The 72,089-nt window shown below is 35.8% G+C and overlaps 1 long non-coding RNA gene across 1 annotated transcript; it reads right to left on the reverse strand.

Moving 5' to 3' along the window:
* Nucleotides 1-10,786: 10,786 nt before the first annotated feature.
* On the reverse strand, nt 10,787-36,482 carry LOC116869243. The gene is made up of 3 exons (XR_004382993.1): nt 36,398-36,482; nt 11,927-12,000; nt 10,787-10,856 (listed from the first exon to the last, which is right to left on the reverse strand). It is a non-coding gene; the product is annotated as an uncharacterized LOC116869243 (long non-coding RNA).
* Nucleotides 36,483-72,089: the final 35,607 nt, after the last annotated feature.

Raw genomic sequence — 72,089 nt, forward strand, 5'->3', positions numbered from 1 at the left:
AAGTAAAAAGCAATAGGAAATGACAATCTAAAAACTACCAATTTTATGCACAAAACTATTAGTTTACAGAAATAGAGAATAGAGAAATAGACTGACAACACAATTATTAAGAGTGTGTGTAAGCTAAATTTAAGAAAATGCTTTCGTGGGGCACCTGGTTAGCTCAGTCAGGAGAGTATACAACTCTTGATCTCAGGTTTGAGCCCCCTATTGTGTGTAGAGATTACTAAAACAACAACAAGTGAAAGCTTTTCAACAATTATTTGTCAAAGAAATCAACGATGAACAAGGAAAACCTAGAAATTAGGGAATGCAAATTTTTGCAAAATTGTTTGTTTTACAGTTTTAACATAATAATAAATGGATCTATAAGAACTAATTAGATTGGGTAACTTAATTAAATTATTCCATCAGTTAAGAGAAGAAAAAAGAAAAAGGAATGACAGAATTGTGTATGACAGCACCCATGATCAACCTTTTTCAGTCTAGATGTAACAAAGACTACAAAGCATGTGGGGAAAAAAAATAAAATGTTTGAGGAAAATAGGCTGTCCCCATAATATCATGTTTTGCAAATGAGATCTCTTGAAACTAAACTGTGCTTAATAAAAAAAATATTCTTTAAACTGACCACACACACACAGACAGATACCCGTATCATTTGAAAGTGCCAAGAAATTCATGTTTCTACTCTCTAACATCAAACTTAAAATTTGACTACTGAAAGTTTAAAAATAAACCTGTAATGAAAAGTTTTAGATGCAAGTATTTGGAAATTTGGAAGACAAACAGTTTAGTAACCCCATGAAGATCATTAAATTGCGGTTACTAATCTTGATTAGTTCAGAGATTAATAAAAACCTGTAATAGTGAGTTCATCTGTGCATATCATGTGTAAGCCACTGTATGTGGCAGTGTTTCTCAACCTGAAATATGCATGCAAATCACATAAAAAATTGCAGTCAAAATGCAGATTCTGTTTCAGTAGGTTCAGGGTGGGCCAGGGATTAGGCATTTCTTTCTTTCTTTTTTTTTTTTTAAGATTTATGTATTTATTTGAGAGGGTAGAGTGGGGTAGAGTTGGGGCAGAGGGAGTGGGAGAGAGCAACTTAAGCAGATTCAGCACTGAGCATGAAGCACGACTCAGGGCTTGATCTCAGGACCCTGAGATCAGGACCTGAGCTGAAACCAAGAGTTGAATGCTTAACCTACCGCACCACCCAGGCACCCCTTGCCCCTAGGCATTTCTAACAAGCTTTTTGGGAATGCCAGATATGTCTGTCTGGGTATACACTTTGAGTAGCAATGTTGTAGGAGATGTAAGTTCTAAGCAGACATTTTCCCCTTAAGTATTTTATAGATGTATGGGGGAGATAAGACATAAAAACATAAAATAATGTTCTGTAAGGACCAAACGTCTCAGTAATTTAATCTATGTTGAAAGTTATTGGTGGTTGCTGTATTAGTGGGGAGTAAAGTTGATTTTGGTTTCTGGGTTCTATTGCCCCAGATTTCCTTGATGGATACTGGTCTTTTGTGTTGCTTCACTAGGGTTTATGCAAATTAAAGCCAAAGGAAATAAGCTTAATTAACATGATTACAGATTAATGAATTTTGTGATTTTTTAAGAAGAGGACAGAGAAAGAGAAACCCCAAGAAAGTGAATTTCAATTATGCCAATCATTGAAAAGCTTAGGAAAATATGGGGACAGTGTCCAAGAAAGAGTCTGAGAGACAAACTAATTCAGGGAAGCAAGATTTTGTTTTAAGACAACAGTAGCAGAAAAGGCTACACTAATAAATAAGAGAAACAATAAATATAAAAAGAAATCAACTTGGCTAAATTGAAAGTTGATACAATTAAGCCTGAAACTTAAATAGGGAAGTTGGTCAGGTTACTAGGAATAAATACAAGAAACACCTATTACTCTGATGAAAGGACAAGAACAGACAAAATAAATTTAAATTGCAAAAATGAAGAACAAGAAAACAAACTCAGAGGAAAGAAGGCTAATAATAGAACTCAAGAAAAGTAAAAGACAGAAAATGCCAACTACAGAAAAAATAAAGCAACTATCTTTTTATAGACAAAATCTGAGATTTAAAAAAAATTGAAAGATGTAGGACTTAGGTCTCAGCATACTTTTTGAAAAGTGACATCTTTTGTGAATATGTTATACATGTATTGATTTTCTAATAAATTATTTGTTTTTCAGTGTCAAATTGTTCTAAAATATACAAAACAATTTGCAGGTAAGAAGGATTCCAGGCCAAAATTCAAAAAAAAAAAAAAAGTTACATTGAAGAATAATTTTGGATTATATAAAATGAGTTTGGAACTTTCACCAAAAATAACAGCTGGGAAGAAATTCCCAAATCTAAAATGTAGAAAAACAGAAATATATGTGCTTGTAAGAAATGTATGATGACATATTCATGGGATTAGAAAATACATTAATAAAAGAAAAACAAAACAGTCCCACATAATCTTGGTAAAATAACCCCACCTTGGGAAGCACAAAGTGTGGCTAATAGTAACTAACAGATTAACAGGTATATGCTTACATACATAAAGAAAACATAGAAAACAGGAAAATTGGTATAAAGACTTAAATGATTTCCCTAACATCCATAATCATAAAGAAACAATGAATCTGACTTATTTGTATAGGGCATGAAATAGCACGTCCAGAAAGAGAATGTTAGAAAAAATTAATGCATAATAGACTCAAGGACATGTCCACAAAATTGGCACATATTTCACAAACTTGCAGAATTGCCTAATGGTGGGAATATATAGACAAAGATTTATAGTAGATAGCTAGCAGATAAATATATGATAGATAGATGATTGATAGATAGATAGATAGATAGTAGATAGATGATAAGTAGATAGATATATAATAGATAGATGATAGAAGATAGATAGATAGATGATAGATAGATAGATGATAGATGATTGATAGATAGATGATAGATAGAAGATAGATAGATGATAGATGATAGATAGATAGATGATAGATAGATAGATAGATAGTAGATAGATGATTGATAGATAGATAGATAGATGATAGATAGATAGATAGATAGATAGATAGACAGATAGATGGATAGAGGAATGGATTCCATCTGGAAGTCCATTTGTATTGCGTGACTGGGAGGGGAAGACAGTTGTTGGAGTCCCAGCCATGCTTTCTTGACACTCAAGGTCTAGCACTTGTCCAGGATGTTTAACTGTAAACATCTGTGATTCTTCATGTAAGCCTTTCTCTAGGCCCACATATAGGGGGCAAGATGGTACTGCCAGGGAGATAGTCCTCTTGATTATCTATCTCTGCTAGATTATCTGCAGATTATCTCTGCTAATGATAGACGGAAACTGAGAGGATAGAAGAGGACAGAAATCCCAATTTCTTCACCTTAGATGAAAAAGCTGAGATAGATTACACATAGTCTTTCAGAGTTTCCCAACAGGGCTAAGTTTCAGTTTCCAACAGTGGTAACCAGACTTTCCTGTCTCATTTAATAGGTTTTCTTGCCAGGGAATCCTGGGAATACCTCCAAAAGTGATCACTTTGAACTTAAATTTTTGTTCCAATATCTTCGAGATGACCACAGACTCTGACATAGTGTCATCTTATATCCAAGCTTTTCTCAACAGTGGATGTTAATTTTTAAACAATTGTTAGTAATCTGATAAGGGTAATATTGCATACCATGGGGCTTTAATTGGCATGCTAAAAATTACTAAAGAAGTTGGTATGTTTTCTTGCTTTTTGTTAATTTCAAATATCTCTTTTTTGGGTTGCATTAGTCTTTTTTTTTTAAAGCAAAGAATTAATTTATTCTTATTGATTTGAACAATCTCAGTCTATTAAGAAAATAAGTCTTTTGATTTAAATATATGTCTTAAAGTGTTTCAATATGTGCTTGAGATATTTACATTTATGTACTATGCATTTGTCATTCCAGGTTATGTAGTCAAATCAGTTGAACATTTAATCTATGGTTTCTGGATTTTTGTCACCAAAACTGTCATTATATGTGTTAAAAAGAAAACTACAGGCCCAAAATGGCATCCCTTTGGTTAAGGCCCCAAGTCAGTAACCAAGACATAATACCAAACCTGACGGCAGTGTCAACCCCCCAGAAAATGTCACCTTTTACCAGACAATATGGGACTTCCCTGGTCAGCATTAGGAAATTACTGATAGAACCTTTCCATCCCCTACAAGGGTGACCTTGCCTAAAACAATTAATTCTTTGCTAATAATTTCGTTTTTTCCACTCCCTCTCTACCTTTAAAAACCTTTCCTTTACCGTAGCCCTTTAGAGCTCTCCTCTATTTGGTAGATGGGATGCTGCCCAACTCACAAATTGGTGAATAAAGCCAGTTGGATCAAATTGGTTGAATTTTTGTCATTTAATTAATTAATAATAAATAATAATTAATAATAAAATATTAATATAGTGTTATATTGCTATCAATATATTAATAATAAATGATAATAAATAATTATGATTAATAATAAACTTTTTATTACTTAAATAATGCAGATTATTAAAATAATAAATAAATAATAAAAATAATAAAGATTTAATTAATAATAAACTGCTGTGTTCCTCTGATATAGCTTTTTTTCTTTTAATTGCTTTCTTTATAAATAATTAAAAATTTACCTCCTTACTTTGACTGGTTATATCTTAATTCATTTTGCCTTATGGCCTATGTCCAGAAATGACAAAGATTGACAATTTTATATTTTTTCTGCTTTTAAAATAAATGTTCCTATTGTTTCCTGTTGAGCATAATACCCCCCTTTAGGGAGAAAAAATTCTTTCTAGCCTTATTTCACTTTAGAGTTTTGTCAGGACTGGTTTTAAATATTACAAACGTTGAAGCACCTGGGTGGCTCAGTCCATTGATCCTGCCTTTGGCACAGGTCACGATCCCAGGGTGTGGAATTCAGCCTGGCATCCAGCTCTCTGCTCAGGGGGAAGCCTGCTTTTCCCTCCTCCACTCCCCCTGCTTGTGTTCCCTCTCTCTTCCGGTTTCTCTCTCCAGCAAATAAATAAATAAAGTCTTTTAAAAAAATACCAAATGTCTTTGGCATAAAAATTTGATCATGCAGTTTAACCATTTAATATGTGCATAAGAATTTATTTATTCACTAATATTATGACACTCTATGACCTCAGAGATATAAGGATAGGGATGGCGATGAAGTCTTAGAACATAAGTGAGGTTCGTGGGATGAGGTCCGGAGTTGATGACCAAGAAAGGATTCTTGAGACATCTTTGATGCAAAATGGTGGTTTATTAAAGCTCCAGGACAGGATCCGTGGGCAGGAAGAGCTGCTGCCCTGGGGTTGTGAGGGGTGACTGATTATATACTATGGGGTTAGAGGAGGTAAAGAAAAGGGAAGTTTCAAAAGAACTTTCATATGCTAAGGAAGGCCTACAAGATACCGGAGGTCTTGCCATTGTCAAGTTAAGGTTGTGTTTTTCCCTCTAGCAAGGCATTAACAATTAGGAGAGTTGGGAGATTCAGGGAAGAAAGTCACACAGGGCCCACCCTGGAGTGTGTGTTGGGGGGACGGGTGGGTAAAGTATCAACTTCTGCTTTGTCTTCAGGCAGCCTTCTGTTTGCTCATCCACGGGACCGAGTCAGGTTGATCTTGAAGTACTGCTGGAATGTATTATTTAATATTTTGTTTATAATTAAATATATTTTATGCGATCTTTTACCCTATGTGGATATGAAAGTTACGTAACCATTAAAAAACAAATGGAATGCTTTCTTTCGTTTTCTATGCTCCAAAATTATTTAAACAGCACCAAATTTATTTGCTTAAATATTTAAAAGTATCTGAACCTAGAAAATTTAATTTGTTTCACTTGCTTAGGAGCTTATGTGTGAGGGCCTATTGAGCCAGAGTGGACCCACCTTGGTTGAACAGCCATTTTGTTGTTTATGCAGTAAAACTTAAACCGACCCTGCCCCCTCCCCCAGGGGAACTTACTTGTATCAGTCTCACTCCTTTGACCATGGACCCGTTATTGGGGAACCCAACACTGGGCACCCAACATATGCATAAGGAGTGTTAAAATAGACGCAGTTCTACTAAATGTCTTGGGGTTTTGTTGTTCATTATTAGAAATCCATATTTTTCTAGAAAATGGTTTGATTTATCCAGACTTTCATTTCTGTTAGATACTGTTGTAAAAATTATTGTAATAATTGTTTTTATTGTTCCTCTCTGTGATTGTGGACTTTTTTATTCCTAATTACAAATATATGTATTTTCTCTTCTTGATTCATCCCAGGAGGCATCTCTTTTTTTGTTTTTAAAGAATTAGTTTTTAAATTGATGTGGGTTGTTTTGTGGGGTTTGAGTTTTGTTTTGTTTTGTTTTGTATTTTAGTTTCCAATGTTGTATTACTCTTTCTTCTCTGTCCTAAATAACATTTTTTCCAAATTTGTGATTTTATTATAATGATTTCACTTTTTTGTAAGCACTGAAGTTGTAACTTTTTTTAGTATGATTATATGTAATGTCCTCATTGCATTTATTTTCTAGATTCAGTATTAAATCTTCGAATTTTTCATTTGTGGTTATTATATTCGATTTGCCTTTGGTTAACTGGACGGTATCCTACTGATTTTATTTGTTTTTGTCTTGAAGCACAGACAGGCTCATAGGCTGAAGGCACAGCTTCACAAATACCATGCATATACACAACAATGTGAGTGACCTTCTGGAACGCTCAGTGAAAAATCCCCAGCTCTTGCGTTATGTGAGGATATCCTGCCACTGGTTTTATAATGTAAATTGACCATTCACACAATTCTCAGAACACCCTCTTCCCTTTAAAAGTGTCTACATTGTGAACTTCTTTCCAGCTGCATTACACCCGCATTTGTTTTTTTTTCAAACTGTATCTGCTGCTCAGGCAGGAATGCTTACAGAAACTGGTGTTTGTCTCTTCAAGTTCAATAATTTCAACAGGAAATGCCTTAGAATCAGTCTTTCCAATATAGAGAGTGATTTCATTTTTACTAACTTTTCTTTCATTACCTAAAAATGTGATTTTATCATTTTTTTGAACTCATGACCATTTCATTTATTTGGATTTCCTTCACAAACCTACAGGTGTTGTTATCCTCCGTTTACCACCTATATGTCTGTTCTCGGTTCTCTGTTCATTTTCATCTTTTTGTAACTTATCCCTGTGTTCTTTAGGCTAAGAGCTGGTTCACTGACTTGTTTGTTGCTGTTGTTTGTTTTGTTTTCCATATATACATATATATTCACGTCTTCACGTAAATATTTTTAAATATAAAAAAGTAGCATTGTCATGATGCTCTGTATCAGTTTTTCATTTCTTTCTGTTGCTTTATCAATTCCTATCTCATTTAGTCTAAGTTTTCTTTAATTTCCTGGCAAGTACAATTTATTTAAGAACAGTATTTTCAACTGCTTTCTAGAATCAGTCTTGTGAGATGCTCTGTCTTACGTGTGAATTGTTCTATTTCTTATGCTTTGCCCTAAGTTTTGTATTGGTCCCATATGAGTTTTTTCCCCCATCCTTAACTTTTTTTTTTTTCTTGTTTATCTTTGAACATGGATATTCCTTTCCCACGTGGGCCATTCCTCCAAAAACAGTGAGAGTAGAATATTCTTTTTTTTTTTTTAAGATTTTATTTATTTATTTTACAGAGAGAGAGATCACAAGTAGGCAGAGAGGCAGGAGGAAGCAGGCTCCCCGCTGAGCAGCCAGCCAGATGCAGGGCTCAATCCCAGGACCCTGAGATCATGACCTGAGCCGAAGACAGAGGCTTTAACCCACTGAGCCACCCAGGCGCCCCAAGAGTAGAATATTCTTGAATACCCTTTGGATCTTCCCATAACACTTTGTTAGAGGAAACACTATTCTTGCTGCCTCATTTTTTTTTTCATGAGCAGATTTTTCAACAGAGGTAATGCAAAAAGGGAACTCTTGGGCCCTCTCTCCACCTACTTCAGTCAACCCAGCCTTAGTAACACTAGGGAGACTGACAGTTCTGGTCCCCACATTCAGTGAGATTAATCTGTTAGAAGTTACTGTTTGTGTGGTGCCATCTCTGTGAACTAATCCACTGTTAATGGCAAGTCCCCTGTATAACGTATGCTTACCAGTGATGTGGCTTGAAATAATGGGGTTCAGAGCCTGATGCCTGAGAATGAATTCTTAAGATGTCTTTGGTGCAAAAAAAGGTGATTTTATTAAAGCACAGGTACAGGACCCATGGGCAAAAGGAGCTGCACTGGGGTAGTGGGGAGTGACTGATTATATAAGATTTTGTATGCAATGGAGGGGAGTGTGATGTTAGGGCTCCACAAAATTGAGTTTACAGGTTTTTGGAAATTGCTTTTTTTTTTTCTTGTAATTTATTAAGACATTACAAACTGATGGAGACTGCTGTCCTCCAAGACTGTTCTCTCTATCTGTTAACCATTTGTTTTTCCCTTTCCTTTGTTCTAGCGTACCCAGGAGTGCCCAGAGGAAGGTCACATTTATCCCACCTGATGGGGGGGAGGGCGGTGTCAGCTCCTGCTTTGCTGTCCGCTTGCCTTCTGCTCCTTCATCATTCCCCCTGAACAATTTGACCCTTAAATCTTAAAGGTTGTTGAAGGTGGAAGGTCTCACCTTCTGTAGCTTCTTCTTGCAGGATAGGGGGCTTGTGGGTCAACGTTGGTCAGTCGGGGAACCTAGAAGGGGGTTATGAAAGGCAGAGCCTCATCAGATCTCCAGCTGAATACAACGTGGACAGCATATATGAACCTCCTGGAGTAGAAAGGATCATCTACCAGTGGGAACCAATCTGTCAGCAGAGAAGGAGTCTTCACATCAGGCAGGGAGACACTGAAAATGACAACAAAGTAACGTTAATGTTATTATGAGAAAGAGAAGCCTGAATAAAAGACCTTTGATAGTTGACCATAATTTTCCTCCAGTCCAGAGTTTTAACCAATCACTAAAGGATCATTTAAAATACCAATTTGAGTATTCATGTCAGCTAGAAACCCAGAAACATTTTTGGGGTAATCGGGAATGTATATACAAGTTCCAAGCTATGCTGCTGTTAAAATATCTAATGCTATTCAGTTTCATAGAATTGTTTTATACATTTAAGTTATTTTAGTGTTTAATAATATAATGTTATTTTGAGAGTCATTTAAGGCCTTAATTGTGTAGCAGGTGGTGTTAGCCATCATATAGACTTGGTTTTATTTCATAAGCAATTAGGTATTTAAGAAGAGTAACTTTTATAGAAACAAAAGAAAAATATAGGTTAATGGTTAGAGCAAATGATAAACCCAGTATCTGAGTCTTGAGTGCTGGCAGTGAGAAGATTTTAGTGTCAGGCTTAAAGAACCCTCAGATGGAGTGGGAACAACAGTGGGAATTAGATGTTTTTTCTGGTTTGTAATTCAACGGTCTCTAGCGATCCTTTTGAATGGCCCATTGAAAGAAGGAATTGTCAGTATAAATTGGGGAAAGAGGAAAAAAAAAAGGTACAACCATCCTTTTTATTTTAAAAGAAGTTTGAGGTCTTCCACAAGTTCATAGGAATAAGAAGTCACATTAGCTGGCACACTGGATTCCTAAGAGGAAGGTACAGGTTTAATTCTAGATTAAGAATTAGGAGTCCATGAGGAATGTCCTAGTTTCATGCTGTGGGAGTACATAATATGAAGCTATATGGACCTTTCCATTTTGGGGTTAAGCCCCCTGCTGTATTTGATTTCCAATCTTTTAAATAAACCATATCTCCCAGGTTTATATGGGATGAGCTGCTTATAACTGTCAGATTGGTTTTGGAAGGATATGGTTTTTTGTATTATTTTAGAGACTTATGAAATAAGCCAGCCTCAAGTGAATAATTTAATAAAATAATATATGCCCTCTGTATTGGTAGGTCCACAGCTTTTCATATACAATTATTGGGGTAATCAATCCCATTTTCCAATTGTTCAAATAATCATATGCACATGGGGTCTGATTATTATCCCTATAGAATAATAAGCAAGAAAATTGTCTGTACATGAACTATTTTTCTGAAGTTTGCCTCAAGTTGTCGTGTCAGGACTTTTAGAAAAAAATGCAGTTTTAGTTTTTAACAACCTTAAGTTAAGAGAATGGAAGAAGACTGGAAACCTTAGTTGGAGAGCCACAGACAAATATATGAGGAAACCAGAAGAATTTAGGATCTACTCTACAATAAGCAGTATTAAAATTTAATGCATCTACAAAGATGTGTTATTGGAACATAATTTTTCTCTATAATTACCCTCTTTGCCAGAGATAGCAAAATCAATACTAACGCATTTGTAAAACAAGTCAAATTTTAACAAATTTGGTATAATTATTTACATAAGTTCAGCAAAAATAGCGATTGGCCATACAGATCTTTTAAATTTGCTTTGCCAGAATTGGAACTTTTTATGAGGAATCTCTAGATTGAACTTTTAGTAGCCTTTCCAGGCCAGAAGGCTAGCCAAATACTTGCCATCAGACATTCTGCATACTTGCAGGTTTGGGCAAATTCCTTTTCTCAAGGTCCCAAAAACATCCTGAAGTTCCTGCACGTGCCAGGAAGTGACATTTTTTACTTGCTAGGTAAAGCTGGTAGGACCTCTGTAAGCAAGGATCAGGCTAACAGTTCCAAGGGACTTTATTGGCTCCATGTGACATAAGGCCAACTTTAGTTCCTTAAAGATGTATGGTCATAAATGAGTCTGTGCATGTCTCTCAAATATAATATTCCAGTCAAAGCCTTGGTAGAACAACCAATGCTTCCAATGGTGTCCTGTTATAAGAAGAACAGATTTTTATTGAACTTATGTAAGTAATTATGATTGCCACGAAAGAAAGAATATTCAGTGACAGTTTCTGAATTTCAGAGGGTTCAGGTGAGAGAAAAGTTAAATGTTTTAATTTCTTCACAAAGGAATATTTCACCATTATTTCTATATATCATGGTTCTCTTAAGAGACAGTTTCCTTAATCTGGAAGAGCAAACATTAGAGAATCAGCAATGTTTCAAAGAACAATCACAGAAATTATAATCATCTTCCTTAATTTATTTAGTAACATGTCACTAATTTTTATTCAGTTGGATGAATGCAGCCTTTTAATTAGTTCTGGAAATTCTTACCCATTTTAGTTTTATGGTTTTAGAGATACTAAAAAGCTTTATTTTTTTAAAATAAAGTCATTTTTCCTAATCATCCTGATGATTGATGTGGGAAACAAAGGCAGGAGAAAAAATATTAAATTTCCTTATTACATATAGCCCATTGACAAGTCCTTGAAACAGGCAGAGGGACATTCCTCTAGGGACTCAGCTGCCTTGATGTTGATACTTTGCCAAGGGCAAAAGGCAATCTTAGTCCAACCCGCAGGATCCCCAAAGTCTACTTCAACATATAAAAATTCCTTTGGAAACTTCCTTTATCACTATCCCCCAAGGTACATGTTGACAATCATTCCCCAAGTGTATGACCCACCAATAGACATCTGAAGGCTCTCATTGAGTAAAGTTTTATTAAACAGTAATAAATGACCTTTTCCTAACAAGAGCTAGTCCCTTAAGGTCCTGGAAATCTTGTTTCCAAAATTCCTTAGAGACATACTATCCCTTAACCCCCTTCCTGTGTGAAAGTATATAATGGGCCACTCCTCCCAACCCTAGTGCAGCTCTTTCTGCCTATGGATCCTGTCCTTATGCTTTAATAAAATCACCTATTTGCATTGAAGACATCCCAAGAATTCTTTCTTGGATCTCAGCTCCGGTCCTCACCAACATCCCAAAACTACATCATTTGGCAACCATGAAGGAGCCCCTCTGACTCCAGAGATCTTTCTTTCACTTCTCACCTTCACTTAATAAACTCTCACTTCACCCTTCTGTGTCAGTGAGATTCATTCTTGGACTCCAGGACATAAGAACCCTGCAACAAGATGAAACACGTTTCATAAGTGCACAACAACAAAACCTCAAACGACAACAGACCCAAAAGTGGACATGGTTAAAGATCTGATGAGGGCTCATTCTAATGTAGCTTGATGAGGAAATCTAGTTATTTCTGTGACACATAACATGGATAACTAGAGTTTCAAGTGATGACCTTATACCAAAATATATTGGATTTTCAAGAATTTCATATATCTTTAGAACAGTTGTAGCATTTACCCAAATAGAACCTAAGACTTATCATTATTTGTTTGAAAGTACTTTCCAAGTAACTTATTATACTAAATAAATCTAGTTGGTTAAAAAGACTTCATTTACAATTTAAATCTTGAGAAAGTTTGCTAAAAACCTTAGGAATTTTTTAAAGCACATGCCTAAACAGGATTACAGATCATAATAAAATTTAAAACATAATTATTTATTTAGCCAAGGTGACAGTGAGAGATTTCAAAGGCAAATATGTAGGATTATATAATTGCTAGCAAAACTTAGCCTCTTTAATATTGAGAAGTTTTGACTAAGTAATCAAAAACCTGGTAAAGACAAAACATAGAAACTGTTTTTACTGGGCAGACAAAGAAAAGAGAAAATAACTTTGTTTATGTTTTCTTATCAAGAGCTGACCAATAATTCAAGAAAACTTCTTTTGGGGGGAGGGGGGCAAGGGACAGAGAGAAGACCAGAATTTCAATCTTCAAAACCAGTGTACTTTTAAAATCCATTCATTTCAACTTTAGTCCATCCCAATGGCATATAAAATTCCTTTCCAAAGGTTTCCCTTCACAAAGCGTCTACAACATTCTTTTGCATTCAGAGTCTGTCCCACGCCATTTCTCTCCAAACACCCAGTCTCCTTTTAGGACAAAATTACTTTCCTTTTCCTTCAACAAAAATGTGTCCCCATTCCTTGTATCTTTCTTACATATCTCCTGCTTTTCTATATACAGAGTCACCTCCATTATTTCCATCTGTCTTAATTACATTCAGCAGAAGTTTGTGCTCTGAGAAACCTTAGTCTCCAGTGGAAACTAAGTAGTAACCGATTGTGAACTGTCATACCAGAATTCTTTTGATGGCAAATTTATGAGTCAATTAAGCACAAAGCATGTTTACCAACAAACTGAAATATTCTTAGTTTCTCTGCATTAAGAAGCCAAAAACACAATCCTATGCTCAGTAATCAATGCATTAGCACTCCATTCTATTTGGAAAGACCTAGATATCCAATGAATTCAATCCCAATTTATCATCCAAGCAAAACTTTAAAGTTTTAGATTACCAAGGACTATCTTAATAATTACCCATGAAAACTTTGAGACAGACAAAATTAACCATTAGTTCAAGTCATCTTTTTGCTGACAAACTGCAAGAGATCATGAGTGTATTTAACTTTCAGTAAAGCTAGATAGAATAAAAAGTTTCAATTAGTGTAAACACTGAATTATGTTCCACCAGGGTCCACGTAAAAGTCAATCAATTTGTTCCCCATTGTCAATTTTTACCTGGGGCACTGGTGGGGGAAATTCAAAGTGGGAGGTATTAAGTCTAAGGAGATACTCTACACTCCTGGACAGAGCCAACGCTGCCAGAGGCACAATGGATGGTTTAGGAACCAGTTATGCAGGTTGCACTCAAGGTGATGCAGACACAGAAGGAGGGGGAGGGGAAGGCAGAAGAGGTGAGGCACCACCTGGAAGGCTGGAGGTGGATAAAAGTCCACAAGGTAGGGAAGGAGTCTCCCAGTCTTGGAGGCTGTCAGCTTGGACAAGTAAACAGATGCAGGTTTGCTTGTTTTTTTCCACCAAGTGAAATTAGGCAGCCTATGTCAGTCAGGAGAAGACAGAGAACCTCTCTGAAACGAAGAGTTTAAAGTCCCCATCCTGAGATAGACTAACCAGAGACAGTTAGTTCCAATTATCATACATGTTAACTGAGGTAATGAATGATCCCCGCTAAAGTAACCTGATTTTTTTAGGAGGAACAGTGAGAGAGAATGTGTCCCCTGCATTAGGGAGGGTCTGTGTTTTCTCCAGCAACCTAGGTTCTATCAGGAGGAGATCCATTTAGATAATTATCATCCAATATGTCAGGAGGAAATTTACTGACCTGATTGGTGGCCAGACACATTCTAGGCCTTTAGGTTAGGGTCCTGATTTAGATCCAAGAAGGCCTGGACCTGGGGTACCGCCAAGCATTTGCCCTGCTTCATGCAGAGGAGATCTAACTGATAGATCCTACTGAAGCCATACAGTGTTACAGGAGACCAGTCATTTCTTAAATTTTGCAATCTGAATTGTTTCCAGTGGGTTAAGAGAAATTCCAAGAGACAGTCCCTGGCAACTGAAGAAGAGAGATGGTCCATTACAAAGGAAGCCCTCTCTCCCTCCACTGACTCCCAGATGGCATCCCATGTGCAGGATATATCAGAGGTTCCTGGTGTCAAAGCAACACAAGGCATCCCTGGACAAAATCACTATGATCACCACCCTGTCATTAAAGGCCCTGGAGGAGGGATGCTAGCATCCCCTCCACTTATCCCCCACAACTTCCCTATTGCATTCTAGGCAAGGACATAGATACCCTGCCTTCAAAACCATGCCACGGAGGTCATGCTTTATTTATGTTGCCTTGAAGAACCCACCATTTTTAACCCATGAAAAACACTAAAAACATTTTGTTTTGCTTTTTTTGAAGATTTTATTTATTTATGTGACAGAGAGAGAGAAAGAGAGCATGAGCAGGGGGTTGGAACAAGGGGAGAGGAACAAGGTGTGAGGTGACTTTCAGCAGGGAGCCCGAGTGAGGCTTGATTCTAAGATCCCAGGATCATGACCTGAGCTGAAGGCAGATACTTAACCAAATGAGCCACCCAGGTGCCCCAACCCTAGAAAAGATTTACAAGGAGAAATTACCCAATTTTGTAACTTAAGTAGTTGGTAGAGGACATTGACAGAAAACAGAACATTGACAGTAAAGATAGAAATGCATCATGGCCTAAGTGACATTCCAACATGTGTAGTCTTTTATAGCCAACTTCTCTAGGAAATAGTTCCCAGTTGGGTTTTAATTCAGTCAGGTACTGGTTTGGGCAGGCTCCAAGTAGAGGTCTCATGGCCATAAGTGGATGGACCAGAGATGTGGAAAGGATCACATTAGACCAATAAGGAAACCTCACACAGGACTCTTAAGACTGGCAGCCTTCCTGGTGACTTCAGTGGCTGTCCCGTGCCCAAGACAGACAACTTTGTATAAGGACAGGAGTAAAGAGAGGGCATCAAATTTCTGGGCCTTATTACCACTTCCAGTCAAAAGACAGGCTTTCTCCTCCTTACAGAGTAGCCACAGGCTAGATGACCGTTGAGTGAGCAATGGACATGAAAGTGTTCCAGGAAGACTAGACTCCTTGGAAAGCCCCTGAAGTGAGAGTAAAGGGGGAGGAGAGAAAGTACTCATCAAGTTTGCACAAGGCTCAGAGTCCAGATGAAAAGACTCAAAGCCCCATGTAACATCACCAAAATGATGTGGTTTGAAGTAGTGGGGTTCAGAGCCGATGGCTAAGAAAGAATTCTTGAGACATCTTTGGTGCAAAAGAGTGGTTTTATTAAAGCACAGGCACAGGACCCCTGGGCAAACCCCAGGCTGCCCTGGGGTTGTGAGGAATGACTGATTATGTAAGATTTTTTATGCTATGGAGGCGAAGGTGATGTTAGGGCTCCAGGAAATTGAGTCTACAGGTTCTGGAGATTGCTTTTTTTCTTGTAATTTATTAAGACAGTTACAAACTGATGGAGACTCCTGTCCTCCATGAATGTTATCTCTATCTGTTAACCATTTGTTTTTCCCTTCCTTTGTTCTAGGGCAGCCAAGAGTGCCTGACGAATGTCACACATACCCTATACAGGCTGGGGATGGGAGGGCGCACTGTGGGGTTTAGCTGATGCTTTCCCCTCAGCTTGCCTTCTGCTCTCTTCCACAAGCACTACTGTACCCCTGAAGATCTCCAACTTCTTCCCCTGCAATTAGGTGAATAAAATCAGTTCAGCTGAATAAGTAACAAGTGGGCTATTTAGTTCTTGGGCCCAAATGTGGTCTCTAATCCAGAGGGGAAAATAACACTAAATTTCCACCTAGATTCTTAATTTATCATTTGATTCAGAATTTGGAAGGTTATTAATTAGATTTCCTTTAAACATTGAAACTCTTGGTAATATAAATTGTCTATTTTCCTTCTTTGATTAAAAGAGATGGAAAAGGAACTAGGGATGCAGGAGGCCAAATTCTGGAAACTTATGAGAATTCTCAATGAATTTTTGTAAACTCCTGAATTGTAGGACATTGATTTTCAGTTGAGAATGTATCCTCTTCAATGAAAAATAGTGTATGGATGGGAGGTACCTCTCAAAGTTCATTTTTTCTCCTACTTTGGGATCAGCTCTCCCTCTAATAATTAAACTAAGAGACTATAAAGCAAGAAATGCCAAGATACCCTCAAGGAGTTGTAAGTATAATGCTTGTTGGTTACTCGTATAGACATGAGACATTATTATCAAACCCTGATATGGCACACTGAGACATTGCCAGTTCTCTGCTTCCTAAGATAGAGTTATAATTATGTAAATTATGTGTATTAAGAAAAAGAGTGGCAATGTATGTAGGTGTCAAAGGGAGATAACATTAGATGATTGGAATTGGTAAAATTAACCTGAAAAAATCTTGTCAGAGACAAGTTTGGCCCAAGCATTTTAGGAGAGAGCAGATGTAACTGCTGGAGGAATGGGCTAGAAATTCTGATTAAAAGAAAAGTTCTGAAAAAGAAGAACATGCCCAGTTCTTGTTGGGAGAAAAATAAAGGTTAAAATACAAGGAGCTTATATTAAGCCTATACAAAGGTTTGTTGAAGAGCAGTGTTAATCTTCTCTGTCTTCTAGAGCCTCCAGAATAAACAGTTTAAAATGACTAAGATAAATCTAGAATCAAAATAATTAAAATGGTAGATGTTAAATCCATGAACATGTGTAATGCTTTCTAAGGTACTGAAGAGAGGTCTAAAATCCAACATTCAGAAGGAGATATCTGCCCCCTAAGAAATGTATTTTCAAATGAGAATGGATAAATGTCTAAGCAACGCATCAAAAGCATTTATCTGAAAACAGGTTCTGGTTGATGGTTTCAACTGAGGGAGAAGGGTATGACTTTATAGCAGCACATCTATACTCTGAACAGTGAAAAATCAAATTTCTCAAAGATCCATGAAACATTGATGTCATCAGTAAGAACAAAGGCAGTTCTGAGAACCCCCTGAGTGTCTTGGCATTTCTTCCCACCCCATTTAATGCTGAGGTTTGGTTCCCACCGCTCGGACTTCCTGCTCATTGGTCTGAGTTTCTCTTATTCCAGGAAGTGTTTTGAGAGCATTTGCTATGATGACATTCCACTGACTGTTTTGACAAAATGAGTAATATCTTGGGATCCAATGAAGTGTATCAAACAGTTCTCAGTGGACCTTTAATTCAGCCACCACTGTGAATTATGTCAAAACTTTTCTCTACACATTGAGGACTATTAATGCTGCTAGAATCAGAAACTGAACTTTCAAAATGGAGTTAGAGATTCTAAATCTCCTTGAAAATAACTATGTCTTCTTCATTTTCCTTGGATCAGTTGCTAAGACAGACATGTCAAGGAATCATTGTGAATTTTTTTTTTAACTTTTAAACATTTAATTTTCTTCTTTGGTTAAATCTGAATAAATACTTCATGATTAGGAGTGACAGCTGGATATTTGAACAGGTGGTTGCAAAAGATTATGGAATAGCTTCTCAGGAAAACATTCCTAACTAGATACACAGCCATCTGTCAGATATTGTTTAAAAATTCTTATGTGTGGGGAAAAATTATGAAATGAGCTCTTAATGGCCTACATATTGACATTTTCAATAATAAAACTATGGGTCAAGTAAAAAGAAGGAAGTGTTAAACAGCCCAAACTACTTTTAATAAAGACAATGTTCTAAGTCAGAATTGCCCAAAGTTAGCTCCATAAATTCTAAAATTAGGATCTTAATACATGTTATTAATTAAAGGGAACTTTAACAAATACTGCTGAGAAATTCTTGGTTAAACAAAGTTAAAGAAGTTTTATTTTTGTTTATTTGTTGTTTATGTTATGTTAGAAAACTTCAGAGCCTTTAGGAGATTAATGTCTAACGTGACTTAGTCAGTAAGAAGTAAATTCTGGAGAACATTGATCATTTGAACTGGACAGGTAGATCTAACCAGAATCAGAGTAAGAAGCATCAGCTTCACACCATTTCCCAAATTATTTCAGAAGTCAAAGACTAAGGAGGATGGGACACAGACCTACAGGATAATAGGCCACTGTGGTCTATTCCTCTGTGAGATGTTATCCTTCATGTGACATCCTATTACCACTGTATTTTAGAGATAAGATTTGAACAGAAATAACCAAAAGAGAAACAAATGTCTATATTCTGGACATTGCAGTCCCCATATATACAGAATTCTAGACTAGCAGCAGAGAAGGGGAATCATATAGCTGAGCCTACATAAAATCATAGTTTGAGAGGAGTTCTATCAGATCAAAAACATATGGGGGTGGAGGGGCTTGTCCTCTCAGTAGGGCCCAGAGTACACTGGGTACCAGCCCAGTAAAACAGATGAATGGGACTGGGAGTTGTGCAGATTAGCCTAATTAAATTAACATTGGAGACAGTTAAAACAAAACCTGTGTTGAAAAACATTTGATCAGTGACACAGACAGACTTGTTTTGTGTATTTTGCTATTGTTACTGACTATAAAGATTCTTTACCGGTAAATTTTCTTCTTGAAGTAAAATACTCTAACATATATCAATTAAATAAACTTATTGTTCTTAAACAAGTCAGCTGACTTTGAACTATTTTTTAATTTTATGTTAGTATTGACATTCATTCATTTTGTAACACTTTTTTTCTTTTCCTTTTTGCTGTGATTTTTTTATTCCTTTACTTTCATCTTTGTGTTGTAAGTCATTATAAGAATATTTTTAGTAAAAGCAATGTAGCCAGTTACTTCATATTTTAGGAAAATGGTGAAAGTAAACTTGATAGTACTTGCATTTTGATAGTAGTATTTACAAATTTGTCCACTAAAATAATAACTAAATAATAGCTGATAATTTTTACTTTTTATTCTGGCCAACTTATTTTTTTCCCCTTTTTCTCTGTACTCACACTGCTGTTATCTCTGTCCCCTGCTTCTTCTTCCCTCTCTCTCTCTTCCCACCCCCACACCTTGGTCCTAGTGTAAACATAGGATAATGACTTTAGCATAAATCATTATCAAATAATTTTTGTAATGATTGTAAGCATTTAGGGAAAGAAAATGCTCGTTATATTTAAGAGCTCAAGATGATGGGTTGGTGGAGGGTTTACTGTACCAACAGGCTGCTGTAAACATGATGTCTGGATTTAGCAATTCAAATGTATTTTTTTAAATATCCTTTTATATTGAAAGTTAGATGGTTAAAAGTGAACTAAATGAAAGTATGATTCAGTGTATTTCTAATTTATTAAATGGTTCTATCCAAGACTGATGACTAATGAAGGGATACAAACCTAGAGTAAGATATGCAATGGTTGGTTTTTTACATCATTTTGATATCTCATCCTAATGCCCAGGTGAATGGAAATCATATCAAATTATCAAAGAGCATGATGCTTGAAAGAAGGGAAATAGATGGGAGTTTTACATTAAAAAAAATTCAGAAACAGACTGAAATGTTAGACTGAATTCAATAAGATGAAATTTCGTTATTGTTTTTAAAGTATCCTCCTTTGGTTTATTAATCAACTATTCCATTTTGCGGGTTAAAAATATAGCTTAATGGCACATATAAGAAGATTTAAGTGTTGAGATTAAGCTGGATTTGAATTAATAGTGAATGTCACAGCTAATATATCCAAATTCTCCTTAGGCTGCTGTTAAAATGGAAAGTTAAAAATGAAAAAGATATAATTTCCTTTTACTTTTTGTTTGTTAGACTACGTGGGGGGATTTTGTATTCAGTTCAGTGTTCAGCCCCTTTCGAGAGGGCCCTTAACAAATAAAAATGTAACCACAATGGTGAACATTGTGAAGGGATATGTAGATTTATCAGAGATGTTAGGATTAAGTATGGACAAGATAATCATTTGGTGGTGCTGTTATTTCACTCAACAAACTTTCACCGATTACCTAAGCTGGACTATCTTATAAGACTATAAAAAAACCAATGTACTGGGTCTTTTCCAGTCATAGACACATAAATGACAGTGGCATGATATATAATAACAATGTTCATTAGATATATTCATATCTGTATTTGTGCAACCAAGAAAATCTAAATAAATGTATTTCCTTAAATTCTTTGGTATTGAATTTATAACAAGTGGAATAAATACCACCATGAAAATTTTTTCAACTTTTTATACTTTTTAAAAAATTATTGCTTTTCAACCTATGTTTCATTATCATGCCCCTACGGAGAAAAATCCATTTTAATTTAATTAATTTAAATTGAATTTAATATATACCTAATAAAGAAATAATCAACAAAGAAAATCTTGCTAAATATGGATGAGCATTAAAGGACCTCAAACCATTGAAACAGTTAAGATTTTGGCCTATTTTTTCCCACCTCCTACCTAAACAAACTTTGTCATTTTGAGGATGACAATGAGTTTCCTCATTGAGAATGAGTTTCCTCAATGAGAATGCATGCTTTACACAAGCCATTCTTTATATAGTCACTCACTATTATTAATTCTTATCTCCCAAGTTTTATTCATTTTTTTTTCACTGAGCATTACATTTTTTCCGTTTTTAAATTTATATAGAACGTATCTACACCAGAGACAAACTTTTAAACCCCTTTCCTTGTGTTTATTTATGATAGTACAGATTTTAAATAAATTTAATTTTTAAAAATTTTATTTAAATGTATTTTATGTGTGGGACGCCTGGGTGGCTCAGTTGGTTGAGCAGCTGCCTTCGGCTCAGGTAGTGATCCCAGCGTCCTGGGATCGAGTCCCACATCGGGCTCCTTGCTTGGTGGGGAGCCTCCTTCTCCCTCTGCCTCTGCCTACCATTCTGTCTGCCTGTGCTCGCTCTGTCTCCCTCTCTCTCCCTGATAAATGAATAAAATCTTTAAAAAAAATGCATTTTATGTGTTTATTTTGTGAAATGTATTTAATTTTAAATACTTGTTTCATTGTGAAGATCAAATGACACTATGTGTGTTAAGCACATACCAAGTGGACACATAATAGCAAAGCAAAATTTATACCATTTGCTTTTATATTATCCCTTTATAATTTTTACTATACTACACATATATGCTATAAAACTATATTCTAATTAGTACCACAGATTGGGTTTTAAAACTAAAATCCAATAGTTGCTATAAATGCAACAAAGTGTTTTATTATGTTAAAGTCATATAATTTTATATTAATTAATTTCTGTATCGTAGTCATTTCACAAAGTATATCAATAATCCCATAGTTTCTGACTCTGGCCATTTCATCCTGAAACTTCCTTCCTATTGTCTTCTCTTTAGAAACTTGATCTACAGATATCAAATCATTGTAATAATAGTTTAGAAGTTTAGAAGTATACAAGATGAAAAGGACAGATTATGATCAATTCTAGGTGACAGTGGTAGTTTTAAAAAAATCCAAAATCAAAACCAAGCAGAGAGTCCAGTGGTTCTACAGAAGATTGCAGGAGATATGCACTTCGGGAATATAAAGGATGAGAGAAGGCATTTTTCTAAATAGGAAATGGCAACTATTACTGCTCAGATTTAGAACAGGCTCTGCGGCTGTGTGACAGCTTGATTGTACACCTGTGACTTTTTCTCCCCCTGGTATTATGCATCTCTATCAGATAACTGATATTGAAGTCGCTCTGGCTTTTCAAGGTCTAGTTTTAGCTGATCTTTATATATGCTGCATTTGCTTTTGTACCTATTGATATCCTATTTTTATCTATTACAACTGGGCTGACAAAAGGATTTTCCAAGCTTTAATCCAAGATTGCATAAAAGAGAAATCTTGTTACAGGTATTATCTGTGTGATTAGTGTATTCATACTGTGCATAAAAGTTACATATTCAGAAATGCTTTAAATGAAATCATTAACTTTAAAGAGTGAAATTAAGAAAACGATATAGCAACTTCTTTACAAAAGTATTTTATTCCTATGAAATTCATGCTATACTACATAAAACTTCTCTAAAAAGCGTAGGTATTCATCAGACTGATTAGCTAAAATTAGAGACATCCTCTTTGGCCATGTCATTCAGTTGTTTTGGTGTCAAGGACACAATTGCGGGTAACTAAAGTTATTATCAACTATAACATTTATGTGAAAGAACTGATATTCATTCTTTCGACTGACTTAACTGGGTAAGAACTGTGCTTGTACTATGATTTAATAAGCAACCATGAAAATATGTGATAAAACTACTAAAGGCAAAGTGCAGACGTGATATACTTAACATAAGAAAGGAAAAGAGTTAGTAACTCCTGGGTTTCCAGACTCGCAAAGCAACTATCTAATTGAGCTCTACACTGGATCTCACAGATATTGTATTTTCTTCCATGACTCAAATGTTTTATTTTTTCAAGATGTTTTAAAACACAGAGATCCATGTTTGTTGCCTAGAAAACACTGAGAAATGTACTCTGTCCCTCACTCTGAGTTGGAATTTAGAGTATAAAGTGGGAACACATTGGACAGGGCTGTGAGTTGTGCAGGTAAGTTTCTTTGTTTTCCCCAAAAGGATTTATCCCAACACACTTCCTCATCAGAAACCAGTTAGTTGTCTTTGAAAATATGGAAAGGCAGAGAGAACAGAAACCATTCCAAAGCTGCCTATGCACAGAGCTATAGCACTTTGGGAAGTTACTTCCTGTCTGCACACCTCTCTCACCGTCCACCAACTTTTCTTCATCTTTCTTCAACACCAATATTAAACACAGTTTTTGTCATCACCAATCTCTCACTACTTTAAGTTCTAATTATAAACTCATCCAGTTCACCCGTTTAGGACATACATCTGTAAATTAAGCTCATTAGAGAACAGAGCAAGCAGCAGTTTTATTTAAATTAGTCAACAGAGAGCTGTAGTTTAAGGCTGGCATTTATGAGGACATAATTATCCTGGACTAGGCAAAGTTGCAAATCTCCAATCCCTTGGCAAACACCCTACACAAGTCTTCACAAACCAGGTAAATCTATGTTAACCACTGTGTCATGCCTTAGCCTGCATTAGACACCATAGGGCATAAAAATACAAGGCATAGCCCCATTCTCAAATAATTTATATCCCAGGTAAGGAGCAAGGACATAAAGGGTCATAGTGAACAATTAGTGGGGAAAGAACACTACATAATGAAAAATTAAGATTACTTTACAAAGTAGGCAGGTAAGCAGATGAGAGACACACAGATTTGTGATTGGTTTAATCCATTTATCAAATGAGGCATAATTGGCCTTTAAACTTAAAAATAGTAAGTACTATCATACCAAAAAGAAAAAAAAAACAGTTAAAAGGGTGAGAAGGCAATGTATAGGTAAAGAAAGGAAAGAAGAAAGAAAGGAAGGAAAGAAATCAGAGCATGCAATTATGGCAACTCCTTCCCCTGCACCGAGGATAATTCTTAACTTCTTGACTTTCTCTTCAGTTCTAGTACCTTTTAAGATATAGTGCTAACCTGATGGGTCTTGTGTTTTATTATGCAGCAGATGGAGGTATAAAGTTGGTGGGAAAGCTGGAGAGATTTATATTTGAAAGCAGATTACTTGCTGGAGACAGGAATAAATATTCAAGAAAAGAAGGGAGGGAGAGATTAGAGACAGGAAAAGTGAGCTCTTTGGATAGGTAGTTTGGACAATTTGAAAGGGGAGAGGAGAGTCTTTGAGATAGTTGGATCTCTATTAAAGTATTAAGAGAAAGAGGAATAAAAAATAATTTAAAGAAATTTGGATGTATTTCTCAGAAAAATATACTTTTTTTCTGTGTTTTCAAAATACTTTTTGTGTGTGTGTTTTAAAACTATTTCTATGAGATTTTTTTCCAGATTTTCTTCAAGGGTATTGTATGGAATACCTAAGTATATTATACCTTGGCGCATTCAATCTCATCCTATGTCCCCATGTGCCTTGAGTAACTTTTAAGTCATACTAGAATGGCTTTAGAAAAAGGGACGGGTGAATTACTCAAACACCTGGGTCTTAGATTTGGGTAATATTCAAACAGCTAGGTCCCAGTAAACACTTGATTACTACTACTAATCTCAGCATTTTTCATGACCATTTACTAGAAACAGTGGTTTCCCCATAATTACACACCAAATAATATCAAATCTAAGTAGAAATCAAATCTCCTACTAGCTCTCCCTTACCTGAGTAGGTTTGTTTGTTTGTTTGTTTGTTTGTTTGTTTTTGGTCCTTGAAGAATGTCTTAGAACAAAATGCAGTCTTACATGAGGGATAGCTTTGTGAGAACTGAAGGGCAGAAAGAAAACTGACAAGAATCATAAAATGATTACAAATTAGGATTTTCATCTAGAATTTTCTTTTGCAGTTCCAGTTTTCTCCACACTTTTTCTCATGAGATGGCTGATTAAGCATCTATTATCACCCCCAGCTCATTGTTCAAGTCTCCAATAGCACTTGGAAGGGTGTTAAATTTTTCAACTTTTACCCCTAGCCTAAGAGAAGAAGAAGACAGAGACAAAGGAGGGAGAAAATAGGAATGGCAGTCAGCTAAAGATAGACAGATAAGTGGGGAGTCGTAGTACCCTCCTCACACACTAGCTTGTGAGAAAAATCTAGCAACTCTAACTTAATCGTTTGCCTTTACTCAGAATAGAGTACTGCCTTTAGCAACCTATCATGGCTTCAAAACTGAAGAATTTAAGGCACCAGGAGAAGTGAATCATACAAGGGAAAATACGGTCCTTTAAAAAACAGCCTATGTAAGGAATTTTGGAAGACAATGCGTGATTGAAAATGTTAATACCTGTCCTTTCACTAATTATGGAAACAGACAGGATTTATGAAAAGTAAAAACAAAAGGAGTTAGATTGTACTGGTCTCTCTGCCCCGTCCATCCGGGCCACGAAAACGTAATAATGGTATTACTCATCAAAGATCACTCATCCTGTCTGAATTTCACCACTGTCTTTGCAGGTTTTCATCAGTGCCTGGGGATTTCTGTGATGCTGCTCACCTGCCTTTGCCATCTCTAGCACATTGAGTGATACTCAGTGCGTAAGCGACAATACACTGATGCGAATCTCACCTTCAGATTTGACCTCTCACAGGGCACGGGGCGAAGATGACTGCCAACGTTCGCCATAAGCACTGTAAAAGTTTTGGTGAGCTCAGCCTTCAGCATTTCAGATTCATTATAGAAACATCCAGTAATTTGGAAAGCCATTCACTGAATTTCCGGGACAACCAAAGTGATCTAATTTCTTCATGTTTTTTATTATTCAAGGGGAAAGGGAAAGAAGAAAGACAATTAATGGAGTACCTGTTGCAGGTGTCACACTTTACTACTTCATTTCACCTCTGTCTGGTGTTTTCAAAAACAAAGGACCTACCACTGAAAACATCTGGCCAAATGTATACCCATTCTCATCCGTGCATCTCGCAGGTGTGATATAGAAAAACAGAAGAAGGAAAGAAAGAAAACATAATGAGAGATTTCATTTTGTCACTAAGGGTTCTTTGAAGTTGCTCATTAATCTTTTAGACCATTTTGGCATGTTAATGTCCAACTCTATAATATTAATATGGCTAAGTTTAAAAAAAGTGAAGTTATTGCCTTTAAAGTTCCTTCTGTAGCCCAGCTCTGTGATAATTCTTCTTATTTGAATCATATTTTAATTGACTATGACTTCTAGCTTGTTATTCTAGCAAGTGTGGCAGCTACTTTATTTTATACTACCTGGATTTTTCAAGAAGAAGATGGGAGCAAGAGATAATCTGGAAAATTGTTTAAATCCTAAACTATCAGGACAGTTTTCACAGAGAGTGCCAGGTGGCTTTGGGTGAATGAATAGCTTTCCATGAGACCAAATGCCAGGCATGGAAGAGGTATATAGAAAGTAGCAATCACATGCCTACACGCAACACAGGGCTAGTCTTCTGTGCATCTAAAAACAGTTTCCTTTAGTAACTGATCTTGAAAAGTTAATACTTTTCTGGATAACAGCTGCAACTCCCATTTTGTTTTATTTTTTAATGAAGGTGACTGATTATCATATTAAATAAATGTCCAGGATAAAGAGTAAAGATTTAATCAGAGCATTATTTTATTGCTTTATTAGTTTCCTATCATTGCTGTTACAAATTGCCTAAAACTTAGTGGTTGAAAACAACATAGATGTACTATCTTACAGTGCTGCAGATCAGAGGTCCGAGAATCAAGATGTTGACTAGGCTACTCTTTTGCATGTTTCAGTTTCTGTGGGCTACCAGCGTGCTTTGGTTTGTGTCTGCTCTCTACCCTCTGCATCCTTTGTCACGTGTCACAGCACCTTCTCTGAATCTGCTTCTCATACCTCCCTTTATAAGGACCATTGTGATTACAGTTACTCTCCAGGTAATCCGAGACAGTCTTGCCACCTGTAGGTCACCATCAATTTGATCACATTTGCAACATTCCTTTTGCCAGATAAGGTAACATATTAATAGGTTCTGGGAATTAAAGAACCTTTCGGTCCGTACACTTGCAACCACACAAACATTAACATTCTATGCACTTTTGGTCTCTCCTCTCAAATATCTCAAACAAAGCAGGTAATGTAAAGATGTAAAAGCATCTATTTACATGGTATACCAGTTAGTCCGAGGGTAGCAGAAAGAGGCAGAAAGATGCATTTCAGAAGGCTGTTCCTTCCTCCTCCAGACTCAAAGGTTTCCTTTTCACAGTGATTTCTTGCACATGCTAATACATCTTTATAATTAATATAAAAACGTTAAAACAAATTATTATCATCAGCAGCAACAACAGCATCATTACAGCACAGAAGAGGATTATTATCAATTGGTCCAGAAACACAGGAACAAAAAAAAAAAGAAAAGCCTTGAGCAGAGAACACTTAGATGTGGTTCGAGTCTTTATCCATTCTCCAGTAAGGTGGAAATGTGCTCAGCACATCAACAGACTTTTTAAAACTTTCATTTCAATTCAAATGTAGGTTCAGTCATGCCCAGAAAGCTGTGTGTGTGTGTGTGTGTGTGTGTGTGTGTGTGTGTGTGTGTGTATTGTTATAGAACCTTAAGCAAGAGATTCCCTTATATAGTCAAATGGGTCCAACATATAATTACCATTGTATGCTGAGTGTGCAGAGCAGGCAAACTGAGTCAGAATTACCCCTTAGAGTGTGGGGCCTTAGCAAGATACATTCCTACCTGACATTTTCATGCACTAAAAAGTAATTTGTGTCACTTCAGTATATATATTTTTTATTTTTAAGCAGACCCGGGATTCATGTCACCTATAATTCCCACTTCATATAATGGTAGATTAACAAGGAGCTTCTAATTTTGTTTTAAATCCTGATTTTTTTTTTACTATAGTACTAAACTACTAACTAATGAGTAAAAATAGGTTACTGTTAATATTTTTATTTTTTAAAAATCTACAATAATCAATAAAATATGCATTGTAATTATCACTATTAATGGTTATATTTTTTAAAGTGAAGCTAATTAACTGTTATTTTTAAAATATTCATTCTAACATCCCATAATTGAATAATTTTTTTTAAATGCATGTTTCACTCAAATCTTTCTAACATCTCACCTGGGAAATCCTGACACTAAAAACCTCCTGTAAAATGTACAGGTGAGATGAATTTCTCAAGCTCAGAGTTCATGCTTTATTCTTACTTATATTCCTAGTATCTTCGAGAATATCTGTCACTTTGTAAATGCCCCCAAAATAATCACTGAATTCAGCTTTATTGTTTACAAGAAAGAGCACTTAGAACTTCACGGGAACAAAAGGAGTCTTTTAAGCGGTTGACAACTAGAGGAGACATTCACAGTTAAACATGTGCCTCCATGTTCTAGTGGATCAATGAAGTGGAATTTTTCATATATTTGGAACAATGTTCTACAAATTCTCTCTTTTTAAGAGCTCAATTCTTACCGTACTTATTAAGATCCTAGACCTTTTCAAAAGTAACACTGTTAACTCTAGCACCCTGGCCAACCCCTAATTATGAATATGCATTCTGTGGGTCTTACAATTCTGTCACCAGCTCCCACTACGTGGGAATTCTTTACCAGTTGTACCACATTCCTGTACTCTGTTCTTCACTTTCACCCAGGAGATGTCTGCATCCCAGAAGAAAGCAACGGCATTGCTATAATATGTATATTGTAAATTAGTTGTCAAAGTTTTTCAAGATGCCTTGAGACCCTTCTGTTTGCAAGGTGATTTCCAAACACAGCATTATTATAATAAGATATTTCGGGAGTCGCCGTCAGCAGCAGGATATGTTGGACTTGATGGGAGCTATTGACCTACTGTTCAGAGAAAGAAATCAGATGCCAGGGAAAGAACACCAGTCCCATTCAGTGTAAAAGGTAAGATTCTTTCTACTGTTGCTTCCCAGCTATGAAGACATCAGGTCATACAATGAGGCGCTTTGTCTTTTCAGTAAGTGTTGGATGAAGTGCCAGGATTGCCAGAGCTACAACGCGTCCGCCTAATTAAAACGCTGTCACTTTTTCACAGGTGCTTAAGGATTTGCTTCTAAGTTTCTTTTGTTTCATTCCGTGGATGATGTTTTTAATTGTCTAGTTCCTGTTGTGGAAATACAGTAAAAACTGCTATGAAAATTCTCAGATCTATAGTGAATATGCAACATCTGCAAAGCCAGATGAGGTGTCAAATGTGATGACCAATTTAAGAGAAAAGAATGAAGTCAATTTTTTTTTTAACTGAGGGAAAAAATGTGGAAAGCCTGAGTTCACTGCTGTGTTGTTTGTGTTGTTAAAAACAGTAAAACTTTAATAAGTAAAAAGGGACAGCAGTCGGAACATGAAAATATTAATTACAGATAATTTAAGTTCAGTTCTACAACATTCTAGGATTACGAAAATTATTTTTAAAATTGTAAAAACTTCAGCTAGCGTTTGGTTCTTTGAAATGGCTGAGCAGCTCATCTTGTATTAATAAATATATCCTATTTAAAATCAGCGCATCTGTTTGCCCACAAAAATATCAATAAGCCAGGGTGATTAAAATACTTAAATGTATTATCTGGTATAGCTGTTGGGGTTGCAAAACAATTTCTTATGAGTCTCTCACATGTGTCCAAATCCTGTGTGTTAGGCTCTATGTAGATTTGTCCTGGACTCTCTTCTCCAAGATGTTTGTATGGTCAACTGCAATAGCAGGTAGAGACCGTACTTCCCTCGGGAGCCAAGGGTAGGCGTGTTTACTGCCCATTGGAAAAGATTCGGGCTCGCTAAGCCACCAGATCACCCCTTGTCACTCAGACCCCCACAAGTGCGGCTATCACTTTATCCTCTCAGTGTGACCTGGAGGGAACTGTGGATGGGAGGACAATCCCCAAAATGCTAATACGCTGGCCACTGCAGTTGCCGGGCATAATGAACGGTAGCCTCTGACCTAGGCTATGCGTCCAAAATCTTAATTCCACGAGTTACTTTGTGACCACCAGCTTCTGTTTCTCCAGTAAACTCCTTCTGGTATTCCATCAACACCTCAACTCGATATTGGGGTGAACTAGCTCACCTGTCTGTCTGTGGTTTTGCCATCTCCATCCGTGTACTACACAGCCTCCAGAGTAATTATTTTGCCAATGTAATTGGATAATTTCTGTGTCCTTCCCCAGTGTCACAGTTCCCATGCACGCCTGCTTTAAATTTTTCATTTTTTCTGCCAGGGCTTAAAAGATAAAGTTAAGCCCCCTTACCATAGTCATTTTTTTTTTTTTTAAGATTTTATCTATTTGACAGACAGGGATCACAAGTAGGCAGAGAGGCAGGCAGAGAGAGAGGGAGGAAGCAGGATCCCCGCAGAGCAGAGAGCCCGATGCAGGGCTCCATCCCAGGACCCCGGGATCACTACCTGAGCCAAAGGCAGAGGCTTCAATCCATGAGTCACCCAGACACCCCCATAGTCATTTAAACCCTTTTTCACATGTCCTAAATATCTCTCCAAACTGCACTCTTGACACTATCCTCCCTGTACAACATTCTGGATTTTTTACCTGTTAGCAAGAACTCAGCAATCTTGCTTTATGCTGCCCCTGGCTATCACATCATTTTTCCCCCTAATATTGCACAATCTTTTGCATATTTTAGAGACACTGATGCTCCCTCATCCTTAGGGAAGTCACCACAACACCTTCCCTGTTCACCTCCTAGTACCCCAATAGTAGAGTTAATTACCCTTCTGTGCTACCCCACCAGGCTTCTCTTTTCTCTTAATCACTAGGTTACAATATATTAAACTCTACTTTATATTTTTTTTTCTATTGGCTTATCTGGATCAGCTACTTCACTACAAACTCTAGAGAGTGAGGAATTCATTCCTTTTTAGTCTTTGTCCCCAGCACATAATAGAAGGAAAAAAACTGGAAGAGAATGGGTTTTGGAGACAAAACAGAACTGGGCTTAGGTAAAATCACAAACACTGGACTTATGTAAAACTAATCGACTGCTCATTTCTCAGTTTCTAAGTCCACAAATTGGAATCATGAAATCTGTGCCACAGAGCTGATATGATGATAAAGTGAAAATGAGGTAAAATACTTAAGGCAAACATTGCCTGGTGAATAGTAACCACGATATACATTTCCAGTGTATGTGATAGGGAACGAATTTGTTGAATCCTCCCAAGTGTTTGAGCCAGAGGTACTTTAGAGAATATATGTGTGTAATCAGTTATCAGTGTTATGTATAAACTGATATTTGCATAGTGTGCTTATCTCAATTTTAAAACTCCAAAGGGAAAAGAATATACTCTATGTATTATCCTTTCACCAAAAATATTTATCATAGATTATATTAAAAAGTCTATATTAAAATTACAATTATTATAAAATATTAACAATTTGGATATTTCCTGTGGCAAGTATTTATTACTAACTGCGAAAATGTAACAAAATATTTTTGAGTATTTCCATTTCTGTTAAAAATGATCAATCCTTATAATTTTTCAAACTCAAAAATTGTAACATCCTATCAGTAGTCAAACCCTGACTTCTCCACTTCTTTTTTTTTTTATTTCAGAGGAAAATAAAAATTTATAATTTTAAAAATCAATTTAACAGTAATTGTTCAATGTCATTTATCTCCAGTAATTTATTCTGGGTTTCTCAGATTTTTTTTTAAATGTGTGCTTTGCCAGTATAATGATGATTTATAAAGTAAGTCTATTTTGCATGAAAATTAGCTAAAAGACATTTCTCCATAGGGCATTTATTCAGAAATTTATTGTCATTCCTCGATAATTTAATTTAAGGCTTAAACTCTGGGGAAAGAGGAAAAAAAATCTGGATGTTCAAATGATTTTGAAGCTTTTTTAAATAGAGATTTGGTAATAAAAATATTGAGAAGGGTTACTATGTTGAAAATTCCATTCATTGGAACGTCTGTGTGGTTCAGTGGGTCGAGCGACTGCCTTCGGCTCAGTGGCTCAGGTCATGATTGTAGGGTTCTGGATTCAAGGCAGCTTCAGGCTCCTTGCTCAGCGGGGAGCTGGCTTCTCCCTATGCCTGCCTCTCCCCTTGCCTGTGCCTGTGCTCTCTCTCTGACAAATAAAAAATAAAATCTTTAAAGAAAAAAAAGAAAGAAAATCCCATTCCTCATGAGTATTAAATCTCTTCATTATTAACTTGAATTGGAGGTGAACCAATAATATAAATCAAAATGCCCCTTATTACATGCTTAGTTAAGTGAATTTTTACGTCTTCATAATAATGAGAGAATAAGCAGAATTTTCTTAGTTTTTTAAGCACTTGTTGGTATATCCAACAATTCATGGCTAGTGACAATATCCCCACATCCATTTTGCCTCAATATTTAAAATTCACTTTGTGTACCACTATGAAAAATAACCCATAATTAGTCATTATTCTCAAAAAATCATATCTACCCATGAAGGAATATGTTGACTAGAAATGAAAAACCTAAAGCATACATTTATTTTATTTTGTTTTGTTTTTCAGTAAGTTATACTGAGTATAGCAAATACCTTCCATGTGTAAAGAAGGGGTTTTCTGCAACACAATAATAAAAGCACATTTTTTGAATAAAATTCTTCACAGTCTAACATCAATTATCATTTGCAAGAGGTCCTGGTTGTAAAAAAAAAAAAAAAAGAATAAAGAAAATACAAGAGACACCTACTAAGAGGGTATAATACGTAATATTACTGAACATGCCCTTCCCTGACTACTTACTTCATTATTGTTCCCTAGTATACACTAATATATTTCAGCTAATCACATAATAAATGCTTCTGAAAAAAAATTTTTAAAGCCCATGATTCTGCCAATAGTCTCACTGAAAATTTGGCACTATCAGTGGTGCTATCAGAGTAATTAGGGAATAGAAATAACTAAGGTTATCATGAAAATCTGTTTTGCCTTTAAGTTTGAAATTCAAATGGCTAATATTGTTCATTATAGGTAACTTCAGGGTGTTTATGTTTAAACTTAGCATGAGACAAGCAATCGCTTAATGTGTATTGTTAGAAATTTTTGTTCTACCAACATTTATCTTGAATAGTGCAATAAGTATCACTTAATCTTATACCTTTGTCCAAAAAAAAAAAAAAAAAAAAAGAATTGGGGCTCTTCTTTCCATGACCAATCCTGATTTTTTGGATGTGGTATTTTATTTTAAAACGTCACTAATATGAAAATGAGATCAGAAATGAAAAAGATAGGGTGCCTGGTGGCTCAGTGGGTTAAGCCTCTGCCTTCGGCTCAGGTCATGATCTCAGGGTCTTGGAATCGAGTCCCGCATCGGGCTCTCTGCTCAGCAGGGAGCCTGCTTCCTTTCCTCTCTCTGCCTGCCTCTCTGCCTACTTGTGATCTCTATCAAATAAATAAATAAAAATTTTAAAAAAAGAAATGAACAAGATTAAATTAACATAAAAATGAAATCAGAAATTAACATGATATCTTCTAAAAGATAAAACTATAATGATATCCTGAATTTACAGTAATTGCATTTATTTTCACTGGTTCAGGAAATTCATGATGGAGAAGACCCTAATGGTGCTTTCTTTTTCTACTTATGACATCTATTAGATTCTCCCATTTTGCTGGCTTGATATTTTGAGACATCTATAGAAGCTTGGCGGCTTTGTAATTTTTTTTTTGGATAATTGACATGCAATAAACTTCGCATATTTAACTTGTACCATTTGTAAAATTTTGCATTAGTGTGTCATTATCACAATCAAAATATTGAACATATCCATTACCATAAATGTTCCCTCATCCTCTTCCGCAATCGCCCCTACCCACCTCTCCTCCCACCCCAAACCCCAGACAACCACTGAATTGCCTTGAGTCATTATAAATTAGTTTACATCTTCTAACATTTTATAAAAATATAATCATGCAGTGTGTATCTCTTTGTGTGACTTCTTTTGTGCAGCACAAATATTTTGAAATTTTTCCTGTATTTTGAGTGTAATAACTGTTCATTGATTTTTATTGCTGATTAATATTTCATGGTTTGGATATATCACAAATTGGTTATCCATTTACTTGCTGATGGACATTTACATTGCATCCAGTTTGAGCCATTACAAGTAAAGACTTGTAAACATTCATGTATAAATCTTTGTATGGACCTAAGTTTGCATTTCTCTTGGAGAAATATTGCTTGGGTAAAGTCACTTGTAAGAACAAGATCGATATACAAAATCAATTGTATTTCTACATAAAAGCAATGAGAAATCAGAAAAGGAGAGCTTAAAAATGTCATTTATGATAAAATATTTAGGGTTAAATCTGACAAAAGATGAGCAAGACATACTGTACACTTACAAAACGTTGTTGAGAAAAATTAAGGAAGATAAACAAAGAGATACATTGGCTTATGTAATTCTCCCATTAAATCTACCAGTTTCTTCTTTATGTATTTTGAGGCTTTATTATTATATACGCATTTATTTTTGTTATGTCTTGCTAATATAGTGTTCATTTTCTTATTATAGAAATTTTTTTTTGTTTAGTAAAATCCTTTGTCCTTAAGTCTATTTCATCTGATATTACAATAGTTACTTCAGCCTTCCTATATTTAGTTTTCATGATATTGACTTTTTAATCCACTTACATTCAATCTGTAAACTTTATATTTATATTATTTTTATATTTAAAATGAATACCTTACAAGCAACATCTAGTAGGCCAACTTAAAATATCTGTCTTTTAATTGGGTGTTTAGGCCGTCAATATTTAATGTAATTATTCATATGATTAGATTCAGCCAATATATATCTCTCTAGCTTTTTCTATTCAAAGTCAACTTGAGACAACTTCCCTGGGTGTCCTTTTCAAACCAAGTTTTATACTTCCTAAATTCAAGAAATAACAACTTCTCCCTCTAAAAGAAAACAATATTTCTTTCTTCTTTTAAGTTAATAATTGCTGTTTCTTTAAATATTTCTTTTTGAGGATTTTGTGTCTTTTCTTCATCCTACTGACATATAAGTATATTATAGTTTGTATATATTACCTCTAAAGTAAAGTCCTCGAAACTGAATTACCAGGGTTTCAATTTCTCTGTATTCTCACCAACACTTTTCGCTCTCTCTCTTTTTTAATAATAGCCATCCTGAGAGATATGAGGTGATATCTTATTGAATTTTTGATGTGTATTTCCCTGATGGTTAAATAAATTGAGCATATTTTCATATATCTTTTGGACATTTATATGTTTTCTTTAAAGAAATTTATAATCAAGTCTTTAGCTCATTTTTTAAAAAAGCAGGTCATTAGCTTTTTGTCGTTGTTTGCGTGTTTGTTTGTTTTTATTATTGTATTATTGTAGGCGTTCCTTATATATTTGGGAAATCAATCCCTTACCTGATATATGGCTTGCAAATATTTTCTTCCTTTCTGTGAGTTACATTTCACTCTGTTAATTGTTCCTTTTGCTGTGTAGAATTGTTTTAGTTTGATGGAGTCCCACTTGTCTATTTTTGTGGAAGAGAATATCCTTTTCCCAATTTGTATTCTTAACACTCTTGTTGAAGATCAATTGATCATATGTGTGTGAATTTATTTCTAGGCTCTCTATTCTGTTCCAATAGTCAATATGTCTGTCTTTATGCCAGTATTATACTGTTTTAATTACTGTATCTTTGTAAAATATTTTGAAGTCAGAAGTGTGATGCCTCATGCTTTCTAGAAACCAGAACCCTGGCACACTGTTGGTGGGAATGCAAAATGGTATACCACCATGAAAAACATATTGTGCAGCTGGTATAGAGAGTCCTCAAAAAGTCAAAGTAAAACTGCCATAAATCCATTAACTCCACTTCTAGTATTTAATCAAAAGAAATGAAATTATGTTCTCAAAGAGATATTAGCACTCCCTTGTTTATTGTGGCCTTATTCACAGGAGCCAAAGTGTGGAAACAAACTAAATGTCCACAAGGATGAGTGGATAAAGAAAATGTTGTGCATACACACAAAAGAACATCAGTTAGCCTTTAAAAAGAAAGAAACCTGCGATATGGAACAACGATCAAACTTGAAAACACTATTGTAAGTAAAATGTCAGTCATAGAAGGTCAAATACTTCATGATTCCTTTTATATGAGGTATCTAAAATAGTCAAATTTAAAGAGATAAAGAGTCGAATGGTAGTTGTCAGTGTCTGAGGGGGGAGGAGTAACAGAGATTTGCTAATCAATGGGCATAAAGTTTCAGTTAAGCAAGATACAAAACTTCTAGAGATTTGCTGTACAGAATTATACCTATGCTTAACAACAGTGTTTTACACACTTAAAAATTTAAGAGGGGTAGATTTCACGTTAAGTGTTCTTATCACAAAAAAGCAATGTAATTAACTGAGATTTAATTAATGCAACCCAAAGCATTATAACATTTTCTCGTTCTCAGTATTATAACTGTGTTAATGCAGACCAAATTACATTAGCTTTGTGGGGATCACATCATGCTATTTTCTCATAGTTAATATTCTGAACACTCAAACCTATAGTGGCCAACAGGTAACAACATTTCTGATGTAGGCATTTGACAGAGGTGAAACAAATCCAAAATTCAGGCCATAGAGGTTTTTTTACCTTTCTATTCTGTCATCTTTAGTTTCGGGGTTTCATTTTCATAGTTCATAGTCACAGTTAGCTCCTATATCTCTGATCATAGCATCTAAATCCAGGAGAAAGAAAACAGATATGTCAAAATGTTCTCCTTGTCAACATATGCCCCACTGATTTCATCCTTCATCTTACTGAATGTACCTGTAAGCACTTCAAGCAGTAGTATTTTTTACTACATGCAATGTCTCCCACTGTGCCCTCATGCTCTTCAACTGATAGTTGGTGGGGAGGGAGTGACTTCCAATTTACGGCTGCCCGCAGCGTTCTGACACACTCCTTCCAACCTGAAGAATGCTCTTCCATCTGTCTGGGTGCTTACAGAACTTCCTTTTATGATTCTATTCTATAATCCAGGCTGTGTTTTTGGAATTCCTTTTTCAGAAAGAACATTTTTTCAGCCCCGATCTGCCATAACCTTTCCTGTCTTTTAGTTTCTTCAAGGATTATCATTACTACTTTTAAGTAATTAGGGTAAAAAGTCATTTGTTATATGGAGATAAATGTCTATGTTATGAAATACCTCATTGCTTTGAAACCAGTTATATTTCAGTAGTTTAAATCTCAACTTTTATTCTCTAGCCTGTTTTCTTCTGGAAGCAAGGAGAAATGAAACTCATATTTATTGTTTGGCTACAAAGATAAGTAATATGTTAGACACTTAGGGGTAAAAAAAAGTATTTGGGGCACCTGGGTGCCTCAGTCATTAAGTGTCTGCCTTTGGATCTGGTCATGATCCCAGGATCCTGAGATCAAGCACTGCATTGGGCTTCCTGCTCAGTGGAAAGCCTGTTTCTCCCTCTCCTACTCCCCCTTCTTGTGTTCCCTCTCTCGATGTGTCTCTCTCTGTCAAACAAATAAATAAAATCTTTTTAAAATAAGTATTCAATAGCAAGATTGATTTGCACTGAAATTTAAAATATACAAGGGATGAAGAGAAAAATGGTTATCAACCTAGTGTTTTATTTATGATTGCATTTTTAGCTATGCCATCTTATGGTTCATCTGTATATCATCATGCATAAGAGGTATTATGGCAATATCTGTGAGTAAATGGTTAGTGTGTTTGAGAAAATAATATCCAACTTCCCCAAAATTAATATATTCATGGGGCTAAATGGAAGATACAGAAAGATGACCCAAAGTCTAACAGGGAAAGAACTCATGTTTTTTTCTGTATTTGTAGAAATACAGTAGTTATGCTAATGAAATGATAAGATGAATCACAAAGCAATAACATAATGACCTGCCCGAGGAGGTCACAAAACTATTAAGGATTCCTATTAATACAGAGTCCAGAATAATGTTATTTCTCCTAAAATTTGAAAAGAGTGAGTAAACACTGGTTTTGAACAGAAAGCTTAAAGGTTGAAATCAAGTAAATACATTCTCTAAAAATGGTTATCTGTGTGGTATTGCCTGATGATTTTATCATGACTGTAAATTGCAAGATACTGACAACAAATATTTCTATGACCTTGTGACATTTGACATAAAATTCATTTTTCTTCTTTACTGATGGGCAGAATGATTCCATTTCTGAGACTCTAACAAAAAGAAAACCTCTCCTTAACAAATGCAGAGAATGAATATATACAATTATCCCCTCTGGTAATGTTACTGAGATTCCTCTTTCCATGAATTTATCAGGGCAAACACAATGGCGCTTATTAAAAAACTTTAAACTCTTGATGAGCAAATACTATGTATATGCAAATATTGCCATGGTTGTTATTTCTCTTAGAACTTTAGGCACAGTCTCCTTAGAAACATAATTAAAATTTGCACACTCTTATTAAATGAAACTATTTGAGGGCAGTCATTTGGTTGCTCTCAAAATAGAATTTTGTTTTCAGAAGTGGCTTATGAACTTTATTTAATGCATCCCAAGGCTTCAAAAGGAAAATGTTAAGGGACCTCCTGCAGGAGCTCTGCCTAAAATTCCCATGTGTCAGCTTGGTTTTGCAAAGCACGCTTTAAAATGGAGGAACATTTTATAATTGGAAATCAACGACCTTAGGCCAATACAAGAGGACCCAAGGGGATTTGAATTGTATAAACTCCTGTGTGCGTATGTGTGTGTGTGTGTGTGTGTGTAAAACATATATTGGCTGAGCCAGCTACTTATAAGCTGAAGACAACTAAAAGCAAGATCAGTGACCTTAAATTGACACCTTCCCATACACTTGGGGCTAGATTGCAGTGTAGTGCAGTACAACCTGTTAAAAATTGACTCTTGACTTGGGAGTCAAATAAATAAAACAAAAGGGTAAGTGAGCACAATGATAGGTAAACATACTACCAAGGTGGTTTCCAATTATAAATCTTTTTTTTTTTTTTAATCTTTATCCGGAAAAAAATTGTTCAATATAGCAAAATGGAGGGTTGTCATGGGTAACCTGGCCAGGAGAAAAGGTGTACTGATATAAAAGTAGTATAAATATGGTGTCCTCTTAGATTTAAAAAGAATGAAAAGGAATTATTTTATCTTTAGCTAAGAAAAACGTAGCCAAGTGAAAAGTTTCTCCCCAATGTATTCCCTTACTGTAGAGTGGAAAGGTAGCTTTACACATACAAAGGGAGAAGGAGCCTTGTCGTTGCTTCAAAAACCTTGTGAAAAGAAAGGAAATAGAAATCAATTTCTGCATAAGCACTCTCTGAGAGTTCCTGAGTTTCCCAAAGCAAGGTAGATGTGTACATTCAGCTCACTTGACAGTTTAGGCAAGAATGTAGCCATCATTACATTTGGAAAATGTTCCCTTGTTTTTTTTGGTGTTTTTTGAGAGAAAGTGAGAAAGAGAGAGAGCTTGCATGCAAGCTAGAAGAGGAAGGAGCGGATGGAGGGAAAGAATCTTAAGCAGGCTTCACACCCAGGGCAGAGCTGGAAGAGGGGATTGATCTCACCACCCTGAGATCATGTCCTGAGCCAAAATCAAGAGTGTGAGGCTTAACTGACTGAGCCACTCAAGCACTCCAATGCTCCCTTGTTTTATTCTGTAATCTTCACATCTGTGTAATTTAACTAAAACCTGAAAGCAAAAGATATGGAAGAATCAATGAGGTAAAGAGCAGGTAAAACAGGAAAGGAAACCCTACAATTTAGAAAGCAGGTGTAAAGGAACTAAGTTAATAAGGTATATAAAGATTTAAAATGTGGAAACTGATCCACAAGAGAATCAGACAACTTAATGAAAATGATCTTTTGCAATCACGGCAATTCACATATAAATAAACACAGGGTTTTTCCAACCTCATAATGTCTCCTATTGTTCAGTTCATAAAGTATTTTTGTGTGCTGTATTTTGAAAAAGCCTACAAAGTGACTATGCAGTAAGAGCCAGTTGTGTAATGAGTCTTTCTCCCTTGTGAATACTTAAGAGTAGTAAGATAGAAGAGGAATCTGTACAACCCTGTCTGATTTTCCAATCAAATATTATAAAAGAGGTAAATATTGATTCACTGGTAAGGCTAGAACAATCAAAATTCCTTTAGCTTATGTAAGGTAGTGTCGTTCAATAAAACTATAACACAAGCAACATTTGTAATCTGAATTTTTCTAGTAGCCACAGTGAAAATATAAAGAGATACATGAAATTAATTTAAATAATGTTTCATTAAATCAAATATGTTCAAAATGTCACCCTCCTTTTTTAGAATAATTGATTTTGGTGCTAAGCAAAAGTATGTCAGTTTCCAACCTATGTCTGTCCAAGTAATTTCACCAACTCTTAACTCAACTCAACATATTAACATTAAATTCAAAGAGTGTGAGGAAGTTGTAAACCAATTCTAAATGTATTAATAGTTGTTATTCAAAAATTTGTTGTATTTATGGTCAATTTATAAAATATAAAATCTTTTTTTAATTAATTAATTAATTAATTAATTTATTTATTTGTGTGGGGGGCACAAGTAGGCAGAGAGGCAGGCAGAGGCAGAGAGAGAAGTAGGCTCCCGGCTGAGCAGGGAGCCCGATGTGCGACTCAATCCCAGGACTCTGTGATCATAACCTGAGCTGAAGGCAGTGGCTTAACGAACTGAGCCACCCAGGTGCCCCTAAAATATAAAATCTTTATTATTAATTTGTATTATGAAAAATTTAAATTTTAGGGTGAATTCTTGCACCTATCTAGCTAGGTTACAAATATACTTTGCCTTTCCTGGCAGCTTTGCAAGTATCTTGTCCGTGTATCGTGTGATACCAATAAGAGAATATAAGTCATGCTGCCCTTTTCTTTGTATCTATAGTTACTGAATATTTGGAAACCATTTCTTTGTCCTAGGAAAATTTTGAAATGAAAATAACAGTGTAATAATTCATTATAAAACTTTTCCATGTTTCAATCAATAAACATTAGCAAAGAACAATTGTCTTCTATTTTATTAACTGGTGTAGAACCGCAGCCTTCATATATTCTGAGCAATTTTTAACCACTGTAACCACGACACACAGAATCTTCCTCAGAAAACTGAATGCCAATGTTAATGTGAGTCAAATGGTGGCATGAAGCAGTGAAAGAAATCTCCATCTCTTGCTATAAAATTCCAATACATTGGGAGATGGAGAGGAGAAGTAAGCTGGGGTAAATTGGAGGGGAGACAAACCATGAGAGACTGTGGACTCTGAGAAGCAAACTGAGGGTTCTGGAGGGGAGCAGGATTGGGGGTTGGGTGAGTCTGGTGGTGGTATTAAGGAGGGCACGTAGTGCATGGAGCACTGGGTGTGGTGCATACACAATGAATGCTGGAACACTGAAAAAAAATAAAATGAAATTTAAAAAAATTCCAATACATCTGGATATTTTTTTAACTCAATGAGCTGAAACACTGCCTATCAAAATAGAACTATTTTTTAAATATATGGCTAGATAAAATTGTCTATTGTTATGTTTTAACATATGTTTAATATGTCTATTGTTATGTTTTAGGCTGCAAATTTACATGTTGTCATACATTTGTAAGACCTCTAAGACAAAACACAACTAAAGTATTAATTAAGCAGTCTCTCTTATATTGCATGATTCATCAAGTATTTGTAAGTTTTAGGGGCACCTGCGTGGCTCAGTTGGGTGAGCATCTGCCTTTGGCTCAAGTCAAGGTCCTAGAGTCCCAGGACTGAGCCCCACATCAGGCTTCTGCTCCACAGGGAGTCTGCTTCTCCTTCTGACACTCCCCTCTTTAATGCTCTCTCACTCTCTCTGTCTCTCAAATAAATAAATAAAATCTTATTTTTATTTTTGAAGTACTTGTAAGTTTTAAATTCTTTAGGTCAATTGATCTTTTATATGGCTAAAAAGGATTTTATATTCCACAAGCAAATGTTGGATGGCTCAGTTGAAGATCTTTCACGTTTAATTTTTTTTAAGGTTTTATTTATTTATTTATTTGAGGGAGACAGAGAGAGCACGATTGGGTGGAGAGGGAGAGGGAGAAATGGACGCCCCACTGAGTGCAGAGCTGGATACGAGGCTCCATTACAGGACCCTGAGGTCACGACCTGAGCTGAAGTCAGGTTTAACTGACTTCTCAGTTTAACTCAGTTTAACCAACTGAGCCATCCTAAGATATGTCACTTAAAAAAAATCAATTTTAATATTTTCCTTATAACTTTGTGATAAAATCTTTAAAACTGAAGTAATAATTTGCCATCTTTCGATCAAAAGATGTGTGTGTCTGTGTGTATCTGTTTGTATGTGTGTCTGTACTCATACAAGAATCTAAGCGATTATACAGCTGGTCAAAGTTGAAAGATTAATTATTCTACAAATAATTATATAAAATGTTTCCTGAGAAATTTAATTTTGATTTCATATGAATCATTTCATTAATTTTTTTGACTGTTGAGAGAAAACGTATTATCAAATTTATTATTTGATGAAAAGAACTCCTATTGTCCACTTTTTTATCATTAAGTATTTTTTACAGCACGGCTTTTTCATTTCGACCTTTTGTAAATCATATTGCCATTTATCATTAGATTTGTGACATACCTTCTTCTCGTCTCTTTTTATTTTTACATTTCAGTTTTTTAAAACTACACAAAATTAAAAAATATGTTTTTCAGTTTTACTGGTCACATTTCAAATGCTTAAGAGCCATAAATGGCTGGAGGCTACTATATTGGACAGTACAGACATAGAGGCTTAGCAGAGTATTGCAAATAGAAATATAATTTCCAGAGCTTTAAATAACATAAAATAATACAGATTATTTTAAAATATTGAACAAGTGTTGTATAATAAACATCATGTTTTGTGTTAGTCAATAATACCCTCTTTTGGGAGAAAATAATTGGGAAGTTGACTTTTGCATAGCTAATCTAAAAAAGTTTTATGATATTATTATTACAGATATTGAATAACATTTTCTTGAAATGATTAATCTATCCTAATTGTATTTCCATCACCATAAAACTATTCTTGTGTTCTCAAAGAATGATGTTGATGTATACGCACCTCTGTTAATTTGTCGTGCACCTCTCTGGAAAGCCAGGAGTTTATGCCATTTTAAACAATGCAACTGCATCACCATTCGTTATTCGTTCTACCTGGAAGACCCATCTTTACCTCTTTATTTTCGTGTCCATTTCATTGTTTTCTTTTATTTGTTAATGACCTGCTCAAATCTTACTTTTTCCCAAGTAAATTTAATGTACTTTAAAGTACATAGGCTCTGATGTCAGACAATAGAAAGCTTAGCTCCACATCTACCTGTGTGACCTTAGAAAAACTGCATAACATCCTTCAATTGTACTTTCTTATCTCTCAAATAGAGATCATAAGAAAAAACAGCACATTAGCTTATTTGTGATGATTAAACTAATGTGCATGAAGTGCATAATGTGGTAGCCTGAACGTACATGCTCGCAAATGCTTGTATTCTCATCATCTCATCCCATTGTCCACACACCTCTTCCCATTCTATGACAAAATCATCTGGTCACTTCTCTAGAACCCTATTGCAAATTGGCTGAGATCATGACACAATATTCGAGGATGAGATGATTGTGTTCATAGCCGCTTCCAACTCCACCCGCTGCATGATAAGGACAAGTTTTTCACAGTCCTGCCAAAACTCAACTCTCTTATCCAAAGCATAATGTGTTGGAGGAGGTAATCAAGAGGACGTGACCACCAGCTGACCTGTGAGCCGTGAGCTGGACGCTTTCTTTGGTCTCTTCCCGCCTTCTGTGTCCTGGGGCTAGTTTCAGACTTAAACCTGGGGAACTCCAGAGGTTGCAAACCAACATAATGATAATTATGAGAAATTAAATGAGAAAATAGATAGAAGTCGTTTTTGGGGTAGAATATCTTACATATAGATAATTCAAAATAGAGACAATATTAATTTTCTAATTTTCAATGCTAACATTTTCTGCTAAGTTTACATAAATAACATGTAAGTTAAAATAGTGGTTTAGCTTTATTCTGTGAATGACAAAGATCTCAAACTAACCAGTAGATGCAATTTTTATCTTGAATAAAAGAGCATTTTATGAACGAGTTATTTAAGATAGTGGACTAGAATATGTTATTCACATAAATCATGTTTCTAAAATATTAGTGTAGGAGCACTAGATGGCTCAGTCGGTTAAACATGGATCTCTCGGTTTCGGCTCAGGTCATGATCTCATGAGTCATGGAATGGAGCCCCATGTCAGACCCCCTGCTCAGTGGGAGTCTGCTTGAAGAGTCTATCTTCTTCTGCCCCTTCCCCACTCATGCCTGTGAGCAAGCACTCTCTCCTCTTTCTTAAATAAATCGTAAAAAAAAATAGCATCAAAATAAACTTATTTACAATATTTACAATTTACATGAAAGTCAGTTTGTAGTTTTGGGGGAACATAAAATTAAGTAATAAATGTTTCTGCTCTTCTGGGTTCTGAACTTTGGGATATCAAACACATGTTCATAAAGGCTAGAAATGATATGGATCGAAATTAAATCTATAGTGTAGAGTATTACCTTAAGAAGTTGTTCCCAAATTCAGGAAAAAAGGAGAATGATATCTAGCGCAAAACCCATATTAAACCTCTAGGTCACAATATCTTTTACCAAATGTCTTCTGGAAGGGTTTAAACAATTTTAATCCCTCCTAGATGTGTAGGAATAATACATTTATTAAACCCCTAACAACACTGATATTTTTAAATCTTTTCAAAACTAATAAAATGCAATATCTCCATTATGAAGTGTTTTCTTTCTATGAAAAATGTGAAATCACTTATATTCCTTTACTATTTATATCTTTGGGTCTTTTTCTATTACCTTGATTATTTATATTATCTTATTTACTGTGTTTTATGTATAATTTTCTATTTTTTATTTTGTCTTATCTTTATTGTATTAAATTTTTTTTTAAAGATTTTATTTATTTATTTGATAGAGAGATCACAAGCAGGCAGAGAGGCAGGCAGAGAGAGAGGAGGAAGCAGGCTCCCTGCTGAGCAGAGAGCCCGATGCGGGGCTCGATCCCAGGACTCCGAGATCATGACCTGAGCCGAAGGCAGCGGCTTAACCCACTGAGCCACCCAGGCGCCCCTATTGTATTAAATTAAGAGATGATATTTTGTCTAGTAACAAAAAGTTCTTTGAAAATTTACCTATGTTTTCTATCAAAATGCCATATTATTTAATTAAAGCTATATAGAATAAAAGAAATAAACACATATGATTTACTATTCAGTCGCCTTAAATAACCATGTAATTTTGTAAAAAATCACAATGATAATTATATTTGCATATTTGTCTGTAAACACTTCAAGGAAAAGAGCAAACTGCTCATAGAAAGCATCTGTAGACAAAAGCAATCTCAAACTTGCTTAAGGAAAAACCAAAGAGCTAAGAAGATGAGGAAAGGTGGGCTTTATTAGCTGAAATAACTGAAAATTTCAATGACTTCATCAGTGCATAGTTTTCTTTCTTCTTTTGATTCTCAAGCCCTATGTGTTGGCTCCACACAAGAAAGGAATAACATTGATTAGCTTATCTAGGTTGAATGCTTACTCTCCCAAGATATAAAATTAGAAGTGGGAAGTTATAAGCTTCTATAGGAAAATCATTGAGTTGTTCCCCCCACCCAAAAAAAGAGGAATGGCCGCTGGATAGGAAATCAACCAAACAATGTGTATCCTACAGTGACATATATCTAAAAGAATTATTTTCCTTTATGTATTATTCTAAATATTTAAAATGTGCACAAACTTTAAATCAGAAAAGGGTGTAAATGAAAAAACATTATTAGTAATTATATTGCAAGTTCTTTTACACATGTTGTGAAAAGGAGAAAGACCCTGTGAAAAAATTAAGTATGTGTGTGTACTAGGCAAGGATCACTGTTTCCCAGATTCTCTTCCTCTGATAGTCATCTGTTTCACTGGATTCAATATAATAATATATAATTTATCATTCACATTGTTGAATCATGTGCATGATTTTTTACTATACTTTAGAGATATTATAAATTAGACTAAGTAGGAAATTGGTCATCAAAGTATCTTAGCTTTTTTATGAATGTAGAAAATCTACATGGGATGTGCATAGTCTCCTATTTTGCTTGGATATGCCTAAAGTGTTTCTGCCATGATAATATCTGGTGTCGTTTATTTCTAAACGGCATCAACTTTCTCCAGATTTATAGTCAAAATATACCTAAAGAAAATAACATGACGTTGATTTCAGAGAAAGTTACATAAATTCAAAAAAGTCAATGGAATAATTATTCACTATTTTGTGCCTATTACTCTGTTCAAAATCTCTGGGAGAATTAAAGTATTTCTTTAAAAGTTGATAATCTGAAGAAAATGAAAAATAGAATAATAAAATTAAAAATCAAATCAGATTAATCTTGGGACTATAAGCATATGCATATATATCACAAAAAATATTTTTAAAAGGAACTTTTATTAGAATTTGCCAACATCTAAGCATTTTAAGTTTATTCTTTCTATTTATAAAATTTTAATATCTCAATGACAAGGGTACCTGGGTGGCTCAGTGGGTTAAATCCTCTGCCTTTAGGCCAGGTCATGATCTCAGGGTCCTGGGATGGAGCCCTGCACCAGGCTCTCTGCTCAGTGGGGAGCCTGCTTCCCCCTCTCTCTCCACCTGCCTCTTTGCCTACTTGTGATCTGTCAAATAAGTAAAATTTTAAAAAATCTTTAAAAAAAAATCTGAATGACATATTATTCCAGAGACATTTCTAACTGTTCACGTACATTCCAAAAACTTTTTCTAGAAATTCCATTGTTTCCATTAAAATGAACTTAAAATCAAGTAATAGTATAATGATTAATAAATTACATATTATAAATAAATGTATATATAAACATGCATCTACCATCTCAGAAATATGTTTTTCATTTCTTACTATGTGATCTGATTTTATCCTTTATTTATCAGTTTTACTTTTCAAAGTTCTTGGTTAGAAACTATTAAATATAGACATGTGATGTTAAGATTATTCCTAAAGAATATAAGTAGTAGACCAGAGTCTCCTTGGCTTTGGAACAATTTAGGTATTTAACAGTCATTTTAAAAAAAAAAAAAAAAGACAAACAAAACAAAACGTGCTCTCTTCGCCATCTAGAGTAGAGGTCTGATTTGGATCATAAATGTTACTGGAACACAGGTATGCCCATTTGTTTATGTGTTGTCTCTATAGAGTTGAATAGTTGTCACAGAGGCCACGTGGTCAACAAAACCCATACTATTTTGTCTCTGGAGTTAAAAGCTTGCTAATACCTGGTCTAGAGTGTTCTCCTATTTTCATACTACCAGTGGAATGGATATCATTGATATTCTATTTTAAGATAATTAAATTGTAAATTATATTTATCCTAGATACCCTTAAGTAAATAGAAATAAAATCAGATAAGCAGTAAGGAAAACATGAGTGACTGGAATCTAGTAGCTTTGGTGAATATAAGTTTGCTTTATATAAGCAGTATTTAACCAGTGATCAAAAGATGTATTTCCTGTGTTTGTTCTTGACTTCCTTCTATGCAAGGCATATGAGGTTTGTTGGATATGTTCTCTCTGAAACATTTATTTATCTACAAAACAGAAATAACAATACCACCGTTCCTTTTTTTTAAATGGATATTGTCAGAATCATATCAAATATACTGCAATGTCTAAAGCACTATACAAATATGTAGCACCTGCTGTCTCTTTCTAAGTGAAAGCAATGTAAGCATATTATATCTTTTGTGTAGAAACTTACCCACTGTAAGATATATTAAATCTATTTAAGAAGGATCAGTGACCTATTTTAAATTCAAAGTATCATGTAAGGCCATTCAGGACCATTAGGCTTATTAACTCTTACTGAGCTAGAGATCTGATATAATTGTCGAAACAATATGGCCATCCCATCCTTGTACCTCCTCTGTTTGACTATACCCAGCATAGAGACTGCCTCACTCAGTACTGGCACACATTAGCCAAGTGAGTTACCAATACCCAGAAGGAGGTGGCTCCTAAATTAATAGAAATTATCCAATCTGATTATACCTCTAACAAAATGTTTTACCTATATTGAATATAAAATTTTATTTTAATCTTGGCTTTGCAAACCTCTATTGTCTCATTTCCAGTATGAAAGTTTTGTTCATGCCCAGACTCTGCTTTTATGCTCTTTCACATGAAAGGAGGTAAAGTTGGCTTGCCGATTTTAACCGCCTATCCTCTATCTTCACGTATGATTAGATACCCCCTTCCTGGGACGGGCTCTCTATACACATAACATTCCCAACCTCTCACATTATTGTCCTCCATGGTAATATCTTAGATACAGACATAGGCATTGATATATGGATTGAGCTATAGATGGAGACATAGTTTATAGGTCTCTCCATCAGCTGGTTCTAGCTATCAGTTCTGCTGGTCTTGTTCTTCCTTTACTTGCTGCTTCTGACATCACATGCAACCTCCCACAGGACAGTGAATCAAAATTCTCATGATCTGATTACTGCAATGTACCTTGAAATGAATTAAATTAAATTGATTCAATTTTAGTTTATCCCAAATGAGAACTTTAAAATGTACTTTTCTGTAAGTCCATTGTAGGGGTGCATGGAGAGAGAGAGAAATAGTACAAGTAGGGGGAGGAACAGAGGGAGAGAGAGAATCTTAAACAGGCTCCACGCTCAGCACAGAGCCACATGTAGGGCTTGATCTCACACCCCTGATGTCCTGCCCTGAGCTGAAATCAAGAGTCAGGCATTTCACCGACTGAGCCATGCAGGCACCCCTCTATAAGTCCATTTTTAAAGGGTTGAATTCGACCTTATTTTCTCATCCATGAACAGGTCTATTTTTGTAATAATTGGTAACCTAAGATTCATCAAAGATAAGAAAGTAGATAGATCTTTGGATGATTTCATGTTCCTATTCTCCAGCAGTAAACCTTGTCCACAGGGCCTCCTACTATATTAAGGTGGCATGAGTTAAGGCTGCAGGTAACCTCAGAAATCAAAATGTAAGTATAAAAAAAGTTAATGCTCTGGAAAGCAGCGTGATGCCATACGGAGACCTTCTATAGAAAGTTGGCTGCTCAAGAAAGCATTAGATTAAAACTGAAGGGCCATTTCCTGAAAGTTTTCCTTTGTATCTGCTCTAACTAAAGAAATCATGTTGATGTTTCTAAATAGGAAGCAAACATCACTAATGTAATTAGGTAATTAGGATCCCGATCGTGATTCTAGTGTGAAAGACAATTGTCTATAGACCAAGTAAAGTAAGACTCTATTTAGGTAGTGGAAACCATCATTAAAATTCAAGTGCCCTGGAGAAGATGGAAAGCACTGAAGAGTGGTGTGCAGGCTTGTCTCCTTTGAAGAGACACATGTGCTTTGGTGGTGAATCATCTCTTACAATGATTCCCTTTCAAACCAATAAAATGGAGAATATTTTTTACCTTAGAGAGAAGCTCCAATGTAATCTCTCTGCTGAATTGAGGGGAGAAAAAGCATAGGAGTATGGCTTTAATTAATTAATTCGTTAATAACTGGCCCTAATCTATAAACTGAGTTTTATTATACTTTTTTAAATTTTTATAAGATTTTATTTATTTATCTGACAGACAGAGATCACAAGGAGACAGAGAGGCAGGCTCAGAGAGAGGGAGAAGCCGGCTCCCCACTGAGCAGAGAGCCGATGCGGGGCTCAATCCCAGGATCCAGAGATCATGACCTGAGCCGAAGGCAGAGGCTTTAACCCACTGAGCCACCCAGGTGCCCTGAACTTTATTATACTTATTGCATTTCTTAAGATAATTAAATGGTGGGGTATCAATACTTCTTCCCAAATAACATGAAAAAATATTTCTCAAAAGATTTTCATTGTATATTTTATTTCTACTGAAGTGATTATGGTAATGTTTTTGATATATCAATTTCTATTTTCTGTTAATGAAGTATAATAGAAGTGGCATATACATTAAAAGTATGCCTTGAAAATAAAATATGGACAGTGAAATCGTGAAAATTCACTTAACTTTCTGATTCATGTAATTGGTGACAAATGATACTGTATGTAACTCATTATTTTAGAGACCTGTAAAAGGACTTCACACAGCTGCATATTACCTCATAAAGAGTAAGTTCCAATCTCATTTATCTATCCCATAAATAATTAAAATTCTTCTTCTTCAAATTGGATTACTTCGATACAAATACTTACTATTTTCATTACTGTACACATTACCTAAATATTATGCTCAATCAAAATATGTTAGTTGTCTTAAATGGCTTTTACAAACAGTACTATGAGCTAGCATGGAATTTTTAAAAGGAAAGCAATATTTCTGTTCTCTGGGTAGCTTTCTCCTATGTAATCATAGCTAATAAAGTTTTTTTAGGAAAAAATATTGGGGGAAAAAAGAGTTTTCAGAAGTTAGTGAGCTATGTATACTTTTCAATCCCTGAATGTCCAAACTATGCGTTTATTTTCTCCTACGTAATTCTGGGTCAAATTCCTTGTGTACGGACATAAAAAGATATAAGGGAAGCGGAAAGGAAGGAATGACAAGATATCCATGCATTCAGGAGGTCTGAAAAAGTAAACGGTGTCATTTCTGCATGTGTGTTAAATGCTCTTAGTATCCTTTAAAATAAGCATTGTGCAATATAAAGCTTAACAGTAAAATTCATGCTGATAATTCAAATGTTTAATTTTTCTTTACTTAGAATGACATCAAATTTAAAAGATTAGATTAAATTAAATTAAAGCAAATTTTAAAAACAGACAAGTTCAGAGATTGTTTAAAAAAAAGTAAAAGCTTTATATTTTAGTACCTTTAATGGCTCTTTTTAAAAAATAGGGGGGGGTCCACATTTTCACTTTACACTGGGTGCCACGGAATACGTAACCGGTCACGCTGTTGCGATGAACACCTGTGGGATAAAGGGGAGAACGAGGGATGGGCAGAGGGAGGCCAGTAGAGCTCCAGCCAAAGTCTCAGCCAGCTCCGCAGGAGGCCCTCCGTGGGTCACCGTCTTCCCGGGTGTCTCCGCTCGGTGAAAGGACTGGCCTTTGTATGCTGTTTGCGGGTCACCAAAGGCAGGCTGTCTGGGGTAGGCAGCTCTCCTAGTCCAGGGCAATTCCTAGGGAGGAACCGTGATGCAAGCCCTGAGCTGGGGAACGCGCGCCTCAGTCCCGCACGGGAAGCCCTGGGCAGAGCCGCACGGCATCGGTTCTGTCAATAAGGGAGTTTGGACCGTGTGTCCAACGTTCTAATGCTGAATGGTGGGGTCTAACTCGTTTCAAATGGTCTTGTTTTAATTTTGTGTTATTAGTATGATAGCCCCCTTGATTCCTTGCAGTACAATCTCCACGTTGCAGGAGTATCAGACTTGTGGGAGCTTGATATCTCAAAGAGCAAGCCTCCTAACTCAAAGCTTCTAGACAGAGGAATCTGAAAATCTTTCAGACATGGAATCCTTGGAGTAGACTCAGGAGAAAAAGAGGCTGAAAACGAGCACTCGATTAGGAAAACAATGGTTCTGTGTTTGTCTTCTGTTTTGCCATGGGGGCTTTTATCCCAAGTTAAGGTAGAGACACGTCATCAAGACTTGAACGTCATCCCTCGCGCTCTGTGTCATTAGGGCTGGAGCTATGCTGATGCTGGGCCACCGGTCTAATGCCGTGCAGGTGACTCACAGCTATGTCTGCATTTCAAAATTAAAAAGAAAAGGAACACGAAGGAGCCGTCTGCTGGACGCTCACGCTCACGTGACTTTCTATTAGGATATAGGTGTCGGCCTGAGTTGATCTGCCCACTTTTAAATATGGGTTTTAAAATACTCCATTTTTTTCTAAAGAAGCAAAGAACACTTTTAAAGAACATATGCAGCCTACAAACAGCTATTCAAATACTTAACACTTCTTAGTTTGACACCTTAAGGCTGATTGACTTTCCATTGTTTTCCTTCAGAACAGGACTGCGATGGTATGATTTTTGCAAATAATGCGGGGATGTTGGTTAATGGCTGAGAAACTCAGCAGTACTGAATGGCAGAAGTGGGAAGGAGGAACCCGCAGATTTTGATGAGCTCTTGGTAGCGTGACACCTCCTTCCCAGGGCCTTTGGCCAAACCCTGCATAAAGTCCTATACACGTGTGTCTGCCTGGGTCTCTTCCTGTCCCACCTTCAGGGCTGGCTTCACAGGTGTGCAACCCGCGTCATAACACAGGGCCTACAACGACAAGAGCCCCAGACACAGTATAATACTTTGCTATCACCATCTTGAAACCCTATAATTTTTCAACAAGAGGCTTGGCACTTTCATTTTGCATAGGTCCACAAGTTGTGTGGTTTCTCCTACCCATTTTTCAAAATCTCTGATAAGGTCAGAGTTTTGAGAGGCCAATCTCAGACAAGTTTTGGCATCTGGAGGCAAAATAGCAGCCTCCTAAAAATAACAAAACATGCTCTCCGTATAAAAGTGGAGCTGCTCTGGCAGGGAAAGAACAGAAACATACCCGTTTGGTCTTTGCTGCTATGAGCCCCTCGATTAAGAATCTGGGAAACACAGGTTGGAAACCATTGCCTTAGGAACTATCTTAATGACAACAGAAAAATAAACATCCAATTGGCAGTCCATTAATCTAGCAACAAACATTTCCCCATGCTTCTTTAAATAAACCATTTGTTTTGGGAGGTTTTTTTTGGTTTGTTTTTCATTCTCTAAAATGTGGGTTTTTTGGTCTCCTCCCCCAAGAGATGGCAAGCAAGATACTAGAAGTGCCTAGATGACTTACGAGAACCGTCAGTTGGTGGGTGTCTCCTTTCTGCCATCCACCATGTTATTCTTCTTTTCTATAATGGAACCCTCAGACTGTTGAAGCCCCGAGAGGTGTCGTCCCCTGTTGTACAACCACAAGATTACACAGCTAAAAAGTGGTAAAGATGGGATTTTAACCCAAGATGATCTGACTCCAAAATCCTTGAATTAAACATCAACAAAATATTGGAATGTCTCATCCATTTGAACATGCTTAAAACCTCTTTCTTTAGTGAACATCTGTAGTAAAACTAATGATGATAGGAAGACATCAATGCACTGAGTGAGTAGAGATGGGAGTCATTTAAAATGTGTAGGACTACGAAAGGAGCCATTAGAAAAGAAAAGTGAGTGTCACAGATGTAATTCTAAAATCTAACGCATATACTTGGGCTTTTGAAAGCAATTCTTTGTCACTTGCGAGAGGGGAGAAAAACGTTAAGTAAATATCTTTAGAATTTTGGTCTGCGTCCAATGTTTGTTGGTTTGCATGAGCTGAGCAGAACAGAAAAAGAGATTAGAAAGAAATAAAAGGATATTGAAATGTCAGTGATGAAAATACATGAGGCAATTGCACAACTGGACTCTTTCTATAATGTGGAATAGGAAATTTGCATGTGAAAACTGACTTTTCAGAGATATATAAATATTTTCTTCTGAAAACTCCGTCACCAAAAATAACTCTTCCAACTGAAATCATTATGCTTCTGGGAATTGGGCAAGTCACATCACTTAGAATTCATTTCCCTGGGTTCTTCCACAAGAAAGTAATCAATTCAGTTCGAGAAAACAAACCTTCTTATGGTTGGCACCATCTGCATGATCAAATGAGTCACTGAAATTACCAGTCGTGCCTCCTTTTTAAAATATATATGGATATTTATATTATACATATATATAAAAGAATTATGCAGTGGGTTTAAATGGACAAATTATATAAACAGACATTTTATAGAAGAAGAGAAAAGAAATAATGAATTACCACTTGTTTTACTAATGCAAATGAAAAAAAACAATATAACACAAATTTTTGCCAAACAAATTGGCTAAGCTTTTTTTTGTTTTTGAAAATATCCAAAGATGAGAGGGTGCAGTGAAAAATATATTTTCATACAGAATTTATAGAAGTAAAATTTAGTTCAATCTCTGATGAAAGCAATTTGCAATGAGTATTAAAATGCCATAAAAACCCTTAATTCCTTTGAATCAATATTTCTGTATCTGAGAATCTATCTTTAGAAAATAATAAGAAATAAAACATTAAGGAAAAATTTTAATGTGAAGATACTTGTGATGTTACCCTTTCTAGGGAAGATCTAGAGGAAAATCAAATTCTATTATTAGAGAATGTCTTTAGGAAATTATGATACATAAAAAACAGTTACATAGTCACCAAAAATTATTTCCACAAGGAGCCTTTAATTAACATGCAGAATTATATTAAAATGTAAATGGTAAAAAAGTCATCAGTTATAGATATATTCTGATCTCAAATATATATTTATATATTCTCACATATATATGAGAAAATATAAACAGGTCTAAGCGTATAATGTACAGAAGAATACATATATAAAACTTAGCATATTCATAATAGAATATAGAGGAGTGAAAATGAATGACATATTGCCAAAAATATTGCATCGATAAAATTGAAAGAAAAAAGCACGTTTAGAAAGATAAAGTATAGTTTCATTTATATAAAGTTCAAAATGATGCAAAACCAAACAATCTTTGCTAAGATATATGTCCACATGTGTGACTGGGGGTGGGGCAGTGGAACTGTAAAGACATAATGCAATGAGATACATAGTATTTAGGACAGCATTATTTACATAGCAACAGAGGGAGGTAGAATCTGGAAAGGCCTAGGATTTCAAAGTTCTTGGTGTAATTTTCTCTCTCTAAAATATAGTGGTGAATATTCACATATGTGGATTATTTTCATATACACATCTTTATCACACACACATTTACACATGCATAAAGTATCTTCAAAATTGAACATAAAAGTTTTCTAAGAGCTAAAAGAAGTATGGCAAATGGCTTATCATCAATGTTCTCAAGTATTTTGATTAAGAATAATGTATTTTCTTCTCTAAAATTCATCCATAATTCAACTTTGTCATTGTATTTATGGTCAGGAAAACACCTGCAAAAATTAAATCCAGAAGTAATTAACCAAAAAATTTGGCGTTCAGAAACGGCCTGGTACTGGAATGTTTTCTCAAGGAGAAAATGTATCTAAGTATTCCTAATAGTCTTCAAGTGTGTGAGTGAAACAAAATGCATTGGACAGTTTTATTTCTTCTTTTGCAAATCACAATATTTATCACAAAAGATGACTGAAAGGACCAGACGAAGTATATAGCACATAAGCACATTTTTCAAGGGCACAGAGTACGAAACAAATATTCGCTGTTGCCGTCACTCTTACTTGTTGTCTATTGACGAGGGTATTAGGAAAACTAAACATTATATAAAAAAAATTTGGGAAATCTTACCTAAGTATTGAGAGACCATGTAACAAGAAACAAAAGATAATATAATCTCTCTATAATCTCTTTCCCTTGAAAATTCCCTCTCAGTCATTTCAAACCTTACAATTTTATGCAGTGTAACTAACACAGGATAAATAATTACGTATATATACATACATATGCTTTTAACAGCTTTTTACAACAGTGTATGTCTGGATAGCAGAAGTCAGAGTGTGTACTTTTAGTGATACGCAAGTTGTAAAGATAATCACCCTTTTAAAATATTTATTTAGTAGCCCTTAGTCTTTCTCTTTGTAATTTCCCATTCTAGAGCCCAGGTTTGGGAGGACTGGTCACTTTATCCTAGATCTCTGCAAGGAACATCAGGACCCTCCAAACTTGTCAGTACCCAAGATTTGATTGGAGTAGAACTATGATAAAGGTATTTGATATAAGATAGAAATATTTCATTTACAGAATAGAAATTCTTGACAAAAAAGACTGTAGTTAATATTGCATGTCTTAATATAGCAAAGAACTTTCTTTGACAATTGAATTTTCACCTATGTAATAGTCTTCATCAAATATAAAATCCAATTAAATTACTTTGAATGCATCAGTGATGTGCTTGAAGGATGAGTAGGACAAGTCTTTATATGATAAATCAACAAAATGTAATATTTTTGTTAATGTCTGAAAGTTGTTATTATAATCTAATTCTTGTGAGTTGTTATTTTGTACTTTTTTTTTAAGTCTTTGAAATCTTGAGCCATGACTAACTGCACGTTGGAGAAAAACAGGTGTACATCACAGGAAATTGTGGCAGGATCCCAGTCTTTATTATCACATCATTATTGTTGCTGCCATTTTCCCGTAATAGACACGTTGTGATAATTTGTTTTAATATGCAAAAAGTTGGCTAGCAATAATCCTGGGAATTTTTCCTCCTTTTAGCTTTTTATTTGAATTCTTGTTTAGGGGAATTATATTTTCTCAAACATAAAATTTAAAGTCTAACATCACACTTCATAATAGGTTGATATTTGGCAATAGTTCAGATCAGAAAATATTAACTTTCTTTCTTTACATACAACCTGTAATTTAAAAAAAAAAAAAAAAAGCTAGGGCACTTCTGAAAATAGGGCCTACTGACTCCTCCAGGCTCCAACTTTAGACAAAAAGGTAATGCTGTATTCTCTTAAATCTTCCATTGTGGATGCCTATCCCAACCTTCCTTCTAGAAAACTGCTCTGTCCGTGCACCGCTGAGGAGCGCATTTATGTACGACGGGATTCAGCTTCCTCAGCCATGATGAGATACACATTTGGCCCAAAATTAGACATTCCATGGTCTCATAGTGAATTCTCAGGTTCCTTCTCTCAAGATTCAGAATTAAAAGACACAGTCGATAGTGAGCCTGTGTTAAGAGCTCATGATATAAAATAAAACTGGGACTGAGGTTGCCACACTTGGACACATGGAATACAAGTCACTCCAAGAAGCAGATACACAGAGCATAAAAGAGACAAGGTCAGAAGAGACCCAGATGTTTGAAAGATAGTGTAACCCCCGAGAGATGCTAGAGGAAGCAGCTTTGCTTCATGACCTTTCAGCTGGACTCCACGTCCTCCCCATGAATGTTTGTGTTTACCTCTTGCATCCTTTAGTAAATCTCACACGACAGTTTAAATCGCAACCATAAAACCCAGATTCGTAGAAGATATATGACTTATTTCACAGAGAGTAATTTATCTGTCACTTCCTAATTTTATCACTTTTCAGTTTAATTTCTTACTCTGGAAATTGCACATTGTGCATTACTTTCATTTTTTTTATTTAAATTCAATTAGCCAGCATATAGTATATCATTAGTTTCTGATGTAGAGTTCAGTACATCATCAGTGGCTTATAACACCAGTGCTCATCAATAACATGCCCTCCTTAATTGACCATGACCCAGTTACCCCATCCCCTTACCCAACCCCCTTCCAGAACCCTTAGTTTGTTTCCCAAAGCCAAGGGTCTCTCATGGTTTGTCTCCCTCTCTGATTTCTTCCCATTCAGTTTTCCCTCCCTTCCCTTATGATCCTCTGCACTGTTTCTTATTTTCCACATATGAATGAAACAATATGATAATTGTCTTTCTCCAGTTGACCTATTTTACTTGGCATAATCACCTCCAGCTCCTCCACATCAATGTAAATGGTTAGCATTCGTCCCTCAGTGTGAATGGTAAGTATTCATCCTTTCTGATGGCTAAATAATATTCCATTTTTTAAACATATATATATAATATACCACATCTTCTATATCCATTCATCTGTTGAAGGACATCTCGGCTCCTTCCACAATCTGGCTATTGTGGACATTGCTGCTATGAACATTGGGGTGCAGCTGTCCTTTTGTTTCACTACACCACTATCCTTAGGGTAAATTCTTAGTCATTACTTTCATATTCTTATGTACATAACCATGTACTACATACAAAAAAACTTTGCTTTGATATTAAATTCAGCTGAAAGCCTGGTTAACAAAATTGTTCCTTTGATGAACCAAATCAAATTTTAAAGTATATTTACAAATAATACAGAGCTTGTGATTTGTAGAAATTGATGTAGGAATTGTTCTAGAGTTGCATTATAGGTGTATTTTCTCATGGATCAATTTTATTATTTGAAGCCATTTTGCTCAGAAAGGTTCAAATACAGGAAAAGATGGCACACACAGCCCTTAATCGGTGCTTTAGGAGAGTGTTAAAAGGGGAACAGTGTTTTTAAGGACTGTTGTCACTATGTATGTCCCAGTTTATTGGGTTTGCTACTTCCCACTGGGTAGGAGGCAACTAATTTAGTTGTGTGCCCTTGTAGGTTACTTCATTTCTCTATGTCTCAGTTTCCTCATCAATAAAATAAGAATAGTAATAGTAATAATAGCAATTCACCAATATCATAGGGTTTTTAGGATTAAATGAGATTAACCCATGAAAGGCATTAAATAGGCCTACTGCATTTAGGATACTGGCTGGGACATATAAGTGTTCCACATATATTAATTATACTTTTCACTAGATTTTTTAAAAAAGATTTTATTTATTTATTTGACAGAGAGAGCAGAAGCAGTGGGAGCAGCACACAGAGAGAGAACCAGACTCCCCACTGAGCAGGGAGCCTGATCAGTCCCAGGACCCTGAGATCATGACCTGAGCTAAATGCAGAGGCATAACCAACTGAGCCACCCAGGTGTCCCACTTTTCACTAGATTAAATATTTTATGCAATGTGTCTGGAAAGGTTTTGTTTTTTTTTTTTAACACCTTTTTGAGGTCTAATTTATATAACATACCCATTCAATGTGCACAATTTAATAACTTTTAACATCGACACAGAATTGTGCAATCATCACCACAATCAATTTTAAGACATTTTCATCATCTCAGGAAACATTGTACAATTTAGTTATTACCCCCCAATCCTCCATTACCCCAACCCTAAACAAGCAAAATCAGTATTTTGTCTCTGTTATGGTTGCCTATTCTGAACATAAGCCATGATGGCTAGACCAAAAAAGTGCATAGAGATAATTAAATTTTCACCCTTGTATAATATTTATCTCAGTAAATCTAGAAATAGTGAACCTTAAGGGATTTCTTAGAATTCTTAAATTAGAGCATATAGTAGTCTGTGGTTTTGTTTTGTTTTGTCTTTCCCTTAGAATCCTCCCCTTTCACATAAAGAGGGCAGTAAGCGCCGGGGACTTGAGCAGCCCGATGGGCTATGCACAGCCTGCAATTGCCTTGTTGACCCATACCCCACATACAGCTGATAATGTGACCATTAGGTCCTTAGTTTGTTTAAGGCTAAGCTGACTCCTCTGTGCAGAGTGCAAAAAAGAAAAAAGTAGGCAAGCAGAAAGACCCTTTTTAAGAAAAATGCTCAGGAAACCCAGTCCCTGAGATCAACTGCAAAAAATGGATTTTATGAATGGTTTACAGGAAAACGTGTAAAAATGATAAAATCAGTTCAAATGTAACATTCGTATTGTTCCTATTCCAAGCCCATGCAGATGGGCAATTCACTCCGTAAGTGATTTTCATAGCTAAGATAACAAACTACCATGTTTTCCTTGGACAAACTACCTTATGTAGTAACAGTCTTGATCGGTCATATTTCACAAAGTTTCCAGGGCAGCAATATTACAATACAGGGCAAAGAATTGAAAATTTGGAAATAATGTTCTGATTTTTCTTATGACCGTTTGCTTGGTGTCTTACACTTCTCACATTCACAGACAGGATTACGACACCTTCCCACTCCGTGATTTCAAAACTGCATTTAGATAATTTTGTATATAAGTGATATTTAGGCAACAGGATTCTCTGAAACTATTTATTTCTTTAGATGTTTTCTTTTTTATTTTTTTAAGATTTTATTTATTTATTTGACAGACAGAGACCACAAGTAGGCAGAGAGGCAGAGAGAGAGGGGGAAGCAGGCTCCCTGCTGAGCAGAGAGCCCGATGTGGGGCTGGATCAAAGGACCCTGAGATCATGACCTGAGCTCAAGGCAGAGGCTTAACTCACTGAGCCACCCAGGCGCCCCTAGATGTTTTCTAACTTGATACTGAAAACTAAACCTGACCTGTAAAGCCAAACCACAGGGAGACTATCCTAACCATTCTGAAAGCAAAGAGCAGCTCAGCCTACAGAAATCAGGATTGTATAATGTGTTTTTTGCCAACCAACAGAATCTAAATTTCTAAATGACATAGGGTTTTTTGTTTTGTTTTGTTTTTCTGTTGCTTCGTAATTTCTATAGTTAATCTATATGGCAATTTGCAGACTATTAAGTCTGCCATTTGATTCAACAAATTTCTGTCCTTGTCCCCCAATTCCAACCAATTCTACCACTAGGTGTGTGGTTTTCAATTGTTACAACTGCAATGATAACTTCTACAGTAAAGTAGAACAGAGTATTTTCCAAGACTTTGTACAATTTGTACATTCATATAAAAAGTGAATTGTGTGTTATGACAGAGAAGACATAGGAGGCTCTGTTTTGTTTCATAGGTCTTTCTTCATTATACGGTGAATTATCTATAAAATTCTCAGAAAGAAGTATTATACAGAATTTGTTCAACTACTATAATACATACATATTTAATGTCTCTATCAATTACTTAGGTTTGCTCTTGATACTGTGTTATGCAAAAATGTGTAAAGTAAATATAAAAATCATTCCTCACCATAGGATGCTCACTGTGCTTAACTGAGTTACAACTCTGTCTACACTTCTACTGATAGATGATAGCTAGATAGATGATAGATAGGTAGATAGACGATGGGTAGATGATAGATGGGTGGGTGGATAGTTTGGTTGTGGATTATTCACTTACTCTGTTCATTTCAAATACAAGATACTACAGCTATTGTTTGTGTGATAAGTTGGGCACTGAGCATACTTAAAGAGCCAATGTGATTATATCCATTTTTGCTATTTATCTGTGGATCATTAAAGCACCCTGATTATGAAAGTATGATCAAAAAATAATATATTCACTTGTAATCATTACATTTCTCTATAATTTTAAAAGTGGCCTTTTCATTTGCACCAAGAATATAAACATGGCAAAAATCTCTATGGCTAACTGATGTTATGTCTTCTCTAAAAATAAAACCCTTTTTCTTTTCAACGACAGAATCTTGTGTTTAACTGCCTGAATAAATATGATGAGGTCAGTTCTTGCTACAACTGTCAGTTCCTGGTAACAGAAAGTAAAACACTATCCACCTTAAACGTCTGTGATAGACAATCCTAAATCGTTAGCTTTGTACAATTTTACCAATAAAGAATCCGAAGTGATAAGTTCTTGTCTCACCTTGCTCCTGTGAAAAATAAGAAATTCTGGCTTTACTTTCTTGACAAGGAAACAGATACTGCCACCTTTGCTATCAATAAAATTTTGATGTGGAACTGTGGTGCTTTGACTAGAAATGTCAAAATACATCGCAAGTAAATTCAAAATCCAATTGCAAAGTGTTCTGTATTCATAAGGTCTTATTGCTGCAACCACTTTGAATATATGTTTCTACACATCTCTGTTGGGTCCATATCAGGGTTTCTTAACCTCAGCACTATTACCATTCTGGCAAGATAAATCTTTGTTGTCCTGTGTATTAGAAGATATTTGACAGCAAATGTGGCCTCTCCTCCACTAGATGCCAATAGTTCTTTTAAATTGTGCAATTTTTCCACATCCTCAGCAATCTTTAGTACTGTTAGTCTTTTTAAATGTTAGCCTGGTAGATCTATAGCAGTATAGAATTACCCTGATTATCTTTTTCCCTTACTCCATTTAATTTAGTATATATATCACATATTTTTTTATTTTTCCATGTTCCTTATACTTTATGTGTAATTATTGAATTAACATAAATTAACATTCAGTTTATAAATTAATGTTTATTGAATTGGTTTTGAATATTTTAAAATATGACAATACATAGTTATGCTATATTATACTATGTTATGATAGTCTCTATTTTTATTTTGTTAGTTTAGCCCATTTACACTATTTACGATTTTCCACATCCTCTTAATTAATTATGAAATTACATACACTTTGAGCACTGTGCTCCAACATTATTTTTCCAATAAGCCTTGTCATTTGTGTAGGCATGTGTGGATGTGTGAATCTATATTGGACTTTATTTAGATGGAATCATGGAGATGTACAGTTTTATATAATGAAATCTACTTTAACTATGCCCTGTCATTTTTCATAAAAAATTTTCCAAAACATAAATTTTATCATCATTTTATTACAAAAATGCTTATACCTTACTCACAGACTCATTCAGATTGGAATCTTTCCTCCACGGATTTAGTTTTTCTGTGTGCTTGTATCTTAAAATATTCTCTTGCAAACAATTTGTAGCTGGATTTTAATTTTATACAATTAATATGACATATTCTACACTTACTGAAGTTATTGATATAATTCTACCTACTTTATATTTTCTGTTTATCAGATATTTTCACTGCTTGCTTCTTTTCTTTCTATCACATTAAATAATAACATTTTGCATTGTGCCTCCATGTCCTTGTAACAGTTTGGATGTTACAAATGTATTTTTCTGTGGTCTCTCCCAAATTCTTAAAACCTGGAAAGGACATTTTTTTAAAACTGCACCCTTAGTTATAAATATTTATTTTTAAAACTCGAAGTTACTAATTTTTTTCTAATGTCCTTCCTAAGACAATATGGATCTTAACAAGTTTAAACTATTACATAACTCCACACTTCCCCAGTCTTTTCATTGTTGCCTGAAGTTTCAGTTTTACTTATTTTTATACGCAGGTTATGTTGTACCTCTTTATAATGAATCGCCAACTAAATTCATCATCATGGTATGCCCATTAATTCATCTTTTTGCTTCCTGTTTCTTACATCTTACTCTGAGTTTTCTTTTTCCCCCTTAAAATATACCTTGTTTTGTGTCAATTACATCTCAGTTTAAAAAAAAAAGAAAAGAAGAAGAATTTGGTAAGATTCCCATCCCCGTGGAACTTGTAAACAAATAAACAATTTTTTAAGCACCCACTTTCCCTCCTCTTTTATTTGACCAACAGTGGTATTTGATTTATCTAATATGTATGTGCATGTGTATAAATAGAAGTTTTGAAACTGAGACATCATAAACACTCAGAACCACCTGAGTCTGCCCATTTTAAGTTATTTAGGAAGCATTATGTATGGTTAAAAAAAAAAAAAAAAAAAGAAAGGGGCGCCTGGGTGGCTCAGTGGGTTAAGCCTCTGCCTTCGGCTCAGGTCATGATCTCAGGGTCCTGGGATAGAGTCCCGCATAGGGCTTTCTGCTCAGCGGGGAGCCTGCTTCCCTCTCTCTCTGCCTGCCTCTCTGTCTACCTGTGATCTCTCTCTGTCAAATAAATAAATAAAATCTTTAAAAAAGAAGAAAGAAAGAAAGAAAGAAAGAAAGAAAGAAAGAAAGAAAGAAAGAAAGAAAGAAAGAAAGAAAGAAAGAAAAAGAAAAAAGAAGAATAAATGAAACAATATGGGATTGGGAGGGAGACAAAACAATAAGTGACTCAATCTCACAAAACAAACTGAGGGTTGCTGTGGGGAGGGGGGTTGGGAGTGGGGGTGGGGTTATGGACATTGGGGAGGGTATGTGCTATGGTGAGTGCTGTGAAGTGTGTAAACCTGGCGATTCACAGACCTGTACCCCTGGGGATAAAAATATATTATATGTTTATAAAAAATAAAAAATTTAAAAAAAAGTAAAGGCATCAAATGGAATATGTCTCCCCAAGGAAACTCCCAGAACCCCTCCCTGCCTGCTACTTGCTAATGTTTCTAATTAAAAAAAGAAAAAGTACTTTAATAATTCTTTCAGTGGTGACCTGTGTGTGGTAAATTCTCTGAATCTTTGAAACATCTAAAATATTTCAACATTTTTTAATCTATTGAATGCTAATTTTTATAAGGACAATTTCTGTTTTCGTCAGTACTTTGTAAATATATCTGCTGTTATCGAGCATATGTTTTTGCTGATAGGAGTCTGCCAATATTCTACTTGTCATTCCTTAGTAGGAAATGACTGTGGTAGGTTTTGGTGTTAGCAGTTTTGTTGAAATGTAACAAAAATGGGTTTATTTTCATGCTTGGTTGTGGGCCTGCAATTTCACCTAAAAACTCAGGTCCTTTTTCAATTCTGAAAAAATTTCAACAGCTACCTATCTATCTTTAGCTGTAACTTCTCTGCTATTTTTTCTCTTTTCTTTCCTTGCAATTTTCATTCATCCTAGGTTGAGCTCTCAATCTTAGCCTCAATGCCACTTAATTTCTATGTGAATATACACACATTTACACACACATATATCCTTATACCTTGGAGAGGATGCCACGGTATTACCATCAAATTTATTAATTCTCGTATATCAACTGTTATAGCCTGTAAAAGTCTACGAGTTTCAACTGGCCAAATATATTTATGTTCAATGTTTTATTAACAAGTTTTTGTTTCATTTCTCAATTTTTGGCTCCACAAACTCATGGCATTTTTTTTTTACAATTCACATTATTATTTCTAATATCATGTTGAGAATCGTAACTATACTTGCATTCAATTATTTTGCAAATTTTAACCTAAAGCCTTTGAAAATGGAGTGAAATCATTTTAATTATTGATTTTTTGCTCCCTGTCTTTCTTAACAGTATTTTTTTTTCAGATGATTTGTACTAATTACCCATTTTAAACTTGAGTCATTTGCTGATGCCCAAGGCTGTGTCTCAGTGGACAGAAAATCCTTTGACCTGCCCCTTTGAGAGAAGCTGACACCCACAACACTGGTTCAGGTGTATTAGTTCTAGCCCCTTCTCTGATGAAGGCACTGAGCGCTTTTCACAGCTGTGTTCGCCATGGGCACTGAACAACTGGCGCTGGTCGGCAGGTTTCTTTTTGCTCATTTTTTTATATTGCTGCTCAACTTCTGCTCCACAGCGAAGTTCATTCGTGTTGTCTTTTTTCTTCTAGGTATTAGTTTTCAGCTTTCCCTTATTTATTTATTTTTTTTCTCATGTTTAGCCCTGACCAGAAAATGCGCTGCTTCTGTTTTGTTAGCATCCTCTCTCCTTGGTTGATTATCTGCCCTTCTCTGTCCCCATATTTCAAAAGACTGAATCTTACACAGTCTGTTACCCAAGATCCTTGGATTTGTTCAAGGCAGACACAAGAAGGAGATCAGAAGGCAAAACAGAAAGAACTTATGTCTTCCTTGCTCCCACTCTGCTCTGAACCCTACTTCTGTCAGAGGCTCTGTCCCTCCCTGGCCAAGCCGCAGTCCACTCCTGTCCTGAGGCTCAAAGACTTCCATTTGCACGTCTTCATCATTTCTTCCTCTCCTTCCTTTAGTGTTAGGGGTGATAATAACTTCCCCTGCCTAAGTTTCCATAAATAATTCCCTAACTTCAGTCTCTGTTGTGAATCTCTCTGAACTGGATTCTGCTTCCTGACAGGACTGACAGACAGAGGGTGTGACAATGTTCTCAAACAGTGTCATGTCTTGACAGGAAGCCCCTTGGTGTCACCCTTAGCCACTTCCGAAGTGATTTAACACATGACTGTATTTGCTAGTTTAGGAAGACACATTTGTTCCATAAGCTCAGCAGCACTGTACAAATATTTCAGTATTTGAGAGCATCAGCACAGACACAAACCTGTTTTGGTAACAACAGGGTCAGTAGTTCTGAGAACCAAAAGTCAGCTTGGTGTGATTTGTTCCGTCTGATATACATTCCATATCAGATTTCAAATGCCGTCCCAGAGAGGTGCACTTGAACTGCTGTCAAGCTGCTTTTCTAATAATTACTGCTTTTTTTTTTTTTTTTTTTGGTTAAGATGTTTGAAAATCTGAGCATAATCTAAATTAGCTTTACATGGAGTAGAGGGTTAGAAAATTAAATGCCCAGCAGACTCCTGACAAGAATTTCACCTTCGGAGGTGTTCCAGGAGTTCCCGTAACAAAACTGAAGAGTGTCAACATTTACCTCGTGAAACAAATGTTCCATTTCTTAAGGCATGCTATATACTCTCTTGTTTGACACATTCATCAAATCCCATAAGGACACTGACAGCAAACAAAATCACAATGGCATCTTGTCATTTCACACCCATCGCAAAATCAGAAACTGGCAGTAGGACAGAAAGATCTTTCCTGGCGTGTGTGGGTGATAATCAGCGTGTCTAAAGATACCCCAGTTCCAGAGAGGTGATTCCCTGATTATACACATTCACATTCACAAGGCACATACACATGTTCACGCATTGTGTTGATATCTAATTGTTCATCTTTGGTTCATTCTTATATGAAATTTTCTGTATGGAAATGAGTCTACTTAAGATTTAGCATGGGAAAAAAATATTAGGAGGAAAACAAGAGAATAGTTTTTCACCAAAGGGGAATGGATAGATTACCTGGGCACAAAACAGTTTCTTTTCAGATGTAACATCAGATGACAAACAGGGAATGGGCTAAAAAATGTATTCTAGTACAGATTTTTGTTCAGAGCCAATCAATTTGCTTTGAGTCCACATCTATGTCTACATATTGACCTCGGTCATGGCTATTCGAAGACAAGCAAATTCTAGTTGTAGCACTAGGCAGTTTATAAATTGATGTACAGACTTCAGACTCCTATAGGTCGTACAATACTACTTGAGAATAAGAGGATATAATTAATTTTAATTAGCGACTTCAAGTAAGATTCATGTAAAAACTGACAGTGGTGAGGGTCTTAAGGTATGAAATTTTCTCAGTAGTAGAAAATGTCAGACCGAATATTGGTCAGTTGAATTCTAGAGACTAATTATAACTAGTTCTATTTCAATCTCTGCTGTGAATCTGTCGGAACTGGATTCTGCTTCCTGATAGGACTGACATACGGAGGGTGCGACAATGTCCTATGGTATAACTAAGAACATGGGGGCATAACAGAGCATCGCGTGTCCTGGGAAGGAGGCGTAAAAGCTAGTTTGTACTTCAGGGCTCTACGGTGATTAAGTGCAGCCACACTGGATTCAGGCAGCCGTGGGTACCGACATTCGTTCTTCTACTTACTGCAACGTAGTATAAATCCCACAACCTGGTCTCTGTATATGAAAGTGAGGAATAGAATACAATCCGACTTACAGAGTTATAATGAATATGGAATGGAATAGTGCATGTAATGGGGTCAGCACAAGACACAGCATACATATAAAATGGCACATTCGATGGTTTGGGTGGGTTTGAGTCATAAAGTTGGATAACAAGTTGCAAAGTTAAAGTGGAGTCCGACTGGGAAGCCTCAAAAGATCTCAGAAGGCTCATACTCCACATGAGTACTCCACATTCAGTACTCAAACACTATATTGAATATAACCCTATAAATAATCAAAGATTTTATGCCTGGAGAATTCAATATCTTTTTTTTTTAAGATTTTATTTATTTATTTGACAGACAGAGATCACAAGTAAGCAGAGAGGCAGGCAGAGAGAGAGGACTCCTTGCTGAGCAGAGAGCCCGATGCGGGGCTCAATCCCAGGACCCCTGGATCGTGACCTGAGCCGAAGGCAGAGGCTTTAACCCACTGAGCCACTCAGGTGCCCCAAGAATTCAATATCTAAATAATCTCCTCTACATATCTTAAGCGTCAAGAGAGAATATTTGTTATCTATGTGTCACTGCATAAGTGGTTACTGCGATTCTGGAATAAGTCAATAAATTTCCAAAAAATGCCTTTCTAAATAAAGCCAGCACGTTAGGTATAGAAGAAGTAGAATAACAAGCATTCTCATGCTTGGAAAGAGTAGTGGCTCAACTAATCAGCTGGCAGACCTTGAGAGATTCAAAAAATATTTGTAGCCACTTTTTCTATAATTACAAAATAAGTTGCTTGCAGTAAAAGGAATGTGAAGGCTGAGGTTTAAGGAGGGAGGCTTTGCATTTGCTAATAGGAACATGCAGGCTGTGCAAGCCACATGATGCAGTAGGAGAGAGTCTGGAAGGGGAAAGACAAAGTACTTTCCTTCATGAGTTGTGTGAACGTGTGAGCTCACCACTTCATCTTTCTGGGTTTCAGCATCACCTTGGGCAAAATGATCCCGTTGCCTTGAAAAGCTGATGTTTGATGATTTTCTGTCCCTCCTCCCTCCACAGATTCTCTTCTGCCAACAAGATCTTAGAGAATTCTGGGCCTCCCCAGTGCACGTGTTCTCTAGTAAGGCCTTGCAGTCCGCGTTGACCCTGCTGCTGACAGGAGTGACTGGGGGGATAGGAGTAGCCTGTCCTTCTCCACCCTCTCCGGCGAGCACACGCCTGGTCTGAGGGAGCACCGCCGGCTGGCTTTGTTGTAACCACAGAGCGTTTTTTGCCGCGTGTTGCCGGCTCCTGTGAGGACACAGATGTCAGTTTCTCCTAAAGCATTAGGTGGGATTCACAGGGCGTGTGGTTCCAGGCCAAATGGTTGGTTCTTCGTCATCATTTAAAATAGAGCATTAAACATTTTCAAGTCTTGGGGCGCCTGGGTGGCTCAGTGGGTTAAGCCTCTGCCTTCAGCTCAGGTCATGATCTCAGGGTCCTGGGATCGAGCCCCACATCGGGCTCTCTGCTCAGCAAGGAGTCTGCTTCCTCCTCTTTCTGCCTGCCTCTCTGCCTACTTGTAATCTGTCAAATAAATAAATAAAATCTTTAAAAAAATTTTTTTCAAGTCTTTAAAAAATTTCAAGTCTTGATCATGCAAAAAACTATACTGATAAATTTTTGCTATTCAAGTAAAATCGTTGGTAGACCATTACACTATGGACAATTTATCTCTTCTTAAATAGGTGTCCTTACTTCTACTGGGATAATTAGTTTTATGTTGTTGCTCAGTTTGTTTTTATCAAAGGAAGTTAAAAAAGGCTTAACATGAGTGCGGTAAAGTTTACCAGAAGTTCCCTTCTTTCTGATGGAAATTCCACTAACTTAAGTAACTTACATTAGGTGGACTTCACAGATGATCTGGGTATAATTGAAAGTGAGCTGAAGATAGCGCAGGTAGAATAAAAAATACTTTATGCAAAGAAATAAAATTTTATTAAAATAAAAATTCACTCTAAATGTTATTCTTATTCTCCTAGTAAATTCCATATCTTAATTTTCCAAGCCTAATATGATATCTGTACCTACGAATGTGCTGGAAAATATGGCTTGGAGTTTAATTATATATAATGTAAATATTTTTGTTTTAACTTGATCACTCAATTAATTATTAATTCTTTGTTCTGGGGAATGCGTGCTCCTTGACCTTACAGGGGAATGTGACTCATTTTTCACATTCTGTGACCCAGCTAGGTTAAAGCTAATTCCTGTATACATAAACTTTGTACAGGAAATGAATAATTTTGATTTCTTCTTTGTATAGGGAATTAGTCAGATATTGGCAATGAAACATAGTATGTCATCAGTATTTAAACTGTACATGATCTCTAAGCACAAAAAGCAAACTTCATATTAGAAGGTCAAATCAAAGCAAGCAAATTCTAGGTTAATACAATTTAATTACTATATACTTTTTATTGTAAAATATTAATCCATCAACAAATATTTATTAGGGGCACCTGGCTGACTCAGTCGGTAGAGCACGTGACTCTTGATCGCATGGTCATGAGTTCAAGCCCCATGTTGGGTGTAGAGTTTACTTAAAAATAATGTTTACTAGACTCTAACTGTATGTACAGCTCAAATTAGCCACTAGGCAGTATGGGATGCAGGAGTGAAGTAGAGAACAAAATTACTGGTGTACTTCTCCTAAATTTTGAAATAATTTATTTGAGTTTAAAACTTCCCTAAGTGTAGAAATGGCATATTATATGGTGGTTAAGAGTATGTTACGCTCTTATTGCCTGGGGTTCTGGATAGATCACTAAACTCTATTTCTAGTTTTCTTCATCTGTAAATTGAAGGGGATAATAACACTTACACCTTAGGTTTTTGGAAGAATTAAATGAGACAATCAGTGTAAAGCACTTAGAAAGTGCCAGATACATAGTAACCACTCAACAAATATTTGTTCTTACCTATTATATGTGTTTTTTCCAGCAACCAGGCTACAGAAAGGCATATAACTCTATAAATGTATTTATTGTTCCATCAATAGTAAAGGAACAATCATAAGAAAAGAGACTAGGAGGAAAAGGAAAATAAAGACCAAGAGGAAAAGGAGAGATATTAAAAGGTCTAAACATCTTGGCCCTGCTGTCAAGTAGTTCATATCCTCACTAAGGTAACAATGATACCTTACTAGAATCAATTGAAATATACTCAAATAATACATGATGGTACTCATCCTAAGTATAAATAATTTCAGAAAAAGGAAAGAACAAAACAAGCTGGGATTGTCAGAGAAGGCTTCTTGAAGAAGTTGACCCTGGTCCTATCATTTCTAGGTGTTGGTGGCTTAATAGTATTTGTTTCTCTAAATCTTCCATTTCTCCTAAAAATACAGAACCAAAATAAACTGAATTATATCCCACAATGATTTTAACTTGGTTAAACTATCTAAAGATTTTTTTTTTCTTATTTGTAAATTGAAGTATTCTATTTGTGAAGTAATTTCCCAGAGAAGGAAGAAGGTTCTTGTTTTCCCAGCATTTTGACAAATGATAGTGTTGGATCTTTTGTGCATCTGCATGACAATAATTCTGCACAGAATTTTCAGTTTAAAAAAAGAATAATGACTTCAAATTGAGGGCAAGACACACCCGAACAAGTTCTTGGTGACAGCCAGACATGAACCTGCAGTTTTATTTTAGTATTTTAGTTTTCAACAAACATGTGTGTGTAGCTTTCTGCCACTCTTAACTATTTTTTTTTCTTTTTAAAACTTTATTACTGTAAACTAAGTATTTTCTGCCTAGCCTTTCCTTGTTCTGGGAACTGCCCCCGCCTAAGCACATCCATTTGGTTATAGGAGTGATTCTTGGCAGTCTTTTGCCTACAGCATGATACTGCATCCTGGTCTCAGAGTGATGGCTGAGCTAATGATGTAAGGACAGGCATCCACCTCCTTCTGAGGAACTTGAAATTGGGACCCAATTTCTCTTTTGAGGTCTGTCACCTGACCTGTAATAATTAACACCTTAGCTGTACTTGTCATGTTTTCACCCTGTGAACTTGAGACTCACAAGTTTGGGAAGAGGAAGGTCAAAGGAAAATCCCCTTGTCTTTGGTACAATTCATCTTAAGGCTTTCACCCTCCGTTGCTTTTGCTCTGGTGAGATGCCCCAAGCCTTTATACTAAAGGACTAAAGGAATTGTTTTTCTTGTTTATGCTACTTTGAATTAGGTTTTTGTTTTTTTTTTCCTGCTTGCAACCAAAAAGCAAAGCAAAAAACAAATGTGCATATGTAATATAACACTTGAGATTTTCTGCTTTTATATTCCGGTTTAGTTCTGGTTTGAACAATATATTCTAGTAAAATTCTCTTTGGCAAAGTACAGTGAACAGAAAACAATAGAGCAGTGCTTCTCGGATCATCTAGAAGGGATGAGGGAATTAAGGGATACCTGGTGTAACAGAAACTAAGCTTAGACCTATTTAATAAAAGAAGATTGAATCTAAGCTCTAAGTATAGTGACCAGCCCCTCCTGATTTGCCTGGAATTTTTCCAGTTTCAGCATTTAATGTCCCATGTCGAGGAACTCCCTGAATCCTGGGTAAATTGGGATAGTGCTCACCTTACTTCTAAGATTTGGCTAAAACCACATTATTTCCTTAAAAACAATTGTTTTTGAAAAAAAAATGATAATTCATATCTCTTCTCTTCAGCCTCGTGCATTCGTTGAATTTAGAAGCTCCCTTATTTTTTACTGGCAGAAACGAGGACTGAGGGTGCCTTGTTCGAGATTAGGAAAGAACAAAATTCATTTGACTCCCCAGTGTTGGTTTTTTTTTTTATTCTAACATGTTGTTTGATAAAGATAGCTCTCAAATAACTTGAATCACTTTATTCAGAAGATTTTAAATCTGTTAAGGGTGGGAGCATGAGTGAGCAAATTTGCTCAGCCCCCACAAGTGTCGAGAGCGGGGGCTCCTACAGCACAAATCCTGTGATCTAGTCTGGGCTCCGCTGTCGCTGTAGACCTGGAAAAATTGCTTACACTCTCCTACGGTCTCTTTCGTTCCCCATAAAGTGAGATAAGCATAATACATACCTCCTAGGGCTGTTCAGAGGTTTGAGTGATCGGGCATATAAAAAAATACCGCAGTACCTGGCCCCTGTTAGACACCTGGCCCCTAGTCCGCATTACTTCATTCAGTCTGATGTTTGCCGTCACCCTGGGACAGGGGAGAT

The sequence above is a fragment of the Lontra canadensis genome, unplaced genomic scaffold (genome assembly GCF_010015895.1).
Source record: "Lontra canadensis isolate GAN:19392208 unplaced genomic scaffold, GSC_riverotter_1.0 scaffold18, whole genome shotgun sequence".
Lineage (NCBI taxonomy): Eukaryota > Metazoa > Chordata > Mammalia > Carnivora > Mustelidae > Lontra > Lontra canadensis.